Source organism: Aethalodelphis obliquidens, unplaced genomic scaffold, assembly GCF_003676395.1.
Source record: "Aethalodelphis obliquidens isolate GAN/ISIS:26980383/991018 unplaced genomic scaffold, ASM367639v1 scaffold31, whole genome shotgun sequence".
Taxonomy (NCBI): domain Eukaryota; kingdom Metazoa; phylum Chordata; class Mammalia; order Artiodactyla; family Delphinidae; genus Aethalodelphis; species Aethalodelphis obliquidens.
Window position 1 is genome coordinate 6,374,196 of NW_020837975.1, and position 70,463 is coordinate 6,444,658.

The window sequence follows — 70,463 nt, forward strand, 5'->3', positions numbered from 1 at the left end:
CAGCTAAGAAGCATGGAGGCAGGGTTTGAATCCAGGAGGTATGTGCCCAAGTCTTAACCACCATTCTGGAGGTAGTAAGCGATCCTGTTTGGCAAGAATGTAGGGGCTGTGTGGGAGAGAGCTTGAGAACAGGTTTGCTGAGGGTGGGCTGTAGAGAGCCTGAGGTCAGGCTGAGGTGCTGGGGCTCTATTTAGAAACCACAGGGCCCCAGGGGTGATAGAGCAGGGGAGTCATGGGACCCAGACAGGGCTTTAAGGGGGATGGGAGAGAGGGAGCTGAGGGGGGATGGGCGCTGCGGCTTGAGTGAGGATGGGGGCGGCGCAGAGGAGAGGAGGGTCTGCAAGAGGGCCCAAGGGTGGGAGTGAGGAGGGGCCACATCTGGAAGGCAGAGCCACAGGCCTCAGAGACTGGAGACCTGGGAGCCCCCGTGGCACAGACAGGGCATTTGGGAGGAGGAAGTAGGAGGAAGCAGTTTGGAGGGCAGAGGGAGGAGGGGCTTTCCCATTCGGGACACACCGAGTGGCTCCTCTGGGGGGCCCTGGGCCAGGGGCTCGTCACAGATGAGCTGGAGCCCTCTCCGAGGGGAGGAGGGTAGAGAGAGTGCATGTCTCTGCCTCACAGTGGGTGGCATTCCTGGGTGGCCCGTCCCTATCCTCCAGCAGCCTGGAGTGTGCCCTCCCTCCTCTGGAGCTGCGGCCCCTTCATCTTCCCAGGGAGCAGTGAGTGGCAGCAGCTGAACTATTTAATAAGTGCAGGAGAGAGAGCAATTCCACCAAGGGCTTCGGCAGAGGGTGCCCCTGCCACGAGGCCTCTCAGCTCCTGGGTCTGGCATCTCTCGCCCTCTCTGTCCTGCCCAGGGCCAGTGACCTGCAGAGAGCCGGCCACTGTCACTGTTGGAGGAGAGGGTGACCTGAGCCCCAATGCTGGTGTGCCCCATTCCCACAAAGTTTCCCCCTGTGGAAACCTGAGGCCAGAGTGTTTGTATTGCAATTATATTTTGAAGATAGGGATGCTCTGGGTGGCCTGGTTTTTGACTTGGAGACGCTGAGACCCCCAACAAATATAGGTCAGGGAGAGATAAAGACTCCGGCTTATCGGAAATGACTATAATGACACAGGAGGGCTGGAGGGAGACCCTGGAATTCATGAGGTTCTCCCCCCATCCCCCGCCTCCACCTCTGACTTTGCCACTCGATTTTAACTGCCTTCACTGCTCCAGTTATCAGAGGCCTGATGAGAGTGTGGGTAGAGCCGGACTCCATCTCCCAGCCCCTAAGATGCCCTCTACGCCTCTTTCCCAGATAGGTGTGGGCATGTGCGCGTACACACACACACACGCGCACACACACACACACACACACACACACACACACACAATCATAGACATGTACCTAGCTCTCCAGTCCCCTGCCCTCCATGGACAGATAAACCCTCTTGTGTTTACACAGCTTCCCCTGGAGCCAGGCCTCAACCAAGGGCAGTCAGCCCCCACTGGCTGTAAAAGATGGACCGAGTCAGCCTGTGGGGTCTCTGGGGAATCTGGAATTAGGCTCCGAGATCCGTGCTTGGACGCAATGGTATTCTATCCCTCCTGGTGCTGCAGAGGCTGCAAAGCTAAAGACTATGTTTCCCAGACTCCTGTGCACTGAGGGGTTCATGAGTAAGGTTCTGCTGAATAGACGCGCCTGCATGAGACTTGGAAGGCGGAAGTAAAATGCAGCCAGCTTCCTGGTCCTTTGCCTGTTTGCTGATGGCACGTGGATTTTCCTTCAGCAGCGTTCCTATGTCCAGTCGCCAGCTCTGTGGGAGCCCAGATGCAGGTAGGTTGCTGACAGCAGCTTCCAGATCCTGGGATAGCAGCTGCAGCCCTGTGTCCCAGTGGTGGCTCTGGACTCCCCACCTTCCTGATGGGCCGGTTCAGCAGTGTTGTCCTGTCATTCCTGGATGCCCAGCTGGGAGCCAACTCCTGCAGTACTTCCCATGGCTTTGCAAGCATCTGATTCCCTGTATTGATTCCCTCTCTGCTTAAAATCCCAAGGCTGCTGCTGTTTCCTGCACTGGACCCTGATTGAAACAGACACAAATGCACTTTGTGCTAATGGTTGGGACTTTTAGCATGAAGTTAGCAGGTCACGAGGGGCCCCAGGACCACGGTAACTATGAAAGGCCAAAAAAAAGTGAATTCGGGAGTAGAATCTGCAGAAATGCCCCCCACCCCCACCCCACCCAGTGGGAGGAAGCACAGGGGCGCTTTCTCCCTTCCTGATGCTTCAGTGTTTGGGGCCCCTGGCCACATGTGGCCTCGTGTGGCAGGACGACCCGTCAAAACGTTCATTTGTATTCTGTGGTAACCCCCATCCTGACCTTGACTGTCTCCCCTTCAGTAGCTGGCAGGACAGCTGCTGTCTCAGGGAAGGGATGACTCAGCATAAAGAAACAAGCAGTCCTGGCCTGACTTCTGAGTTTGAAATCACAGCCCTCAAAGGGAGACGGAAACGGCTCACGTCGTTAACAGTTCAGGAGATCAGGGCAGGTGGATGACACAGAACACGCTTCCTACCCCTGCCTTCTCCCCCAGCACAGTTTTCTGTACGAGGACGTGAGGGAAAGGCCGAGGGAAACCAAGCAGGACTTGGGTCCCTGAGAAAGATGAGTCCTGAGGTCACATGTGGCCTTTCAGCTTGGCTCACTCTGCTACCTGATAGGGTGGCGCAGAGTCCCAACTCCAAATTCCTCCAATCTCATTGGCTTAGCTGATCTTTTCCAGCCAGGCCCCAAGTCAAGGTCAGTGACCAGCCTCTGAGGAAACAGCCTTTGGCTCCAGTGACCACCTCTGGTCTGAGCAGCCTCGGCCAGGAGCTGAGTCACGTGGATGGAGCCACGGGTACCGCACCTCGGAGTGTTAGCAGGGGCTGCAGGTGGGGGCCCGGCAGACGCATCTAGTCCCAGAACACCCTGCTTCCTTCACAGGTGGCAAATCTCTTAAGGCAGGGTCTGTGCGTTACCGGGCTTTTGTGGTTCCTTCACCTCATTGGTCCGTGTCACCTCCAGGATGTAGGAGTTTGGCCAGATGGAATGTTTATTTGCTTTTGAATTTTTCCATGTTGCAGGAAATGACTGCTTTGTTTAAGAATTCCAGCTATCCCAGCAGCAAATTTCCAGCCCCGGTTTCTGCTAATGGCGAGCAAGTTTGGGGCATCACCCAAGTGCACTGTGCCTCAGTTTCCCGAAGTGTAAATGCAGACACCTCTGGGGAGACTGATGTGACATTTACCAGCATGAAAATGCTACGAAGAAGCCCAGAGCAGACCCTGTAAATGTAAACCCTGTGGGGGATGGTGATCTCAGTCCTCCTCTTTCCTGTCTCTCCCCCAACCCGGCCCCCAGCCCAGGCCTCCCCCAGGCTACCCTTAGACCCGAGGTAGAGAGAGGAGACACCCCCTGCACCCCAGGGCAGGCACGGTGAGGGGCTGGGTCTGGCCAGGCTGGGGCAGCGAGGTGCTGACGGAGCCTTTCCCCCGTGATGGATGGCCTGCCGGCTGGAGCCGCAGTTCCAATTTGCTCCCCATTTGGACGGACGCTTTACCCACAATTCACCTTGTCAGGGCCACAAATCACTCTGCGCAATCAGACCAAAGAGGCGGTGGGGGAGACGGGAGGCGGGACACAGTGGCTCCCGGAGGAGTCTGGGGAGGGGCGCCACGGGGTTGGGGTGCCGATGGTGTGAGGTTTGGCTCCATCATGGGCCCTCTTTTCCCTCCAGGCCTGCCTCCTGCAAGCTCAGCCTCCCAACAGCTCCAGATGACCTGTTCTGTATTCAGTCCTAACCTCGCACCCCCTTCCCAGTTCCCTGCTGAGGTGTTCCCTCGTCCTCCTGAAATAAGTACAGTGAACACTGTGTTTATTGTCCTACTGCCCCAAACTGTCCTTTGCCCAGCTCGACCATACTGGCTCCACTATGCTTAGAAATCTCCAGGGCCTTCTGCTGCCTTCCACCCCCTCCACGGGACAGACCCACTACACCTTCAGGGCACCATTAGACTTAGAGCTCCTCATTCATTCATTCATTCTGAAAACACTGATTGAGCATTCACTATGGCACAATGGTGAGCAAAACTGTGAGCCCACAGTCCATGGATGGCAGACATTAATTGAACAATTAGAGAAGTGTACACAACCTCAAACTGAGACAACAGCTGAGGAGGACATGGAGATGGTGGGTCGGCCAGGTCTCAGTCTCTCTCCACTCTCTTCCTTTAAAGCTCTGCTTAGGCTCACCTCCTCCAGGAAGCCTTCCCTGACTGCCCATCCATATACCCCATTAATGGGCACTACATGATGGGTCTCTGGATTCAAGACTTCTCCTGGTGGTGTTTGTCTTTCTGTTCAGCCTCCAAGGGTGAAGACTCCCCCAGTTAGAGGCCTGCCTACTCAAGCAGGGTCTGGATATCAGCAGTGCCTTCTCAGGACTCAGTTCAGATGCTTCCTCCTCCAGGAAGCCTTCCTTGGCACATGTCTTGGGCTTGGAACCTGTCCTTTGGCCCCCGCCATACCCTGGGCTCAGAAGGCATTGGAGCTGCCCCACTCACCTCCACTGGGTACCTCTGGGCCATCCAGCTTTACCCCAGGGCTCCAAAGATCTCTCCTCCGGCTCTGCTCCTGCCCTCCCCCCACCCTGGCCTCCCCCCACCTCTGCCCTCTGCTAATGATGATGTAGTGGCACAGAGAGCAGGCTTTGATCTATAGCAGCTGCCTCCCTCCGTGGTGGATTTCCCAGCCTCACATATCACTTTCCCTGGACTGGTCAGTGTTCCTGGATTCATCTTGCTGAAGGAGCTGGTGCTGCTGTGCTTGGAATAAACAGGGAAGGTGACTCTCCCCGTGTCCCCGGCCAGCCAGGTCCTGGAGGCAGCAGGCGGTGAGGGAGTCAGGCCCCGCTGATGGCAGGGCTGCTGGCTGGCAGGCCCGAGTGGTGTCTCACTGCTGATCCATCTGTTTACCTCTCTGCAGAATGGGTAGAGGCACACGGTACTTCTCTCTCTTGGAGGGACTAACACTTGCAGGGGTGAAGCAGAGAGAGAGGTGAGAGTGCTGGCAAGCTTCAGCCAAACCTGGGGGTCTGGGAGGCAGAGGGGGCTGTCACCCATCTTGGTGGGGCCAGAATGTCCCCATGATGAAATCATACAGACAGAGCGGGCCCACTTTCAATAGCTCCAATGCATGAGCATCTGCCTTTAGACAAAAACCGAATGGGGGACAACTGTTCTCCTCGCAGCGGAACTCACTCTAGGATCCTCAGCGATGCGTTTTCCTGTTGAATTTAAACGAGGATTTTTCTGCCTGGCATTGATTTATGCTCCCAACCTTTCAGGCACTCATGGCTTGTATAAACGGAGGACCGTGCACATCAGAGGCGGGTCTGTGGAGCTGATCTCAGCGGAGATCCGTCCGCCTACCGGACATGTGGGAGCTGTCGCGGTGCAGGGGAGGCTGAGCTGAGCGCCCCTGTGCCTCCGCTTCCCCATCCCCCCTCAACCACGTGCTCACATATCAGCTTCCTAGGGTGCGCTGTTCTGACACAGAGATCTGGGGCTTTGGACACTGGCAACAAGCCAGTGCCTCTAGGTGGGGCAGAGCAAAGCTGCTTCCACCCTCCAGGCCCTCTCCCCTCCCCTCTTGCACCTTTCAAGGCCCTCTGTTTTGCTCCGGCCCAGGTTTTCATCTCCCCTCTCCGTCCTCCGCTTCCCACAGGTTTCTCCCAATCCTCCCTCCACTGGACAGTCTGCATTCGCCCCTCAGCCCTGCTCTTCACCCTCTCCACGTGCCCAGTGCTGTTGGCACCAGCGGGCATCCTGCCTTGTGGGACTGATGGGGTTCGCCAATGGGGAGGTACAAGCAGGAGCTCAAAGAGTGTGTGGGCAAGCGGGTGGGGCATCTATAGTTGACAGCATCAGGCCCTGCCAGCTCCTGCGGGTCAGCTCCTCCACACCCACCCTTTCCGGGCTGCTCTCCCCTGTGCCTCTTCAGGTCTACGGGTGGTCGTGGCTCCCTGTGCCGCCAGCCCCCAAGTACGCACCACCCTTGTTGGTTTCCGGAGTCCAGTGTTGCACCTATGGCAGAACGTACCCGTTTGAGGGACTGTTTCCTTCCTCTCTGGTCCTCTCTCCTTTCTTTGGTCCTTTTCCTGTCCTCGTATTTTCTCTTTTGCCCCTCCCGGCTCTCATTCCTGCCGGGAAGGGGCCGGTGGCCCCGTGGGGTCTGGAGTCTCCAGCGAGTGTGGTGAGGCCCTTCAGCCACTTGGAAGATTCTGAAATTCAGTTATAACTGATGCATCCAGCACGCACAGGCCCAGGGGAGTTGCTTCAGGTTAGTCAAACCCTTAGGAAGCAGATTCAGAAAACAGACCCCTTCCCTCGATGTATCTAATGTGGGGTCCCATACCCAGTGGAATGGACATTTCCAGTTATTTGCCCAGGACGTGCCCTTCCAGGGCATCAAGGGCAGGGAGGAGAAATTTGATTCCTTGCAGCATTTTCCAGAAAACGTTAATCTCATGAAATGCTCCTTACAAAAGGGGGTTCCATGATCAAATTAGTTAGAGAAACTCAGCATTCTATAAATTTCCAATATGTTTCTTTCTAGCAAAGGCTCTGAAATGCCCTGAAGTAAAAAGTATTTTGTTCGATACTGTATATGTTTGGCCCAGTGTCCCCCCAGGCTGGCTCTGGGAGCTGAAATGCATTTTTCCCCCCAGTGACTCATTTCCTGAGCCCTGGGTTCTACCGGACACACTTTGGGAAACCTTGATCTCAGGCCCAGCGCGCGTGGTTCTGTGCTGTAGAGTATTTCTTATTTAGATCAGGCTTTGAGCCATGCAGATGAGGCTGGAGTCCTGGCTCTGGTTCTTAGTGGCAGCCAGGTCTGGGGAAAAGCATTTACCAACTTTCAAGTCTCAGTTTCATCTCTAAAAAAAGGAAGAATCCATTGCTCTGAGGATTCAAGGTGATAATCATATCTAGGTGAAGATACTCTTGGTTGCAAGAACATGATTCACGTTAAACAGAAAGGGGGATTTATTGGAAGGATGCTGAGAGTCTTCCAGGTCCCCCGGGGTGGCGGTGCAGCAGGAGGGCCAGTATCCACACTCCACCCTTCATCTCTTGCTCCTCTCTGTATGTCTGCTTCCTCTGTCTTCCTCTGCAGACCGTGTTTATGGCTTCCAGGGGTACGGGGCTGGATGTGCTCACCTGCAGCCCCCATGGCAGCCTTAGCTCCTGAGTTCCCATCATCTCTTCCTTGCTGTGGTCTGGACTGAGAGGACTGCCCCTCAGACAAACTCCGACCCCCCAGAGAGAGAGCCTGATTGGCTCAGCCTCGTAAGTGTCTGCTCCCGTCCAATCATCTGTGGCCAGGGTGCCGGGGTCACCCTGGTGCCACACCCCGTGGCCCTTTTGTCTCAGGAGTGGTTCTCAGCACACATGGTACAGGGACACCGGCTGAGCAGATGCTCACAAGGATGTCCTACAACAGGTAAAGTGCCTGAAAGCAGGGTAAATACTCAGTAAGTGTAGCTGGTATAATTAAGCAATTCTGTGTCTCTGGCTGAGAAGGAAGTAGAGGTTCGCGATAACAAGGACTGCCGTCCACCTGGAAGAGCTCCACTCACACCCCTCAAACTTCCATGTGTATAAAATCACCTGGACACAGAACACAAGAAATGTTACCCCTCCCCGCCAAAAAAACCCCAAAGGATAATTTGGACTATATTCAAATGAAAAACTCTGTTCATCAAAGGATATCATTGAGTAAAAAGGCAAGACGCCAAGCTGAAGAAGATATTTACAATACACATCTCCAACAAAGGACTGGAATTCCAAATATATACAGAACTCCTATAAATCGATAAAGAAAAAGACAATCTGATTAAAAAACTGGCAAAAGATCTGAACAGGCACTTCATGAAAGAAGATGCCCAAATGGCCAATAAACAGGAGAAAATGTGCTCAACATCATTAGTCATCAGGGAAATGCGAGCTGAAGCATAAAATGATCCCACTGCACACCCGCCAGAAAGGCTCAAATGCAGAGAGACGTGTACCAACTGTCGGGGAGGATGTGGAGCAACGGAAACTTCCAGACGCTTCGGGTGGAAGTCTAAATCGGTACAGCTACTTTGGAAAATCATTTGCGGTATCTGTTGAACCTGCACACAAGCAAACCCCAGGATGCAACGTTCCACTCGTAGATAGGCACCCTTCGGAAATGCATACACATGTCCACAGGGGTATACGGAGTAGAATTTTCATAGCAACCCTCTTTTGCGATCCTAAAGCTAAGAAACAACCCGATGCCCACTAATGAAGACAAATTGTGGCACAGTCATAGGTTGGAAAGATACTTGGCAGTGAGGGGACATAAACCACTACTGCATGTAACAATATCAATGAGCCGCAGAAACAATGTTGGGCAGGAAAAGCCAGACCCAAGTGTCTGTAGAATTCCATACACGTGAAGTTCAAAAGCGGGCAACGCTGGTCTAAGCTGTTAGAAGTAAGGGTAGTGGCGCCCTCTGGGGGGCTTGGTGGGAAGGGGGCAGCAGGGGGTTTCTGAGGGGCTACTGATGTTTTATTTCTTGATCTGGTGTAGATTAAACAGATGTGCAGCTTGTAAGAATGCATTGAATAATTCACTTATGCCTTATACGCTTTTCTGTATTTATGTATCCACTAATAACATTTATGAAAAAAAAACCCTACAGGGCTTATGTGGAAGTGCAGATTCTTATGCCCCATTTCCAGAGAGTCTGATTCATCGGGTCCTGGGAGGGACCTGGGAGTCTGCATTTTGACCAGCTCCCTGGGTAAGCCTGCGCAGCAGGCTTTAAGCCTGGCCCTGGCCAGCGCTGGGAGGGTTGAGTGGAGCTTGGCTGTTCTTGGTGGCCTGCCCCATCCGCTTGAGGTGCTGGGGGAATGTTTTGGGGTGTGAGCAGGAGATGGGGAGGTGGAAGGGGCAGGAAAAGCCTGTGTACCCAAGGGAGAGGCTGCTCTCTGGTGTGCTCACAGTAGAAAAGACGGTGAGTGGACTCCCAGGCATGACCCTTGGAGGGCCAGCCTTTCTCAGGGTGGGGCATGGGTACCAGGAGGGCTCCATTCAAGGTCCTGATTAAGTGACTCTCTGGGCCTCAGTTTGCCTTGTGCGGTGTGGGGAGGCAAACTCTTTACAGCCTCAGGGGTGGGTTCTAGCTTGAGTTCCAGTTCTGGTCCTGCCCTGGAATAACTGTGTGCCCTTGGGACAGTCGCCTGCCCTCTCTGGGCCTTAGGTTGTTCACCTGTAATACAAAGGGTGGGACCATGTGTTCACCCTGCCACCTGGAAGCAGCTCTCTCCTGTTCTTAAGCTGAGACCCCTCCCTGAATACCTCTTGGAGGGTGCTGCTGTCCACAGCACCGGCCATGGACAGTCTGGCGAGCGTGGGTTTCATATCTATTTCCTCCGTAGCCCCGCCCCTTCAGCTGACCATGAGCTCCTGGAGGGCAGGCCTGGGCTCATTCATCTTTGTTTCCAGCACCCCACACCATATCAGGCACAGTAAATGTTGCATTGAAACCTCTCAGGGCCTCCCTGCCCCGACATGCTGGGGTTCTTTCTGGAGTAGTACAAGGACACACAGGTCCCAGGGGTAAGAGGATCCACCATGCCATCCCACCACCAGCTAGCCTATGAGGTGACTTGATTCCTGGTCACCAAGGGGATCCAGAGAGGCACCGCCACCCCTCCTTCCAGCCTGGAGCCCTGGCAGGCAGGCAGGCACATGGAGGGTCGGCGGTTCTGGCTGTCTGCTGAGTTCACTTAGGGCTGAGTTGTTAACTCTTGGCTCACGCAGGGCAGCCAGGGCCCTGGGCGTCCCTTGGAACCAAGAGGGGCAGGCCTGCGCTAATTGAAGGCTTAATTAATTTTCCCAGTGGAGGCTGCAGCCAGTGCCTTCTCTCTGCCATCTGGCCGTTTGTCTCCTCCTGGTGGGATCACCCTCTGCCCTCCCCGGGGAGAGCTGACTGCTCCTCCATCTGGGCCCTGAGTACTGCGGGCTCCCAGCTGGGCTCTCCACTCCAGAGAGCTCCTTCCTCGGCTCCTCTACCGGGTCCTGTGCCCCAGGGTCCCTCCTCATTCTTTGGCCTTCAGGGTTACCCCGAGCTTTGGGTGTTTCCACACAGGCCCTGGGGCCTTGCCAGCCACATCTGAGTGGTCCACCAGGATGTTCCAGAGGTGGGCAGACTGAGCACTTTCTACTGGCCTTCCAGGTCATCCCTGAGGACGCAGGGTATCAATCTTCACACCTCACCACTGTGAACGAGGCATCCTCTCTGGCCAGATTCAAGAGGTAAGTGGGTGGCCCTGAGGGGTTTGCTGGCTACAGAGGCAGGTGGGGGAGAGAAGGGGTGCCCAGAGGTGACTCCCCAGAGATGCGGTGGGGACAGAGGAAGGAACTAAGGCCAGGGAGCTCCTACAACAAGCCAGGCATTGAACCGGGCCTCATCCAGTGCTAACACTCAGCATCTTGGGGCACCTGTAGGTCCCATTGTACAGATGGGGACAGGGGGGTGCAGGCCATTAGCTCACTTGATCGACATCCTGCTGCTGGCACGTGGGGTCTCCAGGGCTGGCTGCTCCGGAGATCAGCCTTCTTCAGCTGCACCCCCAAATAACAGAAGTTTGTCCCCATGAGATTCTGGCTGCACTCTGCATCTCCTCCACTCCTGAGCTCGGGGGCTGGGAAGAGGGAACCAGAGCTGCCTCTGAGCCTCTGGAGGAGCAGCAAGGAGGACGCACCCCCAACCACCCCCAACAGCTCCCAGCTCCCCCAGCCCCTCCCAGAGCCCTAGAGACCCTTCCTGCTGCGGTGCGAGCTGTTGAATGGGATCTTCATGGTGGCCAACATCAGAGGGTCTGGCTCTGACTCGTATAAGTGCTCAGTGGGGAACTCCTACCATTCTGGTGTCAGAGCCCGTCAGCCTCTTAAAGCCACTCTTGGGGGCAGGTGACCCTGGGGCTCCACTCGCAGAGCCATGAAGAGGCGCAGGGCCTTTCTTTCTGGACTTGAGTCCGAGGTCTGGGTTGCATCAGGCCTATCCTCGACCCCATGCCCCCTTCTGCACAAGGCTTTAGACCTGCCCCTCTCCTGGCAGGGACAGGTGACCGTGCACAGGCTAACACGCGAATGAGCCTCCCCTTCCCTTGTCTAGAAGCTCCTGAATTGTTTCCATCCGCTGGGGGTGTTCTGACATTGTCCCTCAGAGTGGCGGCTCTCAGAGTGTACTCTCCAGGGCCCAGCACCCTCCCCACTCCAGTTACCTGGAACGTGACTCCCGCTTCCTGGGCTTGCAATGCTGTCGCTCCACGAATCCATTACTAAGTCTGTTCTCAGGGACCTCAAAGGCAGAAGCAGGCCTCCCTAAATCCTCGGAGCCCTCGCCTGGCCTGTGGCTTGGGGACGGGGAGGTGGCTGGGGGCGGGGCTGGAGCTGGGTCCTGGATGAGTGAGGCGAGCCCAGCTACAGCAGTGTTTCCAGCAACAGCAGGACCGGGGCTCTGGAAAGCAGACGTCTGCCGAGGGAGCATTCACCATGTGCCAGGAATGCAGACCTTGGCATCAGTTGGCCCTGTTGCCTCAGGCCTCACATCTGCGATATGACAGCGGGTCCCTGAGCCCCTTCTGGCCCTGTCATTCTGAGCCACTGGGATCTGGCCTGAGAAACGGAGGCACAGAATGGGAATGATCTGATGGCGGGGAGGGGAGAGGGTGATTGGGTGGAAGGTTGGGGACTCAGAGCGGGAGGGGCTGGTAGGAGGGCAGCACGAGGCCCGCAGAGGGGACAGGTGGGATCTGGAACAGACTCCACCCTCCTCACCACTCTTTGGGTCTCTCGCCCTTTTGCCGAGGCGGTGAGTGGCTCCCAGCCTGGGGAGCCTGGGCTGTGCCCTGAGCAGACACTAGGGGGCGCCGGTCTCTTTGGGAACTTGGCTGAATTTACACCCTGGGAAGGGGTAGTTGGTGGAGGGGCACGTTTTGGGGTGGGATGATCCTGGGCTGACCAACCGGTCTGAGGAGTGGGAGGCCAGCAGCTGGGTCCCTGTACCAGGCCCTGCTGCCTGTAGGAATGACACCAGAGCCTCTCGATAATGTCCTTGGCTCCCTATGACAGCTTGATTCCTTCTCTCATATCCACGGTGGGCGTGGCCTTCTCAGAGCTCCACCCCTTACCAACTGTTGACCTTGGGCGAGTTATTCAATCTCTCTGAGCCTCAGCGACCACAGTCAGGTCCCTTGCAGATTCTGACCCCAGCAGTGAGGGCCTCCCCCGCTAGCCTTCACTCTCCAGGGGTGGAAGAGACAGTGGCTCAGGGTGACTCCTCCTCACTGCAGAGAAACAGCGGGGTGCAGCCGCCGCCTCCCTGGGGGTGCCCTCCTGAATGGAGATGAGCCCAGGCCGAGGCCTCGCCCCTCTGCCTTGGAGCCGATGATGGCTGGGTGTCTGGGGCCCACTGAGGCCTGCTGACAAGAGCTCTGGCACAGGTGCCCATGGAACCCCCAGGGACTCCTTGCAGCCTCCATCCTCAGCACTCTATCTGCTGGCCCCAGCCTGGTCTTTGAGCATCTGGCTTGAGGCCCTCTTCCTGTGGAATTCTCTCCTCTCCCTCCAAGACAGGACCTGATGATCCAGTTGGCTCGTTCTTGCCTGGAAGGTACTGCCGCCAAGCCTTCCACACGGAGCCTCCAAACACTGGAGACCGTATGTGTGGTGGGTACAGACCAGGGACACTGGGGTCAGACTGGCTGGGGGTCTTAGAACTGGGGGCTTAGGGGCCTCAGCTTCCTCATCTGTAAATGGAAAGAATAAGAGACCCAACCTCCCGGGGTTGCTGTAAGGACTCCAGGTGATAATGCAGGTAAGTGGAGTGCCAGGCATAGTCAAGTGACCGGTACATTTTAGTTTTCATTTTTTAGCAGACCTCATAGTGGGGAAGAAAAGCACAGAATTTGAAGTCGGACCATTCTGGGTTCAATTCCTAGCTCTGATACTTGCTAACCTCAGTTTACCCATCTGTAAAATGGGGTTTAAAGAACTACCCCCCCTTCTTAGGTTCTTGTGGGTTTTAAGGGGTTCATCTCTGCAACTTGGTTCTGAGTTTAGCACATAGTTGGCGCTCATTATCAACTTCTCCTACCTTCCTTCCCTCTGCTGCCCTTGAACCCTGAACCAGAATATGAACACGCCTCACCTGATCATCTTTTGCCACCAGGCCTCGACCCAAGTCGCTGTCTTATCCCTGCGTCCCTCCACTCTTGTCACTCTTGGGCTGCCACAAGTCAGGACTGCCCCGCCCCTGACAGCAGCTGCTGGGAACCCCACCATTAGGCCTAACTGCCCTCATTCCCCACGCCAGTCTCCCTGGGCTGTTCTGAAATCAGGCGAGACAACAGGTGGGAAAGCTCTTTGCAGGCTCTGGGTGTGTGAGGGATTAAGGTGCTGCGTGCATTTGACACAAAGAGCCAAGAGGATGTGCCCGCAGCCCCCACAGAGCCCTGTGGACGCAGAATGCCCTTGGCCCACCACCTCCTCCAGAGCCGGCCTGGAGGCCGCTTCCCACCAGCGCTCTTGCCGCTCCATCCTAAATGCCATTTCCCCGCCACCACAGCCCCATCTAAATGCCATGTCTGGGCCCGAGCCACTGCCTACTGTCTGGGGCAGCTGGAAATTTCTCAAATGTCGCTTTGATTTATGGCTCTAGTTAATTCTCCAGGAGGCCCGTGAGATGCCCTGAGCTCTGGAGCTTCAACGGGATAAATCATTTAACAGGTGGTTAAATATTCTTTAAGGTCTGAGGAGCACAGGCAGGATGTAGACTAGGGGGGGCCCAGGCTGGGGGAGACTTGGCAAATTTCTAACCGGTAAAAGGGAAAACTGTGCGGTCATTTCAGAACCCGTGGGAGCAATTTGTCATAAGCCGCGGCTGAAGGCAGAACCTGTGGGCCCCTTCCTACCCTCGGGCCCAGGAGGCTGGGGGGCCCCAGGCATTGGAGGGTGTGGGGAGGGGGGCAGGAGGCAGAGGCAGCCTGCTGGGACCTCCAGAAGCTGTATGTTCCAGGCGTGTGATCTTCCTGTTGGGAGGTACCCACAGGACCCCAGAAGCTTCCAGCTGGGAGTGAGGACTTGATGCCACAAAATCTGGGGCCAGACACAAAGGCAGCTGTATGACGCAGCTGGCCGCTCTGAGAGAACAGTGGGGAGGCCTGGCTTATACCGGACAGTGTGTGCTCTGCCTGATGGCATTCAGATACGAGATGACACCAGGCCAGCCAAACAAAACAGGTCCAGGTTGGCACCTGGAGACCTCAGAATTATGCAGTCCCTCTACCACACATCTGCAGGGGGCTTCATGGTTTCAAAGCACATTCCCACCCCTTGTGGAGAAAAGGGAACACTCCTACATTGTTGGTGGGAATGTAAGTTGGTGCAGCCACTATGGAAAACTGTATGAAGTTTCCTCAAAACACTAAAAATAGAGGGCACTTCCCTGGTGGTCCAGTGGCTAAGACTCTGTGCTCCCAATGCAGGGGGCCCAGGTTCGATCCCTATTCAGGGAACTAGATCCCACATGCTGCAACTAAAGGTCCTGCATGCCACAACTAAGAGTTCGCATGCCGCAACTAGAAGATCCCGTGTGCCGCAACTAAGACCCGGTGCAGCCAAATAAATAATAATTAAAAAAATAGAATTACCATATGATCCAGCAATCCCACTCCTGGGCCTATATCCAGACAAAACTATAATTTGAAAAGATACATGCACCCGTATGTTCATAGCAGTACTAATAGTCTAGACATGGAAACAACCTAAATGTCCATCAACAGATGAAATGGATAAAGAAGATGTGGTACATGTATACAATGGAATACTACTCAGCCATAAAAAAGAATGAAATAATACCATTTGTAGTAACTTGGATGCAACTAGAAATTATCATATGAAGTGAAGTAAGTCAGAAAGAGAAAGATAAATACCATATATCACCTATATGTGGAATCTAAAATACGACACAAATGAATGTATCTACAAAACAGAAAGAGACTCACAAACATAGAGAACAGACTTGTGGTTGCCAAGGGGGAGGAGGGTGGAGGAGGGAAGTATTGGGCTTTTGGGATTAGCAGATGCCAACTATTATGTATAGAGTGGATAAACAAGGACCTACTGTATAGCACAGGGAACTATATTCAATACCTTGAGATAAACCATAATGGAAAAGAATATTTAAAAAAGTATATATATATATATATATATGTGTGTGTGTATAACTGAATCACTTTGTTGTACAGCATAAATTAACACAATATTGTAAATCAACTATACTTCAATAAAAAAAAATTTTTTTTTAAGGCACATTCCCATCCTTGATAACATTTGAGCCTCACAACAGACTCCGAGGTCAGTAGGGCAAGGGATATGAGCCCAGTGTACAAAGGACTAAACAAGCTCAGAGAGGCTGAAATCCTGCCTGAGGCGGCACAGCTGGCTAGAGGCCAAAGGTAATCCAGGTCAGAGGCTGGGAGGATGCAGCTCACCTGGAAGGAAGGGAGAATCAGGAAGGGGCCCTAGAGATTATGAAGCCCAAAGCATCCTTTTTACAGATAAGAAGACTGAGGTCCTGAGAAGGGCAGAGACGGGCCCAAGGGCAGGACAGTGCTGGAGATGGGGATGAGGTCCCAGGCAGCAGGCCTGAGGGTGGATGCCTGCCCAACCCCTACCTCCGAGTGTCCTCCCCTCGGGACCTCAGTTCCTGGAAATGAAGCTTGCTAGTAGAGTCTAGGGAAGCTGTGTAAACGACAGTGGCAGTAGCCTGGGTGGGAGGGGAGGGAGGAGTGGGAGACCTCCCCAGGACAGCCTCCCCTCCCTCCCTGGCACTCGCCCCCTGCCCCAGGCTGGCTGTATCCTGTGCTCGCATCTCCCTCCTGGTCCCCCAGCCCCTCCTGTCCAAGGCAGCCCCAGGGTGCCGGGCTAGGCTGGAGTGCGGCGTGGCTTTGTGCTGCGGAGGAAGGTTCCTCTGGGGCTAGGTCTGAGCTGCGTGTGGTGAGGAGCAGGAAAGGCCTGGGCTTCAGACCACCCCCTGGGCTGAGCCTGGACCAAGATGGCCAGAGGGACCGTCCGCAGAGAGGCAGGTCTGCTCCGGGGCATCTGGGCTGGGGGCTGGGGTGGGGTCCCGGCATTCCCAAGAGTGACTCCTGCCCCAGCACTCTGGGCAGGTCAGAACACACAGGAACGGGCACAGGGCCCACGCAGGGACGAGGAGGTTGCCCTCACCTGCACGCCCACCTGCTTCCTATTAGGAAGCTGCAAGGAAGGAGGAGGTTGTTTAGGCGGATGAATGGGAGGTTCTGAGGGCTCACGAGGCAGTGGAGGATGCTCAGGTTGTGGGCGTGACACTGGCTTTTGGGACAAGGCTAGTCATCCCTTCCCTCTGCTACGACCAAGCCCTTGGGGGTCCTGGAACTGCCATGGACAAGTGCTGGGGGTGGATCCCTAGGGCATCTGATACCCACCCCCACTGCTTGCAACTCTGTATGTGTGTGTGTGCGTGTGTGAGACAGTTGGGCAAATGTCACACCGCGCCCATGCCCGTCTCTCTAGCCCACAGTGGCCAGTGCTGTACGGCTGCCTGCTTGTGGTCTGGTTGCGACTGTATTGAGCCCGTGGTTACTCTCTCTCCCAGGCTAGTGCCTCCTGTGGCAGGCCAAGGTCTTGATCCTGGCCCCACCCTCAGGTTCCATGGCACGGAACGTGTCAGAGCATGCCACCTAGTCCAGAGGTGTTGCCAGGACCAGAGAGGGCAAGGGAGGGACCCAGGGCCCTCCGATGACCCTGGCCAAGTCCCCGTTGGGCTCAGGCCAGGGCTAGGGGTGGGAGTGAGAAGAGCCTGTCCTTCTGGGCAAGAGGCAGCACGTGGAGCTTCCCCCCCAGGCTGGGTGCCCCCATGGCTCTCTCTTACAACAATGGAGGATGAATAAGTCACAGGCGGCTCTGGCTTTGCGAAGTATTCCTCTGTCCTTGGCCTCCAGGGTAATGAACTCACACCAGCACAGCGGAGCTTCCTCATCAGCCTGTGAGTATCCAGTCCCCAGCTCTTCTGTCAACCTGCCCACCTGGACCAGGCTTCCTGGGGGCGGGGAGTGGCTGCTGGGTTGCTGAACGGAGCCCAGGCTGGGTGGGGTTTGGGTTCCAGCACCTGGCTTCTCAGCCTGGAGACAACTGTTGCTCATGGATATTGCCGCAAGCTAGTGGGTTGCAGGTGAGATGCTTAGAAGGACTTCCAGAGGAAGAGGCTGAGATTGAGGAGTCTTCAGCCTCTGGGGCTGGCAGCAACTTTGGACATCATTCTCCTCTTGTGGCTGGGGGCCCGGGGTCCAGTGTGGGGGAATTGCTGGCTCTAAACCTCACGGCTTGCTCGTGGCAGACAGGGGAGCCCGAGTTTAGTGCCTTTTGCATTAATTAGGCTTCTGGCCTCCCTGCTGCCTTGCCCCAAGCCCAGGATTGTCTCCAGTGGGGCGCTGACAGAGAGTGATCTCAGAGAGGCAGCGGTGAGTGGTGGCGTGAAGCGAGATCTTAATTCCCTGCCCAGGAATTGAACCTGGGTAGCCTGGATAAAACTAGGAATCCTAGCCACCACACCCCCTGACTCTTGCCCTCAGTGAAAAATGCATTTCTCACGGAGGCAAAACTGTAAAAACAGGTACAAAGTTTATTATTAATGAGACATAGCGCAACAACAAGTGGGAGAGCACACAGAGAAACAGTTTGTTAAGATGGAAGCAAGGCAGAGATGCCCACCCGGAGAGAAAGGGTGTGGCCATTCTTCCTAATGAGGAGGAGTGCAGTAAAGAGGCAGTTAAATCATTTATACAGGGCAGTTCTTCCGGGTCTTTGTGTACCATTGGCCAATTATCTGGTTTCTTTTTCCACACTTGACCTGCCTTAGGACCCTCCCCAACGTGTGTGCGCAACTTTTTTTCCAAGATGGGTTACAGCCCAGAGGCCTACGGGATGGCCTTAGCATCACATATTATGGGGTGGTGCCCCCTCCTTTCTGACCCCCCAAGGAGCCTTTCTGTGCATGTGCAATACTTCCCTAGCCCCAGGGGTGGGAAATGTATGACCTCTTGATCTTTTAACAGGGTTTAGTCCCACTCTGTTCCTGCCATAAAAATGTCCAATGTCTGGTTATTTACCCTATTTCCGTTGCTGGTTTTAATATTGAGGTGTAGATCTCGAAATACAGACAGGAGTCCGGTCATAAATACGTAGTCCTGGAGCCCGTTTGTCTCTTGCTTCAGGAAATGTAAACGGGGGGCTGAATGAGTGTCCCGCCTGGAGCCCATCTTCTTCTCACCCTAGGAGGTGTGAACAGGAGGCCAGTTGTAAATGCTTAGCCTGGAGCCCATCTATCTCCTGCCTCAATAGCAGAGACACCCCTCCATGGAGGGTGGGTACTGGGGGACCTAGTTCACCCTGCCCAGGCCGCCCAGCCCTAGGGTGCCTGGGAAGGGAGTCTGGCCTAGGGGGTGAGGACCGTGGGGCGCAGGGAGGCACAGGCCCCTCCAGGCCTGGTTTCAGCCACTCAGCATTTACCACTCACCTCCCAGCTTCTACGGCACCATCCCTGTCCTCCGGAGCACCCAGGCTGGCGGGGCCTGGGTGGGCTGGGTAGCTCAGAGGCCCAGAACTAGGGCAGAGGGGGCCCAGGGGCCCAGGGGATCCAGAGGTCAGGCCCAGGACGGAAAATGCAACTGATGCCTTCTTTCAGCCTGGCCGAGGGCCCACGCCAGCCCGGAGCTGTTGGCTGTTTGGGGATCCCCTCCCCGGCCAGAGCCAGAGATGGGCAATGGAGTCTGGAGGCAGAGCCTTGAAATGGAGTTCAGTGTAGGCAGTGAACCCCCAGCCTCAGACAGAGTAGCATCCCCGCCAGCCCCTCTAAAGGCACACTGCACCTCGTCCTGTCTGAACTGTGCCCTCTAGAAACGAACCTCGGGAACAAATGCACAGCTGACCACAGCTGACCACACAGGCCCCTCCTCTAGGAATCCTTTCCTGGTCCTCATTCTTTCCCTTCCCCACTCCCAGTCCCTGCCTGGGGACTGGCCCAGATGTCTCCTCTGGGCTCCCAACACACCTCTTGCATTAAAATGGCTCATGTGTCTGTGTCATCCAAGCAGCCCTCTCCCAGCATCTAGCACGGTGCCTGGCATAGAGCAGCTGCTCCAAAAATCAGCCGCTGAGTCTATGGGTGGCCAGAAAACCACGGTATCGTTCTCATACCGGTTTGCTGTGTGACCTTGGGCAGATCACTTTGCCTCTCTGTTTAGGGTCGGACAGAGCTACTATTTTCTAAACTTTTTTGAAATGCATTTTAATATCAGGACAAAATATATACAATATTTGTATCTACAAAACCTAAAATTGAGACAAAATTTCATGAACTGACACAAAATCTTGTGAACTGATGCTTTCTCTTACTATATGTGTTACACTCCAATATTTTGTGTTCTCTTTCCTATTTTTCCCCCCCTAAAAGAAAAGCCTGGTTGAAAACCATAAACTGAGTCTCCCACTCATGGGTGGTAATGTACAGCTGGAAAATACTCCCTGATGGTCCCAGGCTTCTCTGTTGCTTGGTGCTCCCCCAAAGCCTTCCTAATGCCCCAACAAAGACATGGCTTGTACCATCCAAGACCCGGGGGCAGCAGCACGTTTATGCCACTGATGTTCCCTTTCCTCAGGCTTGTCCTGGACTGAGACATCCCATCTAGCCTGAGGGCTGCAACTGTGTTCTTCATTCTCAGGAATGAGGCTTGAGGGACCAGGGCGTAGTCCCCAACTGTCTGGGGGAGATTTCAGCCAAGCTGTGCCGGAGTGCCTCAGTTCACAATAAAGGAACCTCTGCCAGGCTCCCAGAGCAGGTGGGGAATTAAATCCTACCCTAAACCCCATGCTCCTGCCCTCAGGTTTTCCTCTGAGGAACGAGCCCTTCGCGTCTCTCAGTATGCTGGTTTGTGTAGGAGTTCTCCCAGCACACACAAAATACCTCCTGATCCAGGCCGGGCCCATCAGCATTTTCTTCTTCCTGGTCATTATGATTGGTTCAGGGTGAGCACGTGGCCTGGTGGGACCCATGAGGCTCAGTTATGGGGCTTCTGCTGGGACTTGTGGGACGGAGAAGCTCTTGCCTCCACTGGGGTCTCGAATAAACTGGGACTTCTAGGATCTGGAGCCAGATACCAGCTCCACTTTGCCACCCTGGGAGGTACCTGATGTGGAGAGAAAGTCTGAGCCCTAGGGATGACATCTGGGTGTCCCATAGTCAGTCCTAGTCCTGGATGGCCCAGTGGCGTTAGCCAGTACAAGTCACAATACACTTTGAGGACAAGGGTTTAAGCAGTAGTGTGTTAGTAAATGTTTACCAACATGCATTCTGGAGGAAAGTCCTGATGTGTAGTGTTTGCCGATTCCCACAGTGTAAATACTCCTACTGTGGCTGATTCAAGCTACCATCTGGATGACGTCGAACATGGAGTTGGGAAGAGACGCACACAATTGGCTCTCGCAAGTCCCTGCAGACCAGCTTCTGCGCAAGGCTGGGTGTAAGCCATGCTGGCCAGGTTTTCTGACCAGAAAAATCGGACCTGGATACCCAGTCTTGCTATTCTGGGAGGGAACTCCTTCTCAGTTATGCTTGGGCTCCCCATAAAGGTCACGCAAGTATCTGGTGTCTCCGTTCATTGTAACATGGGGGCATTTGTGGTTTCTTTGGACTGCGCTCTGCTGCTTGGGGCTCTGGGGGAGACGGAGAGCCCCTCGCAGCCCCTCTACAGCCTGACCAGAGGCTCTGCCTCCCCTCCCCAAGCCCCACCAGATACTAGCTCGTCTCTGAGCTCAGGCTCTGACCAAAGGCAAGAAAAGCCCCTTCAAGCAGCTTCTCTGGTCTCTGCCTCCACTACCTGGGACCCGGCTGCCCATATTTTGTTTTGGTTTGTTACGGGGAGGGGGCATTGGGAGGCAAGAATGAGCAGGAGGAATGCAGAACAATACCTTAAGCAATTGTCCTGCCACCGGGGGCAAAAGCAGCACCTCTCTCCCCGGGCTGTTGTGAGGATTAAATGAGATCATGCCTGCAGAGTACTCGGGCGGGAGCCTCACACGTGTGCTGTGTTCCGTTCCTGCCGGCAACTATCATGTCTGTGCTGCTGTCCTGTCCGCACCCCCTTGCTCCCCCCCACCAAGGAAAAAACCCTACCTGCTCCTCCTGAAGCTTCCCCATCTCACTGAATGGCAGCTCCACCCTTCCGGTCAGACCCCATCCTGGGAGCTGTCCTCGACTCCTCTCTCACAGCCCACACCCAATCCATCAACTGGCCACCAGCTCCACCTCCCGATGTGAGCTGGGTCTCACCACCTCCACGGCTTCTCCCTCTGGTCTGGCTGCTCCCTATCTCTCTGGACAGACTGCAACAGCCTGGCCTCACCGCTCCCGCCCTTACGCCACACTCAACACAGCAGCTGGGCCATCTTGTTAACCCCAAGTCGGATCACGGCTCTCCTTTGCTCTAAGCCCTGCGATGCCTCCCATCAGAGTCCGAGTCCTCCTGACGGCCCACAGGACCCCACAAGATCTGCTCCACCCTCAGCCCTGTGCTTCCTCTCCTGCCTCTCCCACCTCGTTCACTCTGGTCCAGCTACACCCCACCTCTGCGTCTTTGAAGGTGCTGCTCTCTCTGGAACCTTCCACCCCAGCGTTCCCCCCACTTGGTGCCTTCAAGTCATCTTCTCAGGAGGGCCTCTCTGCATCCCTGGTCACTCCATCTCCATCCCCACCTTGCCTGATTTGCTTCCCCCGGAGCTGATCACCGTCTCTTTCCCTCTATGTTTGACATATCATGTCCACCTCTCCCGCATTGCTCCAGGAGGGCAGGGCGACCAAGTCACCCACCTCGCTGAGGTGACACGTTCCTGGCTGTCCCGGCGCTCGACCAGAGCCTGGCACAGAGGAGGTGTTCCGTGCACGTGTGTTTGACTGGCTGAGCGCACGGCTCTCTCGCGATAGATCTATGGCAGTTGCTCCCAAGGGCGTTAATGTTTGGAGCAGGTCCACCGTGTGCCGGGTGCTCTGTGTGGTGTGTGTGGGTCCTGAGAAGTGGGGAGGAAAGCACAGCCCCTGCCCTTCAGGAACTGCACTCTGCCTGGTGTGTGTCACACCCGTGAGCCGTGGATGACCTGGCAGGTCATGTGCTGGGGGAGTGGTACCCACACCAGGGCTCACAGAGGATGCAGGATCCTGTGGGAGGTGTGGGCCCCCAGGCCCAGCTGACTGTGCTTTTTACACCTTCCTCAAATTCAGATCCATTTCCTTATCCCTGTCCACGTCTTTATTATCTCCCATCTGGAATATTCCAGCATCCTCCCAGCCACCAGGCAGCTCCCCTTAAAGCAGTTATTCTCACAGCTGCCAGAGTCCCTGTTAGAAAAGACAAAGCTAAACGTGCTGCTCTCCTGGTTAGGGCATCTCCATCGCCCACATCAGAGCCTCGAACTGGCGGCCCGTGGGTCGAACACAGGCTGCAGCCATGATTTGTCAGGACCTTCTTGGCACTGGCCTGCCCAGTATTTCTGAGAAATTTAAGTGCGTAATCTTTTACAATCAGGGGACTTGACACATGAATCTGGAGTTCTGGCTTTACTTGAAAAAACAAAACCGGATGTGGCCCCATTGAGCCCAAATCTCTGCAGGCAACAGTGCAAAGGGGCTGAGTGGGGGAGGCTCCCATGAGAGCCCTAGTGCTCTCTAGTTGGCCACCGTCCTCACCACTCCCTATTGCCCCTCAGTACCTCTGGGCTTTCTCTGTTCTCTCACACACGCCCTGCTTCCCTCAGTTAGGTCTCACGTTTGACTTTGGCGTTTGGGTTTGTGATCCTTGGTTCAGAGAATGGTTTCAACTCCAAGTACACCAGGTCTTCTGTGATGGGCCCTTCCTCACAGCTCAGCCCCATCACCTGCTCCTGCTGGGTTTCTCCTTGGCTCCAATAATAAGGAGCTGCTCATAGTTTCCTACAATCACAATGACCTTATACTTCTCTGGGCCTTTGCCGTCTCCCTTTCTTAGTTCCCGCTCATTTCCCCCCCACCCCACTCACCTTTTAAAGCTCAGCCGTAGTGGTTGCCTGGTGTGTGAGGCTTACATTAGAGCAAGAAAAGCCTTTAGAACAGGGCCTGGCACAAGAGGATGTAGCTCTTCTGTGTGCCCAGGGAAGTGCTAAGTGCTTGCACTGGGTCCTTTAAGCCTTGCACCTGTTTGCTAAGTTCCATCATTAGCATCTCTTCTGAGTTGCATGAGGTCACACATCTAGTGAGCGGCAAAACTGGGATCTGAACCCATTGCAGAGTGGGGACCCTCTCCCGGACTGTGGAGGGGCCCAGCAGGCGGGCTTCTTTCCATAGCTCCCCTGTGGTCCACAGTTTGGTTTCCAAGCCTGACACCACTGCATAGTTGCCAAGATGGCTTCCAGAAGCTCTAGGGGCCTGTGTGCTTCCGAGTTCATTTATGCAGGAAAGAAAGTGAGAAAGAGTAGCCAGTGTCCTAAGCTGCATTCCAATTGGACTGGACAGATGCAGGTCACGTGACTAGCCCTGAGCCAATCACTGCAGAAGACACACAATTGGCTCAGCCCAGGTCATGTGGTCCAGCTCAGGGGTAGCATGTGCCTCCCCAGAGCCCAGGATCCCCCCAAAGAGATCAGAGGCTCTTGGGAAGAGGGCAAGGGGAGGGCACAAGTTAAGGGGAAGAACCAGTGTTCCCCATGGATGCCCGAGGGTCACTCCCAAGGATCTCTCCTCTCTGGGCCTTTCCTTGTGTGGGGAGGGGGGTAGGGGGTGGAGCGTGCTAAAGGGAGGGGCCCAGAATCTGAGGGAAAAGGCCTTTCAGGCAACCTGTGTTGTCTCGACATCCATTAACCCTGCATCCTTCCCTGTCAGCCTCTGCCCACCTGCCCAGACGGGAGGCCGCCCGAGGTCCCACCTCCCATGGCTTATCTAGCATTCTTGGGCCTGAGCTGGGGGCGGAGGGCAGGTCTGAGTACTTGGAGGTAAGAAAGCTTGAGGGAGACACACAGGCGTCTGAGGAGGCACGTGTCTCCCGTGGTGGATTCTTTCCCTTCCTGGAACCTCATCCCCCTGGGGGGCAGGGCGCCTTCATTCATGAAAACGCCCTTCTTAAAACAACAGGGCAGTGGCTTGACCCACAGTCTGAGCATCTCACAGACACCTGTTTTCGTCAGAACTGAAGCAAGCCTCCCTGCAAGTGCTGGGGAGCATCTGCTCCCTCTGGAGCCTCCCGCACCCACCCACCCTCAGAGCCACTCAGCTTTTCCAAGAACTTCACTCCTACTCTGGGCTCCTGAGGTCTCTGTCAGCCGGACCTCCTCATACTCCACCCTCGGCCAGGTCTCTGAGGCTTCTGCGCCTTTGCATAGGGTGCTGCCCTTTGCCAGGAGTAGCCTGGCACCCGCCCTCCCCACCTTGGCCCTCATGGCCGCCAGGGCCCATAGGATCCTGCGCTGTCACGGTTGCCCAGTTCTATCTCCCATCAGAGAAGACAACTCGAGGCCAGGACTTGGCTCCCATGTCTCAAAACCACCAACCCTTCACGTGGAGCATGGGACACAGTGGATGTTTCAGGAAGGTTAGTCGAAAACATGAACGAATGCACGCAGTATGGCACAGTGATGGTTCAGTCTATTCAAAAGCCCTCTGGGTGACCCTCAGGAGAAAGGGGATTTGCTGGTTCCGTGGCAGCAACACGGAGCTCCCGCTTTGGCACTTGCTGCCTTCGGAAGTTACCAATGAGAGCAAATCCACATGTTCGTGGGCTTTGAGCGAGCACAAAGCCGGGTGGCTGGATGGTCCCTCTGACCAACTTTTCCTGTGCGGGCTGTGCGGACAGAGCACAAATTCTGAGTCTCTGCTGGTCTGTAGTGTGTGCGTGTGTGTGTGTGTGAGTGTGTTTGGATGTGTGGGTGAGTGTGTGTAGTTTAACCTGATTCTACTTCCCACCCCACCCCGTCGTAGCCCTGATTCCATCCTGGATTCAAAATAGAAATGAACAGGGATGATAGGGTTGAAGGTACTCATTTTCACCCACATTCATATGGAAACGTTAAAATCTGGACAAAATCCTAGAGCAACAAACAGGCTTCACATTGTTTTTGAAAAATAAATATTACACAGGACCCATACATGCACCCACATAACTTACTTACAAGGTTTCATAGAAATTTATTCTTCACTGCTTGCCATACCCGCTGATATATTCTACTTTGTGTGTGTGTGTGTGTGTGTGTGTGTGTGTGTGTGTGTGTAGTAATTCTGGTCACAGCCCATGAAATTGATTTCACTACTCAACAACGGGTCCCCAGCTTGCGGTGTGAAATTCCTCATCTTAGGGCACTTCCCTCTGCTCTAGGGTCTGGTAAAAGTGGACACGAGAAGCCAGCTGTCTGTGTGGTTGGTGGAGAGAGGAGGGCAGAGAACACAGCACCACGGCCCTTGGAGGATGGGGTGATGACACAGGACGCGGCTCCTGAGAGGAGACCACCAGCTCTTATAAAGCCGTCAGCAAATGAAGAAGCCAGTGGTCATGGGCTGCCTCAAGTGAGGTGGAGACTGCCATACAGCTGCCAGCCTGGAGGTCATAGAAGTGTAGGCAATTTCCCCTCCCTCCCTCCCTCCCTTCCTTTCCTTCAGCCTCCCTCCCTTCCTCGCTCTCCGTCTTTCCCCTCTCTCCCTTCTCTTCCCTAACTTCCTTTCTTCCTCCAAGGCCAGCAGGAACTCAGCAGCTTAGTCACCGCCCAGGACCTCGCTGAGCCGGCTCCCTGTCTGGACCCTGCCCCTGCCTGGTTCACGGCCCTGGCTGAGCCCCATCCTTGCTCAAGGCCCCGGGGGTGCTCCTCGCCCTCCTCCTCATTTCTGAGAGTCCCTGGGGTGCCTGATGGCTGGGGGCTGGGCCAGAGGCCAGAGGGCAAAGAGCCTCAGAGGCCTGTCCATCGGTGGCTGGGTACATAATAAGTGGGGGGCCGGGGGGGCAGTAGACGGAGATCCGCAGATGCTGGTGTTTCTTTTAATGCTTTCTAGACGCGCCATCCATCCCAAGCATATAATTTTCATTATATGATATCAACATTTAGCTTCAGTGATGGAAATGTCAACTTTAATTATTTTCAAGGAGTCTTGATGGCTCTGGGAATAAATCAATATAAATAATATTTTCATAAACTCTGAATCATGCTCCTAATAGCTTTATATGTATAATTTTAATATTCAAAACAATTTTTCCTTGCATCTTAGCAATTAATTGTTGCCAAGGGCTCATTTTTCTGTTCCCCATTGCTGTCAGCTCAGTGTCCAGGGGCTGGGGGGTGACATATTGGCACAAGGGCCACGTCCCCAATCCTGAGCCAGTTCCTAACACCACTGTCCAAGTGGTCAGGCTTAGTTTAATGTCTTTTCCCCAGAAAACCATCCCCTTTGCTCTCAGCCCATTTAGTTTACTCACCCTTCTGGCCCACCGTCTCCCATAAGCCTCTTCTGGCCACCACGCCTGGCAAGGATGGGTCTCTCTTCAGCACACATGCGGCATTCACGACTCCCTACGACTCCCCGGGCTGACAGCACAGCAGGCGGGGAGCTCGGGGCTTGTCCAAGGTGTGCCACACCAGCTGTGTGACTCTGGACAGCTGACAGGTAGCAGTGCCAAGCGGTCATCTATCAGGCAGGGTTCTTATTTGCAGGTCACAGAGAATGACGCTGGTGGATGTCAGCAGAAATGGAATTTATTAAAAGGACACCGGGAAGCTCAGACTCTGCAAAGCAGTCGACTAGGAACAGTGTCTGAAATTCAGCCGCAGAGCTGGTCCGGAGGCCGCGACTGTCACCCCTGAGGTCCCAGCCCCTGCGGTTTACACAGTAGACAGACAGGCCTGGATGCTGGGGGCTGCTGGAAGCTCTTGGAAGAACAGCTGGCCTTGGAAACCAGAATGGCCAGGCCTCCACTGTCACTGGAATGGAAGCTTCTCCCACCCCCAGCCTCCCACTCGAGGCCTGGGATGCCGTGCGCCACTGGTGAGCCTGGGGCTCATGCCACAACCAAGCTGCAAAGGAGTGTGAAAAGTGAATATCTGGTAGTTTGCATTTCTGTAAAAGGAGGCAAACTTTCTGCCTAGTAGGGGGAGAGGGGCCCACAAGCATCAGAAGAGGGTTCAGAGGCTGGGCAGCTAAGAAGTAGGGCAAACTACCCCACTGGGGCCACAGACATCCCACTGCCCGATGGCTGAAGCCCCTCCACAGCTGTTTTGTTTGACGTTGATATTTTCTCAGTAAAGAACTACACAAATGCAGCTCCAAGGGCCTCTCCCTCCAGTCTGATTCCTGCCCCAAACTTCCAGTTATGATTTACCTTCCCACAGCAACTATTCTCCAGGGGGAAATGCGCTGATGGGTCCAACCTCAGGCTGTGGTCCCCATGGCAGTTATATTTCTCAATGTAAATAAATAATTGGCATTCTGGCTTTTAAGAACTCATCCCTTGTGAGATTACAGCCTAGGAACCAGTGCCCCAGTCCCTTCTGGGTCACCAGCCATCGAGGGTCCCTTTTTCTAAGGCTGGCGACATGGTCCCAGTTCCTGGCGACAGGATGGGGCTGTCTGGACAGCTGCTGGCCCTGCCCATGACCCGGATCCAGCAGTGCCTTCCCACTCACACAAGCACTGGGTGGTGTCCTTCCTTGGTCACCGTGCCTTCAGAAACAGCAATCACACTTGTAGCCTTTGTGAAGTCCCTCACATAAAGGTTTAAAAAAGATCAAGCCCATTAAGGGCCTTATTGAAATATCACCTTCCCTTAAAAAATGAAATTGTATTCAATTGGGACTCTCTGGGAAATTCCAGGTTCCATGCTATAGGATGGATGGATGAATGAACGGATGCATGGACGGACGGATGGATGGACGGACGGATGGATGGATGGATGGACGGATGGATAGATGGAGAGCCTGCCATCCTATCCTAAGACATCAGGAAAGGGAGGATTGGGAGTAGATGAGTCTCAGCTGTGAAAAGCTTTGAGCACGAGATTATTCCTCTCTCGTCTGGGATGGTTGTGGGGGGCGAGTTGGGGTCTAAGCAGAGGTAGGGGGATGGGTGACATGATTTCCTGGGTCCCTTTCTGGGAATTTTCTCTGAAGACACCCAAAGAGTCAAGACCTGATAAAAAGCAATGGGGGAGCAGAAGGTGACAGGACCAGTATCCCCGTGCACATTGTCTTTAGGGATTTACCAAAAGCATTAAAAAATCTTCCCTTCTTGCATGGAGAGCAAGGAGCGAAGTTTGAGAGCTCTTCTTTCAAACTGTGTTCCTTCTAATAAAGAAAGAATACAAGGGTTTCCCTGGAGGCGCAGTGGTTAAGAATCTGCCTGCCAATGCAGGGGACACAGGTTCGAGCCCTGGTTGGGGAAGATCCCATATGCCGTAGAGCAACTAAGCCCGTGCGCCACAACTGCTGAAGACCGCGCGCCTAGAGTCCGTGCTCTGCAACAAGAGAAGCCACTGCAATGAGAACCCCGTGCACTGCAACGAAGAGTAGCCCCCGCTCGCCGCAACTAGAGAAAGCCCGCGTGCAGCAACAAAGACCCCTCACGGTAAAAAATAAATAAGAAATAAATTAAAAAAAAGAGAAAGTATACAAGTATTTATACTGTAGAGCTGTCCATTTGAGTGCTATACCCAGGGCGACCAATTCATATTATTCCCGAGCAAGTTCTTCGGAGATTCACTCTGCATCGCACAGGCCACTCATCTCTGACATCCAGGGGTTGGCGGAGTATAATTGCCACTATGGCTGCATTGTTTCAAGCTTCACCTCCTTTGCCCCCATACCACCCTTCTCCCCTGCCTCCCACCTGCCCAGATATTCCATGACAAGCAGCTGCAAATGAGGAGAGCCTACAGGAGGGAGCCCCCCCCCCGACCCGAACAGGAATTCCTCGCCCCATGAAAAGGGGCAGTGGAATGGCACTGCGGCTTCAACAGAGGGGAGAGTGATGCAAGAGACAGAGAACCGAGGCAGGGCCGTGGCCAGCGTGAATCAGCAGGCTTTCCGAGACTCAGAGGGATCAGTAGGGCTATAAGTGGGTTTCTTTTTTCTGGAGCTGGCCTGAGAAAGAAGCCACCTGGGAGTAGGAGTAGGAGGAAACTGGGAAGAGCTGGCCAGGTGGGTGGTGCTCAGCTGAGGTCTTGAGGACCAGACCCTGGGCTCTTAACCTGAGCCTTTTCCGTTGTCTGAGCAGAGAAAAGCTGTGGGACAGCCAGGGGGGCCCTGCCAGGGACAGAACTCACCCCATCAGGCCTGGCTTGGAGGGCCTCTGGGGCAAGTGCATGAAGAGGAACCTGGGGTGTGCAAGCCCTCAGGAGTGGGGCCTGGCTCCCTGAAGCTCCTGGGCGAGAGCCGTCTCTCTTTAGGGTGGCCCCTGCAGGACCTGCGGCAGCTCAAAATGGGACTCTGGCAGGCTGTCTGAGCCTTCCGGGGGCGTTAGTGCTGGCTGGAGAGATGTCCCTTGGGGACTGCAGGGGGGATGGGGTGAAGACGAGGTGCTGGTTGGGCCAGTGGAAATTCTGTGCTGCTCTCTGCCATCCCAGACTCCCCCTTCCTCTGCGGAGGGACTCTGCAACTGTCTGCAGGGGTGAGGTGGGAGGGGAGAGGGTCTCAAGCATGGAGCAAAGGCCCCTCACCTGTCGACCCCTCACTCCCTTGCTTGGAGGCATCGTCTCAGAATGCTGCCCCATCCCTCCTCCCCCACCACCATCCTCACCTCTGAACCACTGCCTTCATTTCAAAGCCAGCAAAAGGGCTCCTCTCCTCCACCCCTTCAGCCAACAGATGCCAAGGTTCTGGACCCGAGACGGGTACGTGGTCCCTGGGGTCCTCCTGTGAATGTCCTGGGTACTTCGGCCCAGGATCTGTGCAGAGTCAGCTCTACCCCACAGCTGGGCAGACCTCTGAGATGGATGCCGCACGGGCAAACCCTACCCAGCCAAGAGCTGAGCATGGGCCTTGGGTCCCCCAGATGGCTCTCCTCAGCTGTCTTTCTGCACCACCGTCTGGATCTGGGCTTAGAACTGAGCTTCCCTTCCAGCTCTGCTCTCTGGCCTCCACTTCCCACCTCCCACTCCACCCCAAGCCCTAATTCCACCTTTTTTCTCCTAAGACATCCCAACTGGTCAGAAAAAGTATATCCGAAGGGAGCTCTGGCCCTTAGCCATATAAACAGGGGTTCTTTCTCAGAAATACAGCAGCCATTTGCCTGTTCCTGGAGACCCTTCTGTTCTGTCCTGATACACCACCTACTCAAAGGGGCTTTTCCCCTCTGCCACCTCCGTACCGCAGCCACCTTCTCCACCTGCTTGGTGCTCACTGGTCGGGCCCTGCACTGCTGTTGTCGGTGGGGTCCCGGGGCAGGGAGTTCTCCCATCACCTCGGTGACCTTGGGCAAGTCCCTCCTGCCCAGAGTGCCTGATTCTCCTCATCTGTAAAATGAGGGGTTGCGGACTCCACCATCTCCGAGATTCCTTGCAGCTAAGAGTCTGTTTCTGTGATGATGTTGTGGTTTCTTTTGTTGATAAAATGCAGAGAGGAATAAATCCACGGAGACAAGAGACGTTGAGTATGAAGGCTGCTACCTCTGTCTTTTCTGGGATCAACACTGTCATCTACCTTCAAAGAAGGGAGGGGCCAGACCAACGCACGTGTCAGCCCAGCCCGGAACCCGGGGCTCCCGATCCCCTCCCCCACATCCCTCCAGCTGCCCACCTGCCTCTAGGGAAGAAAGGAATGAGATACTCTGTGTCCAGGTGCCCTGTCAGCAAAGGCTCAGGCAGATAACGCGGAGATTAGTGTCTGTTCAGTTCAGTCATGACGACCGGGCACGGCCCTACCTTCTAGGGAGCAGACTCGGGTCTGCACAGGGTCCTTTTCTCATGTGACAGGAGCAGGGGTCTCCCAGGAGTGTGGAAGAATTAACTACTGGCAAAAGGGCCAGGGCAGTCGCAGATGTGGGACAGTGAGCCCACCATGGAGCCCTGTGGAGAGGCAGGTAGCGGGTGGGAGGTGAGGACCCCAGAAGCAGGGTAACCACATCTCCTCAGCCCGATAGGGATTTTCCCAGAGTCCTTGTGGGGTGGAAAATTCTTTGATGAGTACAGTGGACGCACGCCAGCAGAAGTGGAGGGGAATACGCCCCCCACTTTTGGGTCTAGAAGCAAAAGGCTGCGGTTCTGGCCTGAATCTGGGCAGAGGGCAGTTCCGAGCTAGGGGACCCATGGGGGAAGGGTGGGAGGCTTCCACACACACAGGTCACCATGCTTTGTACTGTGTGACTCCACTGTGACAGGGCCAGGGGTGAGCATGAGGCCAAAGCAGCCCCTCTCTGCTGGGGTGGTGATGTGTTCTGAGGACAGAGGGGGTGGGGAGAGTCCAAGGAGGCGACGTGAGCCAGGAGCCTGGCAGGGCTGTGCCTGCACCCACGCCCCAGCCCTGCTGTATCCATGACAAGCCTGTCTCCCAGAGGCCAGCCACCCGTTGACCCCCAAGAGCCCCGTCTCCCAGGTGGCCCCCTATCTTCCAGCAGCCGGTTTCTGCAGGGCTGCTTGTGTCAGATTCCTAGAGCTCGAGCAGCAGAGCTGGGAAGGCCCTTAGGATGAAGGGAGCCGCGGGCACTGCCCGAGGACCGAGGGCCTGGTGCGCCGTGTGGCTCCAGACGGGCGGGTCAGGGGTTAACTGAAAGCGGAGGCGTGAGCTCGCAGGGCTCCAGGCTGAATGTTGATAATAATTCCATTCATGTGTAAACCTCACACCTTTTGCATCATCTTACCAGGTCTTACATCAACCCGTGGCGGTGACCAGGGTAGGTAATTTATCTCCATTTTACAGCTGAGGAACCAGGCTCGAAGAGGTTAAGGACCTCCGAGTGCAGGAGCTCTAATGGTGGGATGGCAGGCAGCGGGTTGACAGTTGAGAAATAAGGGAACCATTGACGCCCCCACCCATTCACTTTTCTCAAGACCTTCCACAGGTCTGCGCCCCCTGTGCCCCCTGCACCCCCAGGGCAGGAGCATGTCAGAGGGGAGCTGATTGGAGCCCATGGCTATGCCTCCTCTCCTCTGCGTGTCATGTGTCCTTAAAGGATCGGCCCTCAGACAGATAAGTAAACCCAAAGGGTCCCCGGAAGGCTCCTGGTCTGGGCCACGCAGCACGGAGGCGTGTGGTCTGCGGGGAGGAGGCGGCACTGCAGCCCTTATGGACAGATAGACGGAGCCCCCTCCGCCCTTGCCCTTCACAACATTCTTTCATCCTCCCTCTGAACCGTCAACTCATCTTCTGCACAGAATGAAGATAAGTCACTTCGCTCCGGAAAACCACATTTAGCATCTCCTGCTCTTTGTGGGGCAGGGAAGTTCTCCTCGACAGAGCGCTCGCATTGCAGATGGCTCACCATATGCCACCTTCCCGCACATTATCACCTCATAAGCAGATTCTGTCAGGTTCTCGGAGTAAAAGCTTAATTAACAAGTGGTGTGTACAATGATGTACTTAATTATCTCCTGCTTTTATTTCTTTGTTGTTTCTTGTTTTTCAAAAGTTTGGTAACAATTACAGACAACTGTTCCCGAGTGCAATTTCTGCACCTCTTTTTTCTTTTCTTTCCCCCGTTTGGAGCTTGGCAGTGGGGTAAGAGGAGCGCTTCCTCTTTCTCCTCGAGGCCCCTGCTTAGGGCCCGCAAGCTCAACTTGGCCCACTCCAAACTTGCTGGCCGAAAGCTCTCGGGGAGGCGGTCTGGGCACTTGTGTTTCAAGAAAGTTTCCTGTGGTCGAGGTGATCTCTCATCTCATTCTTCCTCTATCTCACCCTATTGGTCAATCCGGCACAGTGGGTGTGGCCGGGCTGGGGTGGTAAGGACACGGTGCTGGGGGGGTGGGGCAGGAGACACTCCTGCCTCAGGGTAAGGACGTGGGCAGTGTTGGGGAGCTGAGCACAAAAAGCAAGACAACTTTGAACAGAAGCACAAGAAGTAGCAAATTGGAGGGCATTTGGTAGGCTGAAGCCAGACCCATGACTGGGGGCTTAGAAGGAAGTGACTGGATTCCCCTGGAAGCATTTCTGCTTACAGTCCCAAGTGACCTGAGGGCCAGGAAGCCCAGGTCTCTAGTGTGGGTGTCTTCTGGAAGCATCAGTATGTGTGTGTGTTGGGGTGTGTGTCCTGTTTTAGCGAACCTCCTTCAGAGTTCCAAACTCAGTTATCAACTCGCAGTGACAGAAGAGCCCCCTACGCCCCCCCGCCCCGCCCCTGCAACCCGAGCTGATGGTGGCAGAGTCTGAGTCACCACGAGGAGGCCTTTGTGGCTTCTCAGAGGGCCAAGGGCTGGCTCTGAGCTCCTCAGCCAGCAAGGGAGGGGGTTCCTGGGGCCCTCCGTCCTCGAGTACCGTCCCCACCACACCCACCAACATTAGCTGAAACCGGGTGCAGTCTGGGGAGGGCTGGGGGTGATGGGTGGGAGGAAAGGAGAAGATGCAAGGGCAGAAGAATTGCAGAATCAGGAGATCAGGGCTTCCCTCAATCCCTCCAAGTTGAGGGAGAAAGCTGACGGACACTTCCCTGAAATGAAGACAGACAGGCCACGGCCAGCACCACCCTGGGAACCCTTGGTGGCTCCTCTTCCCAGAACATCCAGTTCCTTGACTGCATCGAGCGGCAGGGGCAGGATGAGTTCTCTGGGCTCTGCAGACACCGCCCCCCCCGCCCATCTCCTATATCTTAGGGAAGAGTCTGCCAGACTCCAGAGGGGTCTGGGGCTGGAGAAAGAAGCGCAGAGGCCAGGTTGGGCTCCCTGACCTCGTGGTATACCCGAGCCTGGGACAGTGCCTGGCCTGTGATAAGGGCTCAATAGGCGCCTGTCAAATCAATGAAAATTTAATAGACCCGCCAGTTGCCGCTTTGCCGTACTCACGGTTACTTGTAAAGACAACTACCCTGCCCCAGAGAGAGAGCCATAGTTTTGTGCGGCATGCCCGGTCCCAGCTGACCTAAGGGCAGCCCATGGAGACAAGTCAACTTGAGACGTGGCTGGCGGGATGAAGAGAGAACACAGGGCAAAAGGATTCTCCTTCTCAGGTTGATCTGGGAAGTGCCCAAGGCAGGAGGTGAATAGCAACGGGAGTTGAAGGTGAAAAGAATCGTTGGAAGGAAGAGGTCGCCTGGGGAAACGGGGAGCTAGACCATGGAAATGATGGAGGAGGAGGAAACAGGTGTGTGCAGCCATCCCGAGGTGAGGGGGGACTTCCGCCTGCCCTCCAATACCCACCCCACTCGGTGTCCCTCACGGCTTCCTGTCCTTCTGTGTAACCCTCCTCCTCTGCTCAACCTTCCGTTGCAACTTCCGTTAGCTTCAGGGAAGGCCTCAAGAAGGAAAGTTCAAAGGGATGGAGGCAAGAAGTAGATGCACCTTCTCAAAACCAGGACCCCAAAATCAGGACCTGAGCAGCTCCAAAGGCACAACGATCATCTGGGGGCAGGTAAGGGATCGTTCACCCTAGCTGGGATTCAGGGAGAAGCTCTGAGAATGACATTTAGGGCTCCAGGAGGAGCATGAACAGATAATCATCAGGTATAGTTTCTATAGTTTCCTCAGTGCTGGCGTGGGGCTGGGTGAGGGAGCCGTGTGGGGGAGGTGGGGACAGGCAGAAGGGGAGTGCAGGGGTGACTAAGAACTCCCTTTCCACTGGCACGACGACATGGCTTCTTGGGATTTTTGCTGAACAATGCAACACTGAAAGAAACACTGCGTCTCTCTCACCTTGGTGGAGTAGGAGCCACCCACTTGGCTTTTTACCCATCGGAGAAAAATACTTCTTCAAACACGTGGCCAGGAAGGCTGAGGAGAAAGGAAAGCAGAAACCAAACTCGACCTGGGGCAGAGAACAAGAGGGCGGGCTCTTCTGCTGACTCCACCTCTGCCCCAGGGGCCCAGGCAACAGGGTCCTCTCCCAGGTGACTTTCAACCATGGATACAGCCTCTGTCACCAGACCCCATCCCCCCAATCTAGTCCTCCCCAGGAAGGGGCGGCAGCGGAGAGGAAGCTGCCTCGCGGCTAAAGGCCATCGTCGTGGAGTGGACGATCCCCCTCCCTAACCTGCACCCCAGCCACAGTTCAGGGCCACCTGGGTCAGGTAGCACTCAAGAGGACGAGGCTCTGCTGCACGGGGCTGCTGGGATTCCTCCACCGGGGCAGGGGACAGCTAGGAAGGGCAGGAGGGAGCCCCGGTGAGGGGGCGGTCAGTGCCAATGCGGGGACTGCTGCATAAGCCTTGGAGCTCTGGCCTCCCCGCAGAGGCGAAGGCTTGTTCACTCCCCATGGGCGCAGTTGCAGTCAGGCTGGGGTCTCAGACCGTGTTCCCTGCTGCTCTTAAGGACAGTAACTGTCCTCAGCCATGACACCACACCAGGTACTGGGGAGGCAGAGCAGGGCAGGAAGCCCATTTCTTGCTCACTCTTGTGGGTGCTTACCATTTCTACCCCCTGCACCCTGACCAGAAGCTCACTCCTTCAGCCTCCCTGCCTCTGCCGCCCCCCCACCCCCTCACCCCTGCAGGGCCAGTTTGCCCTCTCACATCCAGTCTCTCCCAGGCCCGCCCTCACCTCCTCTGGGGTGGTTTCCCACCCTGAGCTCACTGAGGCCCCGACCTCCCCCCGCACTCCCCCAGCCCGTAGTGCTGGTCCCCAGCCCACCCCAGGGGAGTTTTGTCACTACGGCGACATCAGGGCACCAGGGAAGGAAGAAGAGACTGCAGGGAGAGCGTCACAGTCATCCAAACATCAAATTTGGTCGCCCACGATCTGCTCCTCTCCCACGCTCTGTTCCTCTCCTACGCTGGCTGACCCCTCTGGCCAGGCCAGCTCCATGACGCATCTTGTGAAGCCTTGCTGGCTTCCCCAGGCAAAACCGATTGTCCCCCTCTGATCCTCACCTACACTGGTTCACAGCCTGGTCACTGCCATACTCCATACCGTGCTAAACTCCAGGCACATCCGTCTCCCTGGCCAGAGCAGCTGCTCTCTCTCCAGCCTCCTCTTAGGCTCCTGTCCCCACTGGGGGCTTTCTGCTGAGGGTTCCTAGACAGACCCCCCCTTTGCTGAGCCAGTCCATGGAGCTGCCCTTCCAATCCTGCTGCTCTGACCCATCTCGAGCATCACCTCTGTGAACTCTTCCCGGAACCCACTGGCCTCTCCTTGTCTGCAGAACACTCTGACCCCTAAGAAATGTGTATCACATGCTCTCATTTTAAATTGTTTTCAGGTCTGTCCTCTGCAGAAATCTTAGTCCTATTCACCTCTGTGGTGACAACATTCGTGTCTAATAAGGGCTTCCCTTGCTGATGACGAGCGTGACGTAGGGTGGGGTGAGGTGGGGTGCAAGAGGCCCAGATGTGCTGCTGGGCCAGGTCTGGGAAGCAGGGCCTTGGGTACCACGGTAGGGGGCATGCAGGGGGATAAGAAACGGGATGGCTCGCTTTCCTGCCCCCTTGCTGATCAGATGCACCTCCCTTGGGCTTCTTCTACAGCTTTACACTAGACCCACCAGGAAGTAAGTGTTCAGAGAAATGAACACCCAGATATGGGGCTTGCAGTGGTGCCAAGTAGGGCGGTCTCCTGCCCAGGTGACTGGACCAGGTTACCCTGAGGACACTCCACGTGGAGAAGGGGTGGGGGGTGCTGTGCGTGAAGATGTGCCTGATGGACGCCGGTGTGGAGGGGAGCCCAGCTCTTTCTACGAGGCCTGGGGTGGAGGCCACAAGGAGGCAGACAGTGATCATAAGTATCTGGTGGCGGACCAGCTCTCCACCACGGGTGTGTACAGTCGTCGGCGTGGGCCTCTTTGGAGAGGAGAGGCAGTCTAGGGGAATTCAAATTTCTTTCTGACCCTGCCTACTTGGGGGCTGAGGTGGGGCCTCTGTGGATAATTCCAGCTGGATGATTCTTTATGGAGTTGACTTGAAAGTTGATGGCTGGATTGCCAGTGTTCTTACAGCCTAGGCTGTCAGAGCCAAAGAAGAGATTCTAGGAAAGGTCTGGAATCCAACCCTGGAGGAAACCGAGCCTTGCAGGCAATCAGTGACTGCACGCCCACTCAGCGATGGCAGAGTTGGAAGTAGGACCAGGGCCCTGCTACGTCACCACTAAGATGAGAACCTGCATTTCCTGACATGCAGTCTGCTAACGTCTTGCAGGGCTGGGCGCATGAATGTGCCTGGCCACCAGAATTCATGTAACACCTCACTCTGTTACACGTAATGACCAAGGAGTGTCTCAGACCATCCCACCCGAGATCAGCTGAGGTCCCCTTGAGTGGAAAGACTGGGGCCATGCAAGCAGCGGTCTAGAGCTTGAAAAAGCTGAAGAAAGGAAATGTTTCAAGGGAGCAAAGACAAATAAAGACCAAGAAGCAGCTCCCTTTTCTTCTCTCCGCCCTCAGCCTGAATGTTGCCTTTGGTTCAATGCCTGTTTGGGATTTGTGCAAAAATTTGCCAGATGACTCCAAATTCCACTGGATGGAGGGTAGGAGGCGACTCTGGCAGTCGGGAGGAAATGGTTCTGAAGCTGCTTTGTGAGCTATGGAACTGAGACAGCGTATCCCGTCTGGACACCCGAAGGACCCAGCTTTTGAACCTGCGGCTGCCGGCCTGACTGGGTGCGGCAGGGAGAACTGTGCTCTCAAGGCCACGCTTGGCTGCCCACCTCACAGGTCCTCAGCGGGTGGCAACACGAAATCCTAGCCTACAGTGATTCCTTTGGTGCTTTCCAGGTTTCAAAGCACATTCCCATATTATAAGTCTCCTCTTCACCAGGGATGATGAGCAAGGAGAAAAACAGCTTCCCTCTGCAGATGGTGAGATTGACGCACGTGCACTCAGTTCCGGGGTGGGGCAGAAAGACGCCAGGTGGACTTGCGTCTCAGTGTCACCCCGTGTCCCCTTTCCCCTAAGGACAGCCACAGCCCCAGTGTTCAAAGGAAGCTGCTTTGCCCACTTTTGTCCCTCTGAGTAATCACTATGCTTCCCACCAAAATCTCCAACCCAGTTCCGGTCCCCGCCCCAGGCAGGAGTCTGCTGTCCCCGCTCCCCAACCAGAGCCTGCCCCTCGGGCCCCCAGACCAAGCAGTGAGCGTGTTCAGTGGAAATACTCCTCAGCCCAGCGGGGATCAATACATCAATAGAAAGGTCAGGCCGAACATAAACAGAGGGAGGGTGAGGGGGCCAGGGGCAGGGGGCTGAATGGGCTCTGGGAGGGAAAGAGCCAGACAGCCCCGTCTGGGGAACAGCTGCGCTCCATCCAGGAAGCACCTCACCTGCACTGTCAACAAAGAACGAAAGACCATGAATTCAGGCCCCACTAATTAGGAACCCGCCATGCCTGAGGTCAGGCACAGAGGCAAGTTTGCCTCTATTCTAGGTCTGGGGAGAAGGGTCTGCAGAGCTTGCTGAGCTGGGCCCCCCGCGGGCAGGCCTTCCCACTTTGGCCTCACAGGCCCGCTGCATGTGATTTCAAGCCATTCTCCTCTTGGGGTCATCTTTGTCTGTGTCACTTACCAGATTCTAAGTTCCATGAGGACAGAGAATGGGACAGGGAGCCCCAGGAGCCACCCCCCCTGCCCCCTCTGCCCAGCACACCGTGCCACTGTGCCGCAGGCACCCAGCAAACAGCCAGGGCCCCGCCTTGGCCGACTGGGAGCAGCCCAGGCAGCAGTCAAGCAGGGCAGAAATGAGTCAGAACTCCTTGGCTTGGAGCAGGCCAGCAGTTCTAGTGGAGATGAGTGATGGGAGCCGCCTGTGGCTTGAAGCAGCCCCGGTCCACCTCCAAAGGCATCCACCTGGAGAGGCAACTGCCTGCTGCCCACACTGCCGGGGGAGCACCTGGGATGACCCTGGATGGTCCTGTTTGCAGAGCTTCAGGGGATGGAAAGGAACGGGCAACTTGTCAGGATGCCAAATAACCAGTCGGCTGGAAACTCCAGGGAGTTCATTTCTGGACTCGGCCACAGAAACCCCTGTCCTTCCCCTTGGAGAGTTTGGAAAAATGTGCCCAGACCAAGGAGAAACGGTTTGGGGGTTTCTTATAGCACGGCTCCTCTGTGGAGGCGGATGGATTTTGGGGGAATTCTCCCTCATGCATCCTTTGATCATGTTTTTTAAAGGAAACAGGAGGAAGCTGACAGGCCTGGTGAACGTTCTAGGGTTTATTAAACATGGCAGGGCTTTTTCAAAGAGGTCACCACACTGCTAATTTTCATTTCTCTGGGAAGTGCCCCTGGTCCCCAAATTCCCTGAGTAAAATTACTTTAAAACTTGATTCCTTTATAACTGTTACCTTGCTATGTCAACCCACTCAAGGAACAGTTTTGTGAGGGAGGCGGGGTGCAGAGTGAGAGAGAGGAAAGAGAAGCAATTCTTGGAGACCAGCAGGGCAGGGTTGGACACCCAAGAGTTCAGCAGGAGGGGGGACTTGTGTGTCTGCAGAGCAAGGGGAGGCTGCTGCCCGAGCCCCTGCTGGGGGCATCTGCACACACCCCTGAAAAATCACTTTGGAAATTCTGTGCTCTGGGTTGACAAAGAATTGTCCCCTTAAGTATCAACTGATTCAAGGGTTCATTGGGTTAAATAAGGGGAACGAGCTAGGCAGAAGAATCTGGGGTTCTTTTTTTCTTAAAGCTTTTTTTTTGCAGCACGCGGGTCTCTCACTGTTGTGGCCTCCCCCTCCGCGGAGCACAGGCTCCGTACGTGCAGGCCCAGCGCCCATGGCTCACGGGCCCAGCTGTTCCGCGGCATGTGGGATCTTCCCAGACCGGGGCACGAACCGTGTCCCCTGCATCGGCAGGCGGACTCTCAACCACTGCGCCACCAGGGAAGCCCCGAATCTGGGGTTCTTGGGATGGATTAGGAAGTTATCACTGGAGAGAGGTTTAGGGCAGCTGCTGCCCAAGCCTGGTACCTAGAAGGTCTTCAGGAGCTCAGGGATGCCTGTGGGCAGCTGCCGGGCTGAGCAGCCTCAACCAGAGCCAACAGGCCCCTTGCTAAGGAGGCTGGGGTCCCTGCAGACACCCATTCTTAACAATGAGTGGGGTTCAGGACAATTTGAGCTTAAGGTAGGCAGGCAGGGTAAAGAGCAGGGCTCAGAGCCGATGGCCTCCTTCCTCCTCTGAGGGATCGTGGGGAAAAGGATGAGTAAAAAGAAAGGACGGTGGGGGGGTGGCTCTTGGGGGGTTACTCTGGATCGGTGACCCTCAGGTTCTCCACATTGGCCTCAGGTGGAGTTGCATTTGCTTTCTTTAAGTTTTAGACTTGCCTTGGTGGGGAGGTACGCAAGAAGGTGCAGGTCCCTGATGTGGCAGGGATACGGAGACAGCAACAGGCCTGGGGACGGACCATAATGGCCTCAAGACTGATGGTGGCTGGGTCGGGCCTGTTGGTGACCTCTTCACTCAGCCAATGATAGTTACAGCATCCTACAACTCAAGGGGTTGGAGATTTACAAAGTCCCATCACATCCATTACCTCACTGGAGCTTTCCAAGGGTACTTTGAGATGGGCAAGGAGAGGCAACTGGGTCTCCAAGAGGTGACTTCTCCAAAGAGATGTCACATGATGGATTAGTGATGGAGTCAGTGCTAGACTCCACGCTCAGAGTTCTCGTTTCTGGCCCTTTGCCCTCCTGCCCACCCCACCTCTACCCAGCTGCAAAGGGCTGGTCCCATGGGGAGTCTCCAAGTCACCCCAAGGGAGAGTCAGTAGAATGAGAGGCAGTCCAGCACTCTCTCTGCTTCTGGTCACCTCCCTCCACATTCAGGCACTTTGCAAATCCACCCTGGAAGGATGCGACAGGGGCACTGTTGCTGGTTGCTACATGGGACAAGAAGTGTTCCCACTCATCAGAACACTTAGAAAAATTCACAGCTGGCAGTAAGTGGGGAGAGGGCTGCCAGAGCCCCTTGGGGTACCTGGTTAGCCCTTGTGGAAATCCAACAGAGTCTCTGGGATCAGGGGCTGCCCAGGGGTTCCACCAACTCAGTGACTTGTGGGTGACCCAAATCCATGGGGGCGTGGCGGACAAGGCAGAGAAGCAGCCTGCCCTATTGCAGCCTACAGGATCTGCCATCAGGGAGGTTGGCTGGCCTCCCACTGGGGCTGCCCCAGTCCACTGTAAGGCTCAATGGCGGTTAAAGTGGGTGCCCCCTGGGCCTGGGCTCTGGCCTCTGGGTCTTTCTGGGTGGGGAGAACATTGGGAGTGGAAAAGAGCCTTCACTTAGATCTTGAAATTCAAGTCTTCTGTTCCTGGCAAGGAAAATAGGGTGGATTTGAAAAAAACTTTGATCTTGAAATAGGTAGTCCTGGGTCCAGGCCTTAGATTTGCCACTGACTAGCTGTGTGTCCTTGAGCCAGTCCTTTGATATCTCTATAAAAGGCCCCTCACAGAGTGTCTGTAAGGATCAAATGAGGTGATGGGTGGGAAAGCACGTGGCCATCTGTCAGGTGCTGTACCAGGAAGCGGGCTTTATTGTCGGGATTTGGGGGCCGGGGGGGAGGGGTTGGATGCTATGGGGGAGGGACAAGGGCTCTCCAAAATGTGGGGGCTTCCGAGGTGGGCAGGAAATGCTCAGCGTGGTTAAAGGGCCACCGAGCAGAGAGAAATGAACCGTCACTGGCTGCTCGGCTTCCCCTGACCTTTTTACTGCGCATCATAAATTATCATCCTGTTTTATTCTCGTTTTATAGCCTCTTCCAGGCCATTTCTGGCCGCTTACTCTCTGCTCTGGGCCAATGGTATTAGAAACAGTTTCCTGGTCCTTATCCTTCTCTGTCAACACCTCAAATTCCTGGTAACTGACCCAGTAACCGGGAGGCTTCTGTGACCACCTGTTGGTTGGCTAGGGAAGCATCGGCGCTGGTGGCTGTGGGTGACACCAAAGTTGGGCAGCCTACTGCCTGCCCTAGAGTAGCTTGGATGAGCCAGAGGAAAGTAATGTTCTGATTCCACGCTGTGCGCTTGGGTTTGTCAAGCCTGCTTCCGGAGGACAGAGGCTCTCCTCCTGGAACCTGGGCAGTTGTCTGATGAAGACAAACTCTTCAGGGGAGTCAGCTTCCTCTCAGCCTTTGTGTATTTGGAAGAAAAGTGTTAGGAAGACCTCCACCATACTTTCCATTGTCAACATCCGGTGGTTCTACCACTGTGAGAAGCTGGGCTGGGAGTGGGGTGAGTTGGAGGAAGGTCCTGACTTTGCATTTGACTTTGTGGAACTAGTCCCGGTTCTACTACTGGTTAGCGGCCCTAGGTAAGTCTCTCCCTCTCACTGGGGGCCAGTTTCCTCATCTGTAAGTAAGAGGACAAAGCAGATGCCTTCCCGAGTTCCTTCCAGTGCTGCCAAGCTGTAACTCGAGAGAGGTTACTTCTCACACATAGGACACCCAAGCATTTGTTTGCAAAGTAACAGATTCACACAACAAATTAATGTACTGTCAGCGTCACGCACAACGCTACTGTTTTTAAGGAAATGCTGGCTTTCAAATGAAGGCAGCAGATTAGCGAAGATTTGAATGACGCTCATGAGCCTTTGGTATAATATTTTTACTGAGTTTTTTGTATCCTGATCAAAGGAAAGGAAAAACAGCAGCTACGTTGTCTCTCCTGTCATTATTCCAACAGAGGAGAATTTTTGTTCCGTATAATTCTTGTAGTAAATTGTCAATTACCATTTTCCTGATCCACTTCTCTGGCATGACTTTCTCATGCCATGATTTTGTGGATACAAGGTGGTAAAGATAAAGCATCACGTGCTGAGTTTGTGATAAATGGAAGGACACGGATGGGGACCAGCATCGCAGAACTCACAGTGGTGGGGTGAGGGGGGCCTCTGGGGGGAAGGAAAGAGGGTGGCATGGCACCAGAGAGAGGCAAGGTTGGTGTCACTCATACCGGAAGGTATAGGGAGTGAAGGCAGGAGGGAAAAGTGTAGAGGATGCAGGACTGGGTGAAGGTGATCCCTCTCTGGGCCTCGGTTTCCTCATCTGTAAAATAAGGGCATTGTACCAGGTAGGCTCCGTGCTTCACCTCATTGTCCAGCTCAGAGCAGAGAGGAGGGAGGAGGGGAGTCAGGCTAGGGGTTGGGGGATGGGGAGGAGACCAGGGTGCATCAGAACGGGCTCTTCCTGGCTCAGCTGCATCTCAGAGAGAGCCCCCGATGATGGCAAGTTTGGTCGAATTTGCACTCAACCTTATTGATAAACTGATAAATGTTGAAACTGTGCTATCTGGACTTTGGTTGATAAAAAGTAACCCCCTCCCCCGACCAAAAAGTAACAGGTAAAGTTTCCAAGGTGAGTCCTGGGGCTACAGAGAGCCCTCTACTCCACTCTCCGGCCGGTCGAATGCCAGAGCAGTTCTTTTCAGGGTCACCTTTTCAAAGTCTGTTCAAACAAATCCATATTCCCAGTTCAAGTGTAGGTCACAAAATCACACACCAACCTGTGACCCCTTAGGATACCACCTCCCTGAAAAAATAAAATACGCTAAGTGTATAATTGTGTGTGTGTGTTTAACATTCGGGGACATTAGAAAGAATAAGCTTTTCATTTTCTTCTTTGTTTTTACTATGTTTCCTTTGAAAAGCTATGTGCCAGAGGTTGCAACGGTAGAAAGGAGGGTGTAGAAGTGAGATGGCAAGATGTGGTGGAGATATTTTACAATTTATCAAGATATGAGTACAGGTCCCTCTGTGTTTAAATCCCCAAAGAATTCCACGTTGAGCTTAAATTAGGAAGTAATGTTCTTAAGGGCCACCCCGAAGCAAGGCTACAGCTAGAGAAGAGGAATCTGAATTATTAACAGAAAGCAGGCTCAGGTGGCTCCAATGCTGGCTGAGTCTGGGGTCTGAGCCACCCCGGGGTGCAGCTTCTAGACAGACAGCATGCCTGGGGTGCAGTGGGGGCCGGGATAGAGACTGGGGTAATGTTTCAGAAGTCGCTGGCCTTGGCAGATCTCCTAGTCAGCCCCAACTCAGGAGGTGAGTTTCCTGTTGCCATGCTATGAGCCCAGCTGTAAACATCTGGTAAAACTCTGCTTCTGCGATTTGGACCTCCCCTTCCAGCTACTTGCCTTGATTTCACCCTTCTGGGTCTGGCAAAGAATAATCTATTATAATCAAAGCCCTTTTGTGTACCATCTTTCACATGTAGAGCACTTCACCCACTCTCAGAGTGTATACACACATCTTAGGAGACAATGTTAATTCTGAATAGAATTAAACAGCTCATAAACCAGTCGGCTCCATTTCCTGAGAATTCTGGAAGGAAGTTTCAAGGGCTGTGAGATCAATTCCCTCAGGCAACAGAGGGTCTGAGAGAATCCCTTTAAAAGACTGGAAAAAAAGAATAAACTGAGATCTGAAAGAATGAGCTTGCAAATATACCACTGAAGGCAAATTCAATGTTTTAAATAAAATTTAACTTAGTGTGACAGGAACTGAGCTAAAGGGCTACCAGGAATGGAAAATAAGACCAAGCCCCAACTTCCGAGGGGCAAACGGTCTACCTGGGGCATCAGTCAGACTGTCTGCAAATTCACGGGACAAATCAGAGGAGGGAGAGATCAAACTACACTCCATTATGACCCTGCTTCTCCCTTGTTCGGACCCACTCATTCTTTCCCTCGTCACTGTTGGCGCCCAGACCTCTTTGCGACATCCTCCGTTCCCAGGTTTCTCCATTGTGACCTGCCGCCGGCCGCCAGTGATACCCACAGGGACAGACCACCCATTTCTGCCTACATTCCTCCAACCCACCTTTCCTTCTTTATACAGCAAGCCCGCAGGGTTCAGTCCCTTCCGTTTTCTTAGAGAGGGATCTGGCTCCACTCAAGTCTAGCAGCTAGAAGGGTGGCCTTCGTGCTCCCCACTTCCTTGCTGTATTAAGGGTTTATCTACAGAGAAATAAAGGAGTTGACTAAAATAGAAACTTTCAGAAGTGATAAGATACAGGCTCTTCAAAGATTCCATCATTTCTGGTCCCTAGTTTATAGCTTCTGATTCCCTTCTGGAAGCACCATCGAAGCTCTGCCTTCTGCTTTTAACGCCAAGGGTGTACCAGCCAAGACAAAAAGCTGCCCCTCTACAGAGGCTTTCCTGACCCTGTCCCTCCAGGAAGCCAGCAGAGGGCTTTGGAGGGAATCACGGTGAACTGCAAATGCTCCCTGCATTCTGAAATCCTCCTGCTGGGACCTCACCATCCCAGCTCCCCAAGCCTGGTTATCCAGTACTGATACTTGGTTAGCCCTCCCACAAGGCGGTGGCCCCTTTTCTATCATTACCAAGGTTTCTAAGGACACTCACTTTGGGGAAGTGACATAATGGAGCCAAAAGCCTGTCTTCAGGTGATCTGAACTTGGCTCTTCTGAGGAAAGAATCTGGGAGGCTGTGAATTTCCCCTCTCAAAACCCAGCCTTTCTTCTCATAGCTCCCCTTCTCAGCTTTGTTCAAACACACACACACACACACACACACACACACACACACACACACACACACGGCAGACCTGCCTTCACCCCCCCTTCTACCAGAGACAATCTATGCTTCCTTCTAGTCTAAGACATCCTCTTTCCTGGCGCCCTCTGGCTTCAAATATGAATGGACAACATTAACCTAATTGTCACACGTCCTGGGGAAAGTTCTACATCTTTTCTTTACATCTCTCAGTATCTTGCCCCTTCAGACCATCACAACACATATCTGCATTTTAAAGGTAAGTCCCTCTAATTCTTGCTAAAGTCCAAGCTCTAATTAAAAATGGATTTCCCCTTTCCTTCCTTCCTTCCTTCCTTCCTTCCTTCCTTCCTTCCTTCCTTCCTTCTTTCCTTCCTTCCTTCCCTCCTTTGGGTTATGCTCCCTTGCAATTTACCATGACTTTCTATGCAAGTTTGTCGTAGATGGATTGGGTGGGAGGGCAGGGAGGAGGTTACTGCAAGTGGATGGATTGGGGTCCTCAATGAAAATGTGGATTAAAACAGACTTTCTGTTTTAATGGATTTATGCTAACACAAATGGTATAATTTCAGAGCCACCTTTTGTTTGCCTCAAGGACTAGCCAATTCACTTTACATTTTGTAAAAGGTCTTCAGTTATTTAAAAGCAATGATGGAGGGGGGTGAGGTGGGAAGTATGTCAGAGATTGGTTGTAACCACTTTCAGTTTATTAAATTCCATTTCCTCCAGGTTCCTTCCTATTAGAACGGGTTAGAAGGAAAGGAAATTACTTTTCATCTTCTGTCTTTTCACCTCAGTTTCCATCTCCTCACCTGGAGTTGGGATCTAAGTGAGGCAGAAGGGCAGGGAGGGAGGGAGGAGCTCCAGGGAGGAGGCCCTACTGACTATCAGAGGCTCTGTCTGGAACAGAATATGGTGGGAAACGCAGCCCACCCACTCCCTGAGGGAGGAGGTGGCTGGTGGAGAAACTCTGAGGCCCGTATTTTTTTTCTTGAGGGAGCTAAGAAGATCCTTTGACCTCAAGGAGGATGGGGAGGAACTGGAGGGTTCAGAGAGGAGTGGGGCTGGAAGATGCCCCAAATTCTGGGCAGGGCTCTCAGTCTAACTTGGTGGGATGCAAATACTAGAGGTCGGGCAGACCCTACACCCACCTCTCTCCTGCTCAAAGGTCTTGGCCTTGGCACTGTCCATTCCTTCTCAAGGCCAAAGCCTTGGGAAGATAACGTCTATAGGCCCCCTTCCCAGCCCCACCCCCCCCAAAAAAAGGTGTTTCTGACCCTAGGGACAAATCTGGTGGGTCAAGATATCTGGATTAGCTGGGACCTTCCACAGCGATCCTCAATCGCTTCTATTCTGCTCAATCTGGGGCTCTTTAGAGAGTGCACGCAATGCGCCGTTCTCTAAATCACAGGGAGTACAGCTCACTCTGATGACAGGACAGGATATTTGAAATCAGGATGTCTCGGGAAACCCTCTGAGTTGGTCTTCAACCCCGGGCCCAGGAGCCCAGAGAGGCAGAGGTCCCCAGAGTCCCACCCCCGGGGAATCCGGTAATCTCTGAGCCAGTGACCGGTGGTAGGGCGGGCCTGGGGAGTGTGGCGCGGGGCGGGGCGAGGCGGGGCGCGGGGCGGGGCGCTGCCGGCTCCACCCCCGGGTGGGGGAGCTCTGGGAGGTGCTGGCCGTTGGAGGCGGGCAGGGGCGGGGCGTTGAGGGAAGCCCCTCCTCACCCCGCCCCGCGCGGAGGCCTCGGTGTAACTGTCATCCCCAACGTCTTCCTCAGTCCTGCCGCGCGGCAGAGCCACCCAGAGCTCCCTGAGGGCGAAAGCGGGTCTTGACCAGCAGGAGGGTCCGAGGATGGGGTGCGGGAGGAAGCGTGGATGGGGGGGCGCCTTCCTGGAGGCTGGGGAGCCGGGAGAGAGACCCCCACGCTTCTCGGTTCGCGGCCCCCCTTGGTCCCAGAGGGAGAGGACCATCCACCTGCTATGCCCTCGGCGGGTCGCGGGCCGTCAGTCCTACTGCTGCCAGGAGCGTCTGTTCTTGGTCACTGCTTGATCCCAAAGCAGGCGAAGGGCGACGTTGGAACTAAAGGGGCTTGTGGGCTTCTGAGCGGAGGGGAGGCATTGCAGGGGCGTCAAGTTAGATGGAGTATGTTGTGGTGGAGGCCGCTCACCACAGAGGTGCAGGATTTGGACCCCAAATGGAAAGCAAGCAACTGTACCCCTCCAACGGGTCATAACACTGTGGGGAGCTCTGGGGGGCCGGGATCTGCAAACTTTATCCCTTTTAAAGTTGCACTTAGCAGCATGTATAGCCCAGCCTACAGCTTGGTTCCTGTGAGATGAGCTTGCTGGGACTGCCTCTGCAGGGGCAACTGTGGGCATCCTGAAGAAATGCTGGCATGGAGGGGCTGTGGGGAGAGGCAGAGAGGAGCATGTGTGCAGGGAATGGGCTGGAGCATGCTCTTACAGAGCAGGAGTCAGTGGCAGCTCCAGCAGACAGGCCCTCGGGTTGGGAAAGGTGGAAATCTGATGGACTTCAATCAGGTGACAGCATGGGCAAACTCCAAGGTTATTACATGAGGACCGGGTGGGGTGTCATGGTGTAAAAGGCTGAGGAGGGCTTGAGGGGAAGAGGGTAAAGCAGTGCTCCAGGTCACCCAGCACCAGACATCTCATCAGCTTTTTGCTAAGAGTCCTCAGCTATCTTTGGAAGACATGTCCTGACCGCGGAATCCTGTTTGTCAGCAAAATGGAGGAAGAGGGGAAGTTTGGGGCCTTACTAGGCTCCCTATATTAAGAGCCTCAGAGAAATATCTTTGTTTCACAGATTAATCCAGAGTACAGGAAAATCTTTGAGCCTGACCCTGAGTGCCAAAGGTTCTGGGTATCCAGGCCTTGAATCCAGCAGGCATGAGTGTTCGCATCTTAGTTTTTCCATCATGAGCCTATGGAAAGGAGCTCTTTCCATCCCAATATTCTCTCTTCTGGCTAGAACCCAGAGGCGAAAACTGTCTCACGACAGCCTCCCTGGGGAGAAAGTGAAGGGCATGGGGATGGCTTCGGAGTTGACTTCTGTCCTCAGGTTCTGGGAGGATCACAAGGCGTCAGGCCAGGATTCAGGTTAGCTGTGGTTCAAGACTTTGCCTGTGTGGCATATGTGGATATGTGCAAGGTCACCGAGGCGACGCTATCCCCTTATATTCGTCTGATTTTCCAACCTGAGGCAGACTCCCTGGTGGCCTCATTCACCTCTGGGCCCCTGTGGCCGAAGCACTGAACTGGCACAGGGTTGGCATTGGCGATGCACATACTTAACCGTATTTTGAAGGCCCAAACCACAGGCATGTTTATAAGCTCCACAGCAGCAGCAGGGTGGGGAGGCACTGGGGAGCTGAATGAAATCACGTGAAGTATCCAAGGCGGAAGCTCAACGTGAGCTTTAACTACTGGAGAATGGAGCCTGAGCAGGCCTCCTTTGCTCCCGCTTGTAGATAACTTGGATGTGCCTTCCGGAAATGTATAAGAGCCAGTAGGAGGTTCCCTTCCCACTGGGCCGTGAAGGATTTCTGGGTGGACACTGGGTTATCTATGAGCCATGGCAGTAAATCCCCCAAGGTACCTTCCTACTCCCTAAAAAATGCATGGAGATTATATATTCTTGCCTGCCCGGTCAGCCTGGGCTAACTTCCTACAGACAGGAGCCAAGGAAGCCCTGGGCCTGCCTGCCCAAAGAGATCAGGGTGGAAAGGGAAATGTCTCTGAGGTGGGTGACAAATGGTCCTGACACTGGGCAGAATCTCAGAGTTGGGAAGGAACTGAAGGCCCTGTACCCCTGCTGGTGACTTGAGTCTCCAGCTTCAGCGTCCACCCCATTGTGCTCTCTGGAGTTGCCCCATCCCCAGCGGTGACAGGCCATCCTCCCCTGTATGCTATGCTCTTTCTGCTTGGCGCTAACCTTTGGTCCCCAAAGCCCAGGAAACAGAGCCCCCACAAGAACATCCCCAAAAGGTCCCGAGACAGCTTGCTGCTCCAGGAACGTAGGGGCTCGTGTGTGCCATGAGGGCTTTAAAGGCTACGAAGTGGGAGATTCTCAGATGTGGATCAGGGCTACAGGCCCTGGTTGTCATCACATGCCACACATAAAGCTTGTGTTAATATGAGTGATTTCCAGACCCTCTTCCGAGGCAAACTCCCTCACCTGCTCTGCAGAGTTCACTGTGGAGACATAGGGACTCAATAGGCTTCCCCTGGCTCAGTGTAGCCCCAGCCCTTGGGGCTCAGGCCCAGGCCCCCACAGGGACAGTGGTTTCCCACTTTGCCCACATAGAGGCGCCCCAAAAGATGAGCTCACTCACAAGAAGAGCAGATAAGAACAGCAGCATTAGGCCTCCAGAAAACTGAGAACTATCAGAGAATTGTGGACAGTAGTCCCTGCCAGGATCTGCGCTGGGGCTGGGAGCAGCATCTTATCTCGCAGGGACCCCTGCAAGGGGCTAGTGACAACTATCAAATACTAGACAAGGCAAAGGGAGACTGTCATGTCTGCGGTCATAGTCATGGTTCCTTCTAGACTTTAGCCATAGGCAGAGCCCCCAGCCCCAGCCCCTCGCAGCTCTGGGAAGAAGCAGGGATGCTCATTTCTCTCCTCAGCTCCAGGATCACAAGTCCCCTTTTGGGGAGGCAAAATAAAGTACGTGATGGCTCCTTACCTGTGCGTGAGGTCAAGTGGAAGCTGGGTGTCAGCTACTTGAAACGGATTACTTTTGTTTCTGTGGTCATCGTATGTCTCTGGGCCCAAGACATCCATCCATCCCTCCTTGGCCCAACGTCTCCAGTTACTGCAGTTTTCCTCCTTCCCTGGATACGTGTCTCTAATATTTACAGTGGGGCCCACAGATGAACATTAGCCACAAACATAAGACAGTGAGAAATTCACCTAAAAACGTGGTCTTGAGACAGTGATACCCCTGGGGGTCCAGGCAGAAGCAAAGCAAATCTTCCCTTGCGCCCCTCCTCCCCCAGGCCTTCCAAGTAAAGGTGGACTCTCAGGAGGAGATGCTCTCACCTTAGACTATAGAACCACCAGCAAATTCTGGACCATGGCTCTAGGTGGGATTAGTGTTGGGGAGATGGGAAGATTAGTAATGGGGCAGAGGGGCTCACCCGGCCATGATTTACCTGCCGCTGCTCCCTGCACCTGCCCTTCAGACCGTCTGTCTGCTGCTGCAGAGCCCCTGAGGCCAGAGGGCAGCTGCTGGAGGATGAAATGGGGCTCTGGTGGACCTGGGAATCCCTGTGGACTTCCAAAACACCTCAGTTTCTTACCAGCCAGGAGCAATTCCAGATCCAGGGTGGCCCCAAGCTCGGGGCTGGCAGAGGTCAGGGAAGAGGAGGTTGCTGCGGGAGAGCTCGCCTTTCCTTTCTTCACCCTGATTGGGCAGAAAAACATGAGGTACAGGCTTGACCACCTCCGGGGCTGTAAATTCTTGTGGAGCGCAGGGCCTTTGACTGTTTGGATCATTTATTGCCGCACCCTGACCCCCAAAATGCTTTAAGCTGCCCCAGTGCTTAGCCGGCCCGCCCCCAAGGTTGCTGTGGATTTAGGGCTGGAGGGGCAAGTGTTCCCCAGCTTCCCCCAACTGCCCCCGTGAGAAGAGCCCTGTGGGGAGACACACAAGGGGTCGTTTAGCCCTGCAGCCCTTGTTTGGATTTTCAGGTACTTCTTGATCCCAAACATGTTTTAATGGCCTAGCCTGGGAAAACTTGGCTGGAAGCCTGGCACGACAGCGCCCACATCTCACTGAGTAACCATTTAGTCCAAGCCAAGGTCTTGGGTTCATCTTTTCCGGTTGGAGAGGGAAGGACAGATGACAATTCTTTCTTCAGATCAAATTAGAATCCCAATAGGAGGAGACACCTTGGCTGGGATAGGGGAGATGAAAGATCAGGCAGCAGGCTGGAGACGAGCTGGAAATACTCATGGCACAGGGTGGTAGGAGCACAGACTTCCAGGGTCAGGGAAATCTGCAGTTTGCTTTGTAGTAAATACGTAAGGCTCTTCAAATAAATTGATTAGCCAAGGATGTCCACTCAACACTCTTTCAACTCTCACCTCTGTTCCCAATAAATGATTCACATAGTAGATATTAATCAGAAGGCTTGGGAGGAGGGGATGGAAGCTTAAAAACTGCACTGAGATGCCTTTCTGCCAAGAAATGTGCGTTAAAACCTGCACCCAGATGTGGAGGAGAAAGTGCTGTGACAGTGCGCCTCCCCCTTCGGTCCCTTAGTCACCCCCCCCCCGCCCCCAGCCTCCCACCGGCCCCACAGAAAAGCCCCTGGAGACAGCTGCTCCAGCACAGCTGACCACTGCCCACAGCCACAAGAGGGCTGTCCGTGGACTCCTAGAACAATAGGCGGTGGAAGACAGGGCCATCCCCACCCACTCCATCACACATGCCTGCCCCCGCCAGCAGGCAGACGACTATTTGCCTGGGAAAACACCATGTCCTGAATGCAGCCTGGAGGCTCTGCTCGGGCCCTCTTCACCTGGGCCCTCAGACACACACACCCCTCTGAGGATGACTACGAGTTAGGGGGCAGCGATGGGAAGATCTTAGACCAACCCTGAGAAGACACTCCCCTCCCAACTTGGTGTTCTGGGGGTTCCAAGTCCCTTGCCTCCTTTTCCCAGCAGTTTCCTTTGGAGTTTTGGCATTTTTAGCAGATCATCATTGTTTTCAACTTTGGAAGGAGCAGGGCTTCTGGGGAGCCCATCAGGGGGCTTTGCATTTACATGCCTGGACAGAGTGGATGGCTGACTGCTCTGGACTGGGCAGCCTAGTTCCTGTTTCCATGGAGTAGGAGGGATGATGCTCTCGCCAGGCCTGGTCAGTGGGCAGAGAGAAGTGAGTTCATCATACCTTCTCTGAATAGTTTGCAGCTCACTGAGACCAGCTGGGAATTGAAAGGATGCCCAGGAAAAGTACTTTACACCCTCTGATATCTACTCTCATCAAATATTGGAAGAGTTTCTTAAAGACTGGAGTAGAGGAGCTGCCGGAACTGGCCTGGGCCCTGCACCCATAAGCAGGTGCTACCCTTGTGGGAGAAGTGTTCCCAAGGTTTTGTGGGTGAACTGGGGTCGCTGAGGGCTATCTCCACTAGCGCACTTCAGCCCATTTCGACCCTAAGCCAGCACGCGGCCTGGGCCAGGAGGCAGCAACACCTGGACGGGGGCCCAAACAGCAGGTGCTAGAACTCTGGTGGGAGCCATGTGGCTGTCCAGGTGAAAGGAGTCCAGAGATCACCCACACACCTTTTTCTCCATGAATTAATGGAGCGTTTAATTCCTGAAAGCTTTGGTCTCCTGAACGGCTTAGCTCCATCTTTGTTTCAGAATCTCTCGGTGCTGTTATTGCAATAAACATTTGCCTCTTCATCAGAGGTCTTTGAAATGGAATGGAATTGGGCTCTTTATTCCATACTTTCAGAACCAAAATCCAGAAAGGAGGGTTGGTCTCCCAGATAGGTGCGTCCCTCCTGGAGATTCCCCTCTTTCCCACAAGGTCAAAGTTAGAGACCCAGCCCTTGGCGGATGCTTTTGACTTTGAAGGTTTAGTGGTTGATAATCAGTGTGGACAGCGCAGGGTGAACTCAGGTGATGTCACAGTGGGCTTACTAATGTGTGTAGGGCTGCTGTGGAATGGGGGTGGCCTATTTCTTGGAGAACTTTTAAGTCCTCACACCATGGGTCTCAGCTGCAGACAAGGGGGTGGGATGGCCAGGGAAGGAGGCTGCACCTTGGCATTTCTTGTGTTAGTTGAGGGACAGCTTGAGGCATCAAATACAGGATAGACCAGGTGCTGTGAAAAGGAGAAGGGCCACCCTAATGTATTTCAAAATTCAGTGGAGGTGTTGGGGAGGAGGGCTAATCTCTTGAGGGATAGAGGCAGGGCATCCCTCCTACGGAGACAAGGAGGCAGTCTCTTGGCTGGAGGTCAGTGTGGCCTCTCTGGGCAGATAATGGATGGTTCTTGGGTGAAAGGCTGAGGGGCTCCAGCTGGGGTGGGGCTCCAGACCCTACGCCACCTGTTCTGTTGTTCACGATGGTGCCCGTGGGATCCTCTGGTCAGTGGTCAGACCACCATTTGGAGAGGTTTAAGTTAGATAGATGATGAGGCCGGTGGCCAATGGCCAAGTTAAGTGGCTTTCTTTTCTGTGCAGGGGTCAGCATTTCTTAGTCTCTTTTGAGAGGTGCCCAGATTCCAAGATGAGGAAATACCAGTGAATGAAAAACCAGAAACTGTCCACACACCCAGTGAGAAAGCATGGCCTGGCACAGATCCACAGAGATGGGAAGAGCACGTTCTAGGGGCCAGAGGCGGGCTTAGTAGAATAGAAGAGTAGATTGATTGGTCAAAAGCCAACCTACACTGCCCACCCTTGCTTCGGTCCAGATTCTAACTTTCTCTCCCCAGTGACTTGTAGGAAGGTTTAGAGCATCCAGCTGAGGGAATTGGGTTGCATCTGCAAAGGCAGAGTATAGGGATGGAACCAGGATAATCATTGAAAGGCAGGGCAAAGACCTCTGCTTCCTGCTTCTCCCCCATCAGTGCATCCTGAATCTGAGGTCTCGTGGTCTGAGAGGGAAAAGCAGGGGAAACAAGTGTTTTTCTGTTATTTCCTGTGGCTAGAAATGCAGGCGAGGTCAAGAGTGGGAATCTCACAAAACACACATCTTATTTAGCCCACTGCCTGCCTCTCTACCCGCAAGGCTTCCCGAGCCCTCAGGTAAATATCAAACACTGCCCTCTCTTCTGGAGGTCCCTGGAATGCCTTACTCCCCCTCTGGCTAGGCCTTCTGTTCCAGTGCAGAGAGCTCTTCGCTGACCTGCTTCACTTCTCAAAGCCTGCCCATCATTCAGATCTCAGTTCCAATGTCATTCCGTGGGGAGCATCTTCCCGGGCCCCTTGGACCCGGCAGCCATCAGGGACATCTCCATAAGCCACTCTCTTGTGGCATTTAGCACACTTTGAAATCATACATTTATTTGTGTGATTATTTGATTAATGTCCCTCTTTCCTCCAAGACTGGCCTTGCCTGGTTCTGCTCACCATTTTCCCAAGCCTCTCTTGCCACGCCCCAGCACTTAATAGGTACTCAATAAATATTTGTAGAATGTATGAATGGAAGGGGCAACCTGAGTTCTTTTCCTCACACTCACCTGTGCAACCCTCATTTATTGGGCAGTTCACCTGAGTGGCTTGGCTGCCCGGCTCCATAAGGTACATGTAAAGAAAGGGTTCTGGAGCTGCAGGGAGGGGGTTAAAGGCCCATCTGAGACCCATTAGCAGAAAGATGATACAGGAGGCCATTCAGAAAGCAAACGGAGAAATTCAGGAAACAACTTTCAAGAGGTCAGCAGAGGAAGATGGGCCAGTGTGGAAGGGCAGGGGAGGTTTGAGAAGAAGAAGAAATTCTACTGCAGAGTTTGAAGACGGAAGTGGGGGGCGGGGCCATTGCCGCAGAAGCCAGGAAGTCCCGCCCAGGCCTGAGCAGAAGCTGCCCTGCGCCGTGGGTGGGCAGGGAAGCTGGGACAGACTGGTTGCAGGGCCGTTTGAAACATAAAAAGCAGTTCCACTTTGGGGACCCTCCCCAGCAGAGATACTTGAGTAACTTTGTGAGGACCTACATGCAGGGATAGTTGTGGCAGTGTTGTAATGTTAAAGTCATTAATTGGGGAGCGGCTAAATCCATGGTACACCCGTTGGGTAGGATACAATGCAGCCTCACCAAGAGTGACGGGGATGCGACCACTGACCAGGAAATCCACTGATCCGTTCACTGAAGCTATAGAACAGTGTGTGCACTAGGATCCCATTTCTGTTTTTACAACAAACTTCTACTGTGTGCATGAAACTATGTGTGTTTGTGCATAGAAAATAGTCTGAAAGGATACATACATACACTACTTTTAACTTGTTTCCTCTGGAGAATGGGATTCAGGGTGGGCTAAGAGGGGAGTCACACTATTTGACTCTCTCTGTGGTATGATTTGGGTAAATATGTATTCTGTGATAAAAAGGAAAGGGAAAAGGATAGGGTGTGGAAGGAAGAGGGAATCCTGCACTCTGGGAGCTCAGATTCATTTGCCCTGGGGAACAGAAGCCAATGCTTGGGTGGAGTTGGGGGGACGGATGGGCAAGCTGTCTACAGACGGTGAGGATCTTCCAGAAATTTTCTGGGTGAGTGCCATTTTTGAAAGAGGATGCTAGCTTAAGGAAGAGGTGTGGTGGAGGGAAGGTTTATAGCTAATGGGAGGGGTTGGCATGTTGGTGGGCTGAGGGGAGGGAGGTAAGATCATAAGTAATTTCACAGGACACTGGGGAGAGGGATATGTGGCTGGAGAGCCAGCCTGGGGTGGACCCAAGGGCCCAAGTGGAGGAATTAGCCTAAAAGGGTGAGGAGCATGTTGGGGTGGGGGAGGGGATTTGGATGGATAACCTGAGGTTGGAGGGCCAGGGAGGGAGTTCAGAGTTGATGAGACCTTGGTTCTTATCAGGGAATTGAGAGTGGCTATGTCACGGAAAGGGAGCCGGCTGGGAGTGGGGACAGTGTCTTGAGGGCAAAGGTCTGGGAATGGGAAAAAAGTGTTCGTGAACGGCCAGCTCGCTGGCGGTGGAGGAGGGCCCAGCTGCCTGGTGAATCACACCTTTGTGATGGGACAACCAGTAGTTCTGCTTTCTCTCGGCAAAGCTCAAGTGCAAGACTAGAGAAAATGAAAGTTCACACAGTTCCGATGCTGGGGATGGCACGAAGGGAGGGGAGTGGAGGATTTTCAGTGGGTTGACCATGAGGCAGAGAAACAAGATATGGAACTGGAGACCTGCGAGTTGGGATGAGCAACTGCAAAGATGAGCATTGGAGAGAATTGTGGAGAGCCAGGATGGGCCCCTTAGGGGATGTCTGGGTTCGAAGTTTGGCTATGAGGATGGGTGGAGAAGAGTGGGGACCGAGTCCCTCGGGAGTTGTTGAGGTAGGGGCAGTATTGGGGCAAAGATAAAACCCATCTGAGGCCAGAGCTTCAATTCATTCATTCAACAAATATTTATTGAGCACCTACTATGTGCCAGGCACCCTTCTAAGCCTTTCAGGAAGGTGAACGCAGGAGGCCCTGGGGCTGCTGATAGATGAAGATGGGAAGAAGAGGGTCAGGCGGTGGCAGGGGTGGGGGTGGGGGTGGGACTCTAAGAGGAAGAGGAAGTGTCACCAAGGAAGGACTTAAAATGGTCAGGAAGATGGGGCAAGGAGCCAGGGGGCGCTGGCGGGCTTGGGATGGACAGAAGAAGAGCAGCCTTGCTATTTTAGAGGAGTTGGAAGAGGGGCACCGTCAGGGAAAGCAGGCTTCAGATGAGGGGAAGGTTAGTGTGTTTCGTGGCTTCCTCGTTGTCCCCTGGCTGCCTTCCGCCACACGTCGGGCCTCACAGAACGGCTTGGAGCTGGTGAAAGGGGGAGAGGCAAGCCTTTCCTCCAGGCCCGGGACTGTGACACTCTTCCCTGTGACTTCAGCTCCAGATTCTGGCCCCCAGCCATCGTGTGGAAGTGGAGAGAAACGGGAGGGACGTCAAAGATACTCCTGGGAGAAGGGGGTGGATGACACTCGTACACAGAGGGAAATGGGGCCGCACACGAGAGACGGTAACCCACCAGGTACATCTGGTTCTGCCATGTCTCAGGGGTTCCCATTAGCCAGCAAAGCTCCCTCTGATGGCTCCTGCCTGTCCTTCAGGCCACCTTGAAGCCACGGGGGCTGCGGGAGCAGTGGGAGGAAGAGGTCTGGGGGCAGTGGTGGAGGCAGGGGTGCAGAGAGGGCCTGGAGAGAGGTGGGTGGCAATGACCTGGTGACCTGGGTTCCCTCCTGGGAATCTCGAGGAGGACACGTTTCCTTCTCCTTGAACACCCTGGCCTTCTCCCATTGTCACCTTCCAGACTGAGCTCCACTTTTTAGGGTCACCTGCTGTCACTCTGTCTCATTCCCTACACTATTGACCTTGTGTTGAGCAACCTGGTCTTCGTTCCCCACTTGGGGAGTGGGCGTGGGGATCCCCAGGTGCTCGAGACCTGCCCATCTGCACGGCACTAGCAATCAAGTTGTGCTCTTTTAGGCTCCAGATGAAACTTCCCGGCAGGATGACCTGTCGCCTTCGAATTCTGCTGCAGGCCAAGAAGGCTCTGCTCTTGGAGGAGGGCCAATCTGAGTCTGGAATGGTCTTTCTGGAGGAGCTGGATGCAGAAGCCATCTGAGGGTGGGAGGGGAGCTGAACTCCTGGCGGACGGATGTCTTTTTCCTCCTTTTGCCCTCAAAGTCCTTGCAATGCCAGCAAGGGCTGGGACCACTTCAGCTCCGCCAGCAGGTGGTCAGGCCACTCTCCCTTCTCCCGGCTCCTGTCTCAGCAACTGCTGCTTCTGGAGAAGGAAAAACACAGCAGCTGAGATGGGCAGGAAGGGAGGAGAAGGCAGCAGGAAGTGAGGAACGGGAATGGGAACCCTCTGGGCAGGGAAACCGTCAGCCCTGAGGGGTAGAGGGGTAGGAAAGGGACCATGGCTTTTGGAAGGAAACACTGCCTTTCCACCTGCGGGTGGCCGCTTGTGCGTAGCAGCAGATAATCCTAGGGGAGAATAACAGGAGAGGCCAGAAAAGCTTGGAACTGCTTGGTAGAGGGTCCCAGACAGAAGAGTGGAAAAAAGAAAGTGCTGGAAACAGATTTGCTTCTGGCATCGGTGGCATGGGACAAGGACACACATTCACCTCTATCTGCAGTTAAACCTGCTGGAGGACCCTTTGTCGGGGGGGAGAAGGGGCGCAGTGGTGGGAAGCAGCCCCCCAACTCACCCCCTCCTCCTCTCTGCACTGCAGCCCCGTGTGCGCGCTGGCAGGTGCTGTGCCATTACAGTTCTCACGATGGCCCCCCAGCCGGTGCCGGGGGATGCCCTCGGGGCCTCGGACCTGGACCAGAACTGGAGACATGGCAGCATGGCGGGGGGTCCCTCACTGCTCCCGCCAGACCACATGCCCCTCACCCCTCACCCCAAGCTTTGCGCTCACGAGCTCTGCTTTCTGCTGAGACTCTCGGGCCCATGGCTGTTTGGAAGCCACTCTGGTTTCTTACACAGACCAAAGCTCTTCACCTGCCTTATCTTCACCACACACAGGAAAAGCTCATAGGCGACAATGCCTTGCACGCTACCCAGTGGCCTGGAATGTCGGAAATGCCATGCCCGGCCCCCTGCCAACTTGTGGCCCCAGAGGGGAGCGGGGGTTCCCAGCACTCCCCCCCATAACTTTGATGGAGGCTCTCTCATGCTCTCGATGTATCTAAACCCTACTTTAAATTTCTTTTCAGCTTAGAAAACTCTCCTGAAACTACCTGCTTTGCAAAATGGGTCCTTCCAGCCCCAAAGGGTGTCCTGGACCTGATCGCGTAGGATTTCAGGAACTGATCCTCCATCCCTGCTGACATATCCTTAGCGACTGGAAGACGCTACACACAGCCCAGCTCAGCCTTCTTCTTTCTTGAACACTTGAGCTTCCTGGCACCTTTCACTGGACTAGAAAAAGCCCTATAATATGTTCTTGAGGTAGAGTGAATAGAGCCTCAGGTTGGCCTCAGGTGTGGAAGCTCCTGGCTTTGTGTCGGGCTCAGATGAGGTTCTACTTTTCTTTCTGCCGACGATCCCATCGTTTCACCGGCCTCCTGTGCTCAGGGGTGCCCAGACCCTTGTCCTCATCTCAAGGCCACACTGGAGGCCATAAGTCTGTCCACCACGAAGTTCAAGTGTGCCGCCACTCACTTCCCTACTCCCCGAGCTGTGGCTCCGCAGCCCCTCCCGCTCCTGCAGCTGGGAATTTAATTATTCTCTTTTTGTGCCCCATTCCCACCCCCCACCCCTCTTACGTAAGACACAGCCCACCAAGCCTCCTCATACCACCCTACCCTACCCTACAGCTCTCTATTCAGAAACAACCACGCTCAGTTCTTCTTTTGAGTTTTGCTTTTGGGGACCCATTCCTCTTACCCGTACAAGTATTGGACACATCTTCTTTCTGTCTTTGATTTCTTTCCTCTCACACCCAGCCCCCAGGGGCCTGCCTGGTTCATCTTTTCCTATCCGCCTCTCCTGGCCTTCCCACTTGGGCAGCACATTTTATCACAGAGGGAGGGGGGATGGAGGTCTGGTTGACCCTGCCCCAGCCTTGCCCTAGCTCTCCTGACATTGCTTCAAGCACATAGGTCCCCTCTAGTGAGGGGTGTGATTGGTGACCGTTCCAGACAAGACGAAAACAGGATGAATGAGGGGAAGGTACGAAGGCTCCGGGAATGTCGCCGGGTCCTCCCAGCTTTACTTCCTGGTCTCTACTGCAGTGTCAGGGATGGGCCTCCATCCTCATCTGATGACTCGTTGGAGGGGGACGCATCACCCTGTCCCTGTTCCTCCTCATGTTCTTCTCCAGAGCCACGTTCCAACCCCCTCCGAGGCCCCTCTGCCTCAGGCACGGGAGGCTGGCCGGAATGGGCTACAGGGACGTCTCCCAGTGGGGTCCAGGTGGAGGCCATGATCAGGAGGGTATGAAGGTGCAGAGAGTGGGCACTGGCTGGGGTCCCTCTCCAGCGCACAGCTGTCCTCTCTGAGTCTCAGAGCTGCATGCTCTCCTGATTTTAGGTCTTCTATTTCTCCCTGAAGCATGTCCTAAATCCCACCAGTCACCGTCGTAGAGAGTGGGATCGCTGAGCTTTGCTCCAAGTCCCTGACAGGGCGGTGCTTCTCTCCGGTGTGGCTTCTCAGCCTCCTAAACTCATGTTGCCTTTCAGTACACACACAGGCCTGACGCCCAGCCAGGCACTCTGATGCACCTCTTGGGTAGTGCAGGAGGCCCCCAGCCCGCACGACCAGGCACCGTGGACGCTCTGGAGGAACAGACTGTCATTCTGCAGCCCACCTGCCTGGTTTTACCGGGCTCTGCACGGTGTGGTTAGTATCGTGAAAACACTCGCTGGTTTCATTTTCAAATGTAAAATTCAAACCAGAATATGCTCTTATTCAAAAGGCATCTCCCTGAGATGCTGAGGCTCTTCTGGGACCTCCAGATGAAACGGCCAGACCAGAAGCCTGAACTTGGCAGGGGCGGGGGGCGGTGGGGCAGGGGGGAACCAGGGATGGGAGAGGTGGGGGTCCCATAGTTGGTGTTGCTGAGAGGAGGGGTCCAGAAAAGGAAATGAACCCAGAACTTAGGCTAAAGTTGACACTTAAGAGGCAGGCCCAGGAGGAGAACCAGTGCAGGAGGATTATGAAAGGGCAGAGGTGGGGATGGAGAGAGAGGTTAGGAAAAATCACTGTCCCAGAAGTCAAGGGAAGAGTGTCGTCAGAGGGAGCACAGGTGACCATGTCAAAGGCCATGCAGAGGTTACCTTTTGAAGGCCTGCGCCGTATCCTGTGGACTTAGCAAGGCTGCTAGTGAGCTCCGCTGGAGCTGCAGCTGTGGGGCACTGTGTGGCCCCGGCAGGGCGGAAGGGGCTGAATGAAGGTGGTTAGCAGCTGAGGGGGAGATGCCCTCAGAGAGGGAGGAGCAGAGTTTCCGGATTGAGGGAGAAGACTGAGTGGAGTGAGTCCCGAGGCGGGCAGGGATGGGGTCTCAGGCCCTGGAAGACTCCACACACACACACCCCTCCCCCGAGATCCTGGAGGCCTTGGGAGAGAGGCAGGCAGGTGCTGCGGCACGTAGGGGGACTCTTCCCGGGTTTGGGGGATTGAAAGGAGACTGAGACAGGCGGGCAAGGGCCCAAAGGTGTGAATGTTGGTGAGACACGGGGTCTAAGCAACGAAGGAAAGGAGTGAAGCCCAGATGTCAAGACCCCCAGGGCACTCCAGCACCTGGAGCTCTCCATGAGATTGAAAATGGGGACATTTTTTATAACAACTATTTGTTTAATTCTGTAATCAAATAAAAAGGCGATTAAAAAGAAAAGTGGCCTGAATGCCCATCAACAGTATAATGGATGAAAAATATCGTGGTATATTTCCACAATGGGGTGCTATACAATTCCATGCAACCGTGTGAATATATCACAGAAACATGTTGAGCAAAAGAGGTCAGACATAGAAGACCAGGGACTATTTGCAATCATTTATGTAAAGCTCAAGAAACAGGTGAAGTTACCGATGGGGTCAGATTTCAGGATAGTGATTACTCTTGGGAAGAGAGATCACTAGAAAGGGAGGCGAGGAGCTCCTGGCAGGGGCGGGAAGGTGGCGGGTGGTGCTGCTATTCTATCTGCTGATCTCAAGCTAGTTCACGGGTCCATTCGGTGGGTGGGAGCATTGGCCTGTACATTTGTGACATGGACATTTTCTGGGGTGTTTGTTCTACTTCAATAAAAAGTTTACTTTTAAAAAAGAGGGAGGGCTTCCCTGGTGGCGCAGTGGTTGAGGGTCCGCCTGCCGATGCAGGGGACACGGGTTCGTGCCCCAGTATGGGAAGATCCCACATGCCGCGGAGCGGCTGAGCCCGTGAGCCATGGCCGCTGAGCCTGCACGTCCGGAGCCTGTGCTCCACAACGGGAGAGGCCACAGCAGTGAGAGGCCCGCGTACCAGAAAAAAAAAAAAGGTGGGGGGGAAGAGGGAGAGAGAGACTATCTAATGTGGAGCAGTTCCATTGAGCTCCAAGGCCAGTCACTTCTGAGGTCACCTCCAAGAGATATTGGATCTCCTCCTGGCCAGCTGGAAACAGCAACCATCAGTATGGCAGCCATCCTTCCAGTCCGGGTGCTGCACCAGGTGAAGAACTCGCCACCTCTGTCTTCTCCCCCTGCCCTGGCCAGTGACGGTGAAAAATGTTCCAGATGACCAACCACATCATGAATACTAAAGGCCATTTCCGCTCTGGAATCCTCCAGGCCTTGTATCCATGTCCCCTTGTGGCACAGCCCATAAGTATGGCCCTACAGATGGGGCCAGCCTGCTCAGCAAGCCATCCACCTGGCAGGGTGGGGGGTGCCTTTTTCTAACTTGCCCAAAGGTGCCCCAGAGATTCTCAACAACCCTGCTAGAAGTTGCTGGGCAAATATTCTTTAGGTCTTACAACGTCTGGCCTAGAAAAAAGGGAATGTGAAGGTTTTACCATAGTGTTGCACTAACAATAGCGACAGTGCCTGTGGTGGGTATAGAACCTTCTCTTTTTCATGGCACTTGTGAGGATACGATCTGTGACCAGGGCTTTGCTCAGCTTCTGGCAAAATGCTTCTGTCCGAAGCATCTCTCCTGGCCATGATTCCTGTGACTCCCTGGGAGCTGACCAGGTGTCCGTGAGAGGCCTGGTTCCAAGAGTGTGGCCAAGAGTCCTTCTCCCTCGCCCCTGTGTGTCTCCAGCAGACGGCTCTCATTAGTTTGTAAGATGTGTGTGTCCAGGATTCTATGCCTCCTTTCGCCGATGGACTCTGCCTGCAACCCCACTTGTTCTTTACTTCCTGCTTTTGATGCCTGCGAGGGCCCTTGTCAGGGGCTCCCAGCTCCCAGACCCTCTCTCTGCTCATGGAGGCCTTGTGTTCAGCTGCCGGTAGCATCTGGTCACGGGCCTGGACTTTTTGTTCTGCAAGTCTCATTTTTTGAGGGTTTTGGTTTTTTGGGTTTTTTCCTGTTTTCAAGTATTCTCCAAGGCTTCCTGTGGGATTTTTGCTCTTTTTTCCCCTTACTATTGGCCACATTTCATCATAGTTCCTTTGCCTGAAATGGAGGATCTGCAGGGACGTATCTGGGCCTTCTCTCTGCCACCACAGCATTAAATATTGTCAGGGGGTGTTAAGAGCCTCGGCGCCACCCTGAGGACCCCTCCCACTCCAGTGTCTGTCTCTTTGGAGAAGGAACCCAGCCTATTTCCTCTCTTTACGGATGATAAAACTCTGGATTGGAGGAGGCATTTATCTTAACCAAGAGCCTCACCTCAGGGTCTCGTCCTGAAGAGGAATCAGCAGTTCGGAGCCAAGAGAGAGGAGTTTTATCTTGAATAGTGAAATGGTAACTGAGGAGTTTTATCTTGAATAGTGAAATGGTAACTGACTGACGGGGAGAACATATGGAACTCATCATACAGAAAATGGTGCAACTGGAAAAGAGAAAGTTCTAGAAAGCTTTGGGGACACCTCAGGGCAATCAGTGAAATGAGATTTAGTTACTGAAAACCTATCCATTTTGGCTACGTTACAACTGTTGGCTTATCCGTGTACGGTAGGGTGGGCTGTTTAGCCAGCCCAGGGGGTGTAGCCCGTCCTATTTTCTTCCTTCCTGTAGAATTTCCTGTCGGTCAGAGCTGCAGCCATGGGTCAGTGGCCTTCCACCCAGTCTCTTCTACCCACTCTTGTCAAGGACGCACCAAGCATTCCGAGTCATTCATTCTATTTCTCCACCTGTGACGTGCGTGTAGAAACAGTTACATACTTTGTCTTTGCTTTTCCGCCACTTCCCGGGCCTGTCGGTTGTCAGATTATGTGGGAAAATTTCATCGTTAACCCGATTTTCTTCAAATCCCTTTACATTCCCTTCTGATCATTGCCTGTCATGGGGTAGGTACCAATCAGAATCTCATACAGGTTGATGCCCATTGGCATTTTCTCCTATTTGAGTTGAAAAACTACCCTGATTCCATTTGAGTCTCACTCCCAGCAACTTAAAACCATTCATTCAACCCACACATTCAATCTCAGAGGCCCTGCCATGTCTCGTGTCCTACATCTGAGGACTTGAGATGAGCAGGAAAATTGTAGGATGGAAACGCTGATGTTGAAAGTGAATCTATAGCAGGCCTAGATGGGGAGGGGGAAGATGAGATGATGAGCTCAGCCCGGAATCACCTGGGGCAGAGGGGGCAGCAGCAAGCCCTTGCTGTGCGTGAACTGATCTGGAGGGTTCTAGAATTCAGGGGCAAGTTAATTAAGGGGGCTGGGGAGACAGAGGATGAGGCAGAGAGAGGCGGCTGTAGAAGACCCCAACATATGGAGAGAGAAGAAGAGGCGTGAAGGTTCATGCTGGGGCAGATGCTCTGTCAACACGGGGCGGCTGAGCGGAGAGGCGTTCCGGGCCTTGGGAACAGAGAAGGGAAGTCTGGGAAATGGTGGCCCACATATGAGCCAATGATTGGTGAACTGATGGAAACCTCTCTGGGGGCAGCCGCACTTGTGCTGCTGTGGGGCAGGGATGCCTCACGCCTACTTTGGAAGGGCTTGTCTCTGGAGGTGACACCTGCCTTCCCTCCCCCTCCCCCTGAGCCTGTGACAGAGTCCACGGTCAGCCTCTGGCCCGGGCACGGAGGTGGCCGTGCACTGCCTGCCTCTCCCTGCTGCCTGCCCCCAAAGCCAAATGACCGCAGCCCCTCCTTGCCAGGGCCTTTCCCCACTTGCTTCCTTATCCCCTGCAAGCTGACTCTCCCCAGAACCTGGCCCAGCCCTCAGCTGGTGTGTCCTCTTGGACAGGACAAAGAGTGGAGGGCCGCTTGGGCCTCTCCAGCCCAACCTCCAGATGCCTTCAGAAAAGCAACAAGGAAACAGCAGGAAACAGGCCTCCAAAGCGGTCCTCTGGTGTCCTGGCCCCAGGGATCATTCTGTAGTGGCTCTGAAGAGTGCAGTGGCTTTTTTTCTTTTGGTTTGGTTCTCTTGATTTTTTTGGTATCTAGGTATCTACAGCTTCCCACCCCACCCCTTGTTTCACCTTATCACTCTGCCCACTCTCCATGGCCTGCCTGGGGCCCTTTTCCTCCAGGAAGCCTTCCTGGTCCACTCCAGCCCACCATCTTCCCAGTCTTCTGACTACATAGAGCTTTTATTGGCTGCATCCCATATTTTATTTAGTGCTTTATTATACTCCATTGATGGCTTAGCTCTGTTTTAGTCTCTAAAGAGTAGTTTCTTGGGCATTCTTTTCTCTATCTAGCAAGATAATAAACTCCTTGAGGATAGACCTGACCTGCATTTCTTTTAAAGCCCTTCACCCCTCACCCTGGGGGACAAAAATTTCGAGGGAAGCTGGCCTGTGTGCTAGCTGCCTGTGTAGTGGTGCTGATGGCTTAGTATTAAAGTGTGCTGAGTGAGCCTGGGCACTGGCTGGAAGCAGCAATGACATTGGCTCCGACTGATGGCATCTCACTGGGGGTGGAAGAGAGGGGCTCTCCAAGGGCAATGAAGAAGCTAGACCTGGTACTTAGGAGCCTCTCAGGACCAAGGGAATGTAGGGGAAGTTCAGACCCAGGGGGTGAGGTGGGAGCGAGGCAGGGGGATGAGGGGACCGAGAGGGGAAGGCCTGCTTGGGAAGGAAGTAGACTCAAGAGCTGGGCTGAGGGGACAGACCCCAGGGTTTTCTAAGCCAGACTGTTGTCTAAGTGGGCGGGCTGGGCCTGGGAACTGCTGCTTTGTGTAGGGGACCCGGGGGGGGCCCTGGATCAGTCCTGTCCCAGCCAGGTCAGCTCAGAGGCAGGGCTGTGGAGAAGAGTGATAGGATTTGTGGCACAGGGAGGGGAAGGAATGAGGTGCTTCCCAGGGTCCAGAGCTGGGGTCCACAGCCAAGCTCTAGGATGACAGGAAACGGGGCACAGCCACAGGGCACAGGGTGGCCAGTGAATACAGGCCAAATTTGAACTGAATGACAGGGGTCCTCACCCTTCTGGCTCTGCTTAAATAACCCCCTCAGAAAAGTCTTCTCTGATGCTGCACAGCTCCACTGGCCTCCTTCCCCACACCAAGGCCATCCTGTCACCCTGCTTGTCCTGTTTTCTTCATAGCACTTATCGTTATCTGGATTTATCTTGTCCATCTCTGTTTCCTTGTTGGTTGTCTGTCTCTCCTCCCTGGCAGCTAAGCTCCATGCAGGCCGGGTCTGGTCATTGTTGGCTGCAGCTATACCTTCATCTTCTAGAATGGGGCCTGACACTGATGGGCACTCAAAGAGTATTTGTTGAATGGATGAATGGGTGGATGGCAACAGAGGGACAGACACAGGTTTCGAGTGGGATGGGGGTCAGATCAAACCTCCTTGACTCTCATCCCAGGACCCAATCCAGGGGAGCTCCCAGCCAGGGAGAGGGCCTACTGGGCGCTGGTAGAGAGCATGTTCTGGGCCCAGGCCAACCAGCATTTGCTGACAGATGGCATGCTGAGAGATTTGTGGAATGGAATACAATTCCAGTTTCATTTGAGCCTGGACCCCTGGAGGCAGGGAAAGGAAGGGCCAAAAATGTGTAGTTCTGTTCCTCCTGCCCAGGGATGGGACCCAACAGTCCCAAGGGGTCTCTGAGGGAGGAGAAAGGAGAAGCATGCTCCCCAGGCTGTCTGACAGAGTCGGGGGGGCAGGTGGCACTGGGCACAGGAGCCTGTGGGGTGTCACAGTCCTTGGGGGACATTGGCTAGTCCCGCAGTGGGCAAAGGGGAGGGCCTTATCCTGGGTGCAGGAAAGGTGGGGCTGTCACACTGCCCCTGTCCAGGCATTTGGGTGTCCCGGATGGAGGCTCTCCCTGAGACCTCTTTCCAGCCTTAGTACGGTGGCTCCAGCCCCGCTCTTTTTTCCAGCTGATCGCACTGTCACTACTACATCTGAACCCCCAGCCTGGCCAACACAATGAGAAGCCAAAGGAATAGAAGATACCTTGAGATTTCCGCCTGGCCCCTGGGGCCCCTAAAAGTTCAAGAAGTATTGGCTGAGGCAGAAATGGGGCAGGGAAGCTCAGAGAGGAACTCAAGAACGTCAGTGAAGGCGGGTTCTAGAATAGGTCGATGATGCCTTTTTCTCTCTTCTAGGGAGTTCCTTCCCTCTTTCTGTACATGCTAGGGAGTTGCAATCTTTTAAGAGAGAAGATATCTGAGCTGGAAAGCAGAACCTCAAGCTGATACCCATCTGGGTTGGGGATATTTGGGGCTGGAGCCCCACTCATACAAATGTGCCTGCTGGACAAAATTATATGCAGAGTAAGGATGGGGGTGGCAGACTGCTCTTTTCCCCATCCGTGTCCTCTTGGACTGTCCAGCCTTGTCTGAGCACTTCACCCCTAATGGAAGGTCTATAAGCCTCCCAGAGTGTCACCAAAGAGCACTTGACTCTGAACCTTGGGGGACCTCTGGGCCTTGGCATCTGGGCACAGGGAATGGAGGGTGAGACATGGCTCTGGGTGCTCCACGCTCATCCCCCGGGCATCGATCAGATGAGCTTCTGGGGCCTCCCACACCGTCATCCCCACAGAGCAAGGGGTCCCACCGGGCATCTCTTCCATACGGACCCACCGTCCTCCAAACCTGCCCCTCTTTCCCATGTGATACCTTCAACCCCCCCACCCTACTCACTTCCGCACTCCTCGTCCCTGTCCCCTAGGTTTGCCATGGGGCTCTTGCCAATTAAGCCCATCTTGCTTCCTGGTCTTGGGTCCAATCTCTGTGGGTCCCTTTCTTGCCTGGGCCTCAGGGTCCTGGTGTGGCATCCTCTTCTCTTCACAGCTGCAGCCACCTGCTCTACCCTCTGGGGCTCCTCTCCCTGCCCTCAGTCGTTGCCACCCAGCAGCGCTCCAGCTCCCTGCTTCCTCGTCACCTCCAGTCAAGCATGTAAGGCAACAAGTCCATTTTAACTGCTTCTCTGCTAAGAACAGTGAGGCAAAAAGCAACATAAGGGTGTTCAAGAAATCTCAGAAAGGATGATCACAGAGCATGTCCCTGACCAAGCAGAAATGTCAGTGGCTGGGAAGGCCTTTTCTTCTCTCGTGTTCTTTGGGGTCCCCAGGCTCTGTCTTCACTTTCCTACCTCTTAGGGTTTTCTTGAGTCTCCTGAAGGTCAGCTGAGGTCTAGCTTGTTCTGAATACTGTTCGTGGATTCACAGGCTGCAGGAAGTCAGAGGGCCCAAATCAGCCAGCTGGAGTAGCACCAGAAGTGGGAACACCGTCCCAGAATGTGGGAGCTGAGGCAGACAGCCTGAGATCGATGAGGCCATGACAGGCCCACGTATCAGTCCCCGAGCCTCGCTGGCAGCCCCTGGACCCCCATCGATCAGGCAAGACCTAGTAAAGTGTCTCATGCAACCCTCCGTGGATGGTCTAGGGGGAGGTGATTTTCCAGGCAGGGACGCCCACACTAAAGGCCTTCAAACAAGGGACCACCCCCCCCCGCCCCCGCTTTGGGACTGATCCTGCCTGGCAGTCTGGTTCATAAGCAGGGGTAATGGAATCCAAGCTGGGGTATCCGGCCGCCAAGGTTTGTGGGAATGCCATTTTGGTAAGGATCAGGGAATCTGAGGTTTGGCATCGCTGCCATTCTGGTTTCTGGGGGTATGTAGGCTTAAGAAGTTAGAGTAAGTAAAGCCAAGGGGATGGAGGGCTAACGGTGAGCCTCAAAGAGCCACCAGAGCAGAAACCTGTCTGCAGCACTCAGGATCCTGACGGCGGGGAAGGAGCAGGGGTGACAGTGGGAACTCCGGGGCCCCCTACTAGCAGACAGAGCCCAAGAATTGCTTTCTAAAAGTCTGGGTTGGAGTCAGGAAGGGGACCAAAACACTGTCCCTGGATGAAGAGCTTAGAGGCACGGAGGAGCTGGTGGCAGGGCCCTGAGTCGGGACTGTCCATGGGACCAGGCTCCGCTGGATCATGACCTGGCCTTGAACTTGGCCTGGATGGCCAGAGACTCTTTGGCCTCCGCAGGGAACTCACGTTCCACTAGCCTCAACTTCTTGGGAAGAGAATATACACAAGAACAGGGATGAGGGTGGTTTGGGAGTAGAATGAGGCTTTGGGGTCTTAATGGACTAGGGCAACGTCGGCTACCATTGTGGACTAGCCAGTTTTCATGCCAGAAAAAATCACTTAGGAGCAAAGGAGAAAATCCAGGAATAAAACCCAGATACAGGGGTGGCCCAACATTGCAGCTAAGGTTGGAATGTGGGAGTGTTCCGATTTGTTCCAGAAAGAAGGAAAGAGGCAGTGGAGGGAAAGAGGCAGTGGAAGTAACCACCAGCTTCTGGTTTTGAGCAGTGCATTAGCCGTAATTCCAGGAGTTGACAAACTAGGTTTTTGTTCTGAAAGAAGAGTGTCTAACTTCGTTAATCATCCTCAGTAAGATGTTGAGGACCAGGCTGGGTGAACTGGACTATGGAATTTGTACTTAAGTGAGGTCCAGGCGGAAAAGGAAGGTGCATACCTGGCGCTGCCTGAACAGGGGACTCTGGGAAGAAGAAGAGAGAAAGAGAAGCCCCTCTCCAGGGTTCGGCCCCAGAGCAGGGAGCACGTTACCAGCTGAGAAAGCCAAAACCAAAGGCGAGCAGCCCCATGGCCGCCTGGGCACAGACCTGCCCCTGGGCCACCTTTCCTGCAGGCCGAGGGGTCGCCGAGTCTGTTTTGATCTGCCCTGGTCCCCACGTGTGATAGGCAGGACCCAGAAGCTCTTTTTGGCTGCAGAGGTGCCTGGTGTGGGGTCACTCCAGTGTGGATACCAGGCTGGACCCCGTGGGGGCTCGGAGTGCCCAGAGGAGCTCTGCTCAGGCCACAGAAGGCGCCACAACCCTGCACCCAGGGAGGCAAAGAGCCCCACCGTGGGGACCAGAGCGGGCCACATCTGGGCCTGGGACTAAACTTTAAGTCAAACTGGGCATTTGCGCAGTTTTTTTTTTTAAGCTATAGACCAAATAAAGAAATTTCGTTTTCTCTGTGTTGGTTAAATGTTG

General features: G+C 54.3%; 1 long non-coding RNA gene across 1 annotated transcript; it reads left to right on the plus strand.

The window, feature by feature from the left end:
• The first annotated feature begins 17,915 nt into the window (after positions 1-17,915).
• LOC113630877 (uncharacterized) lies at positions 17,916-25,628 on the plus strand. Its single transcript, XR_003437125.1, has 3 exons — positions 17,916-18,269; positions 18,995-18,999; positions 25,618-25,628. It is a non-coding gene; the product is annotated as an uncharacterized LOC113630877 (long non-coding RNA).
• Positions 25,629-70,463: the final 44,835 nt, after the last annotated feature.